Source organism: Neovison vison, chromosome 10 (genome assembly GCF_020171115.1).
Source record: "Neovison vison isolate M4711 chromosome 10, ASM_NN_V1, whole genome shotgun sequence".
In the NCBI taxonomy this organism is placed as follows: domain Eukaryota; kingdom Metazoa; phylum Chordata; class Mammalia; order Carnivora; family Mustelidae; genus Neogale; species Neogale vison.
In genome coordinates, this window is record NC_058100.1 from 73,749,129 (window position 1) to 73,818,946 (window position 69,818).

General features: G+C 46.7%; 1 protein-coding gene and 1 non-coding gene across 2 annotated transcripts; one reads left to right on the top strand and one right to left on the bottom strand.

The window, feature by feature from the left end:
- Positions 1–3,680: 3,680 nt before the first annotated feature.
- Positions 3,681–52,715, bottom strand: DSTYK (dual serine/threonine and tyrosine protein kinase). The gene is made up of 13 exons (XM_044267730.1): positions 52,448–52,715; positions 34,268–34,656; positions 21,568–22,237; positions 17,541–17,773; positions 17,058–17,141; positions 16,275–16,451; positions 15,310–15,439; positions 14,008–14,164; positions 13,432–13,564; positions 12,005–12,118; positions 10,574–10,688; positions 8,466–8,600; positions 3,681–8,105 (listed from the first exon to the last, which is right to left on the bottom strand). The coding sequence occupies exons 1-13, from the start codon at positions 52,713–52,715 to the stop codon at positions 7,918–7,920; spliced, it is 2,793 nt and encodes a 930-aa protein (XP_044123665.1). The 3' UTR covers positions 3,681–7,917.
- An 11,188-nt stretch (positions 52,716–63,903) lies between these two features.
- Positions 63,904–64,008, top strand: LOC122918916. The gene has a single exon (XR_006386703.1). It is a non-coding gene; the product is annotated as a U6 spliceosomal RNA (small nuclear RNA).
- Positions 64,009–69,818: the final 5,810 nt, after the last annotated feature.

Below are 69,818 nucleotides of genomic sequence, written 5' to 3' on the forward strand. Positions count from 1 at the left end.
TTGCCTCCCAGGAGAGCCAGAAGGGAAGGGACAGATGCTGAGCAGTCCAAAAGGTGAACTGTAGGGGATGTATGTCATCCGAGGCTGTCCTGAACGTAGATCCCTTTTCTAAAGGTTCTTTGATTACCTCTCAGGAATGACCTCTCCTCCACTGAATGCAGTTTTGATGGGCAGACAGATCTGGACGCCTGCCTCCCACTGTGGAATCTGGAGGGGACAGAGCCTTCCAGCTTCGAAGTGATATAGCTGTGACATGGGCCTGGGACCTGTGCTGGGCCAAGTGAGAAAACTCCCCCTGGCTGTCGCTTCATGAGGGAGTGAAGGTGGCTCTTCACAGCCACAGTGAAGCCCTTGGCAGCCGCTTGCAGATCTACTGTGGCTCCTACCCACTGAGTCTGTGGGCCCATAAGAGCTTTCCAGTACCTGTTTCCTTTCTCTTGAATCAGCCATTCCATTCATTTTCTTAAATTGAAAGAAAAATAGATGTTCACAGCAGATTAACAAAAGAATAACAGAAAGGCAATACACTGAAGTTGGATTTCTCTCCCCAGGAAATCTACTGTTACCAGTTTGAGGTGTCTCCTTACAAACCTCTTTCTAGAAAGAGATGGACTAGATTTCTAGAGAATTGGGGATTACAGGAAATGGAAGGGATATATTACCCCAAAAAGGGATCATAGGAAATATATATATTTAAATTTTATAAACATATAATGTATTTTTAGCCCCAGGGGTACAGGTCTGTGAATTGCCACGTTTACACACTTCACAGCACTCACCATAGCACATGAAATATATTCTATAAAGTATTCCTTCCCTCTGTGACCTGTATAAACATCCTTGTCAATACACAGAGAGCTGTGTCCTTCCTTTTAATGGCTGCATAGTATTCCATTGGGTGGGCACAGTTTAATCCTCATCTGCTGCCAGACGTGAACACTGCCTCCAACTTTATAGTATTACAAATAATGATGTGGTAAATATCCTTATACTTACATAATTTTGCATACCTGTGAAAATATTCCAGTAGGTAAGGACTGCATGGAAATCATTTGCAGATCAAAGGATATATGCATTTAAAATGTTTATAATAGGCACTGCCAAATTGCCCTTCTGCAGCCATACCCGCTTCCCCAGTAAAGTGAGGAAGTGCTCATTCCCCAAAGTAATGAATAGTTTAATATTTTTTAGTAATTTGAGAGATGGAAATATCTGTTTCTCATATGCATTTCCCTATTGATGAAAACACACATCTTTTTCAAAAATGTATTAGCCAATTTGCTTTTTGATTTTTTCCTTGTTGCTTTATTTCTTCAGGAATTAGAAGTATGAACATTTTATCAGTTATATATTGCAATTACTCCCTCCAAATACGCGATTTGTCTTAACTCTTGGTTTTGGTGTCTTTGGCTGCCTATACATTCTTTCTAATTTCTTCTTTTTTAAGATTTATTTATTTTAGAGAGGGAGAGCAGAGGGAGGGGCAGAGGCAGAGGAAGTCTTATGCAGAGCACAGAGCCCAGCATGGGGGCTCGATCTCACAACCCTGAGATCATGACTGGAGCTGAAACCAAGAGTCAGACACTCAACCGACTGCACCAGGTGCCCCCACATTCTTTGTAATTTCTCTAAGTTTTGTCTTTATGGCTTTTGGGTTCCTGACCACACAAGAAAGTTCTCCCTGTCCCCAAACGATCCATGAACATACTGACATGCATTTTCCTGCAGAGGTAGCCTGGTGTAACAGCTCGCTGTGGCAGCAGAAATCCTGGAGCTGCCCTTCGTAGGTTCAGAGCCCAGCTCTGGCTTTATCAGTTGTGTGACCCCGGTTGTCTCCCTCTGCCTTTCCTCATCCCTAACATGGGGTTGTGGTGGGGGGGATTAAGTGAGTTAATATACATAAAGCATTTAGAATGCTGCCTGGTGTATCGAAAAACTCCTTCCTTTAGAGTGTTTTGTTTTGTTTTGTTTTGCTTTGTTTTACATTTAAATCTTCCCCTTTTCTTTTGCATGATCTTTCCCTCAGGTGGGTAGCCATTTTTATAAAATTGTGTTTTTCTCTGGCTTGAAATGCTACCATTAGAATGGACTGAGGAGCAGGCTGTCCAAGGAGGGCCTTGCAAGGCTCAACCAGTGCAGCCCCCCACGATAGCTGCCCCTGAAAGGGGGCTACTCGGTGAGTATTGTGGGGCTTCCTTGGGATCCTGCTAAAGGCAGAGGTTGTGTTTTTTTTTTTTTTAAGATTTTATTTATTTGACAGAGAGAGATCACAAGCAGGCAGAGAGGCAGGCAGAGAGAGAGGGGGAAGCAGGCTCCCCGCTGAGCAGAGAGCCCGATATGGGACTCGATCCTAGGACCCTGAGATCATGACCTGAGCCGAAGGCAGAGGCTTAACCCACTGAGCCACCCAGGTGCCCCAAGGCAGAGGTTTTGAAGTTGAATTTAGTAATGTTCAGACTCTTGGTGGCCTCTCCCCTCTGAGCCCCACCCAAACACACGCCCGGGAAGGCCACCCCGGTTACCCTGAGCAATTGCCTGCTGGGGGAGGTGTTCGTGGGAAAGCGGCCCAGGCTGAAAAGGTGTTGCCACCAGCCGTGTTCTCCAAAGTCGTTCCCATAAGAGAGGACATGAAGCGAACTGTCCGGCTGAACTTTACATGAGGAGAACAGAGAAAGTGCATCCAAGATGGGCTGCATTTAGCTGCAAAGGGTAGCCAGAGCCTGTGGAAAGTTTCTCCCGGGGCAGAGGCTTATCTGCAAGAAACGTCTATCTAGGGCGCCTGGGTGGCTCAGTGGGTTAAGCCGCTGCCTTCGGCTCAGGTCATGATCTCAGGGTCCTGGGATCGAGGCCCGCATCGGGCTCTCTGCTCAGCAGGGAGCCTGCTTCCTCCTCTCTCTCTCTCTGCCTGCCTCTCTGCCTGCTTGTGATCTCTCTCTCGGGTTCCACAGCAGCGGTTCCACCCCCGCCCCAACCAGATTCCGGCACAAACACACCAGTGGTCTGAGATGTGCTGCCCCCTTCTGGCCGGATGGGCGCTTGCAATCAGAGCATGCAAGGGTAGCAAAATAGTGAGGCTGCCCCAGGAGCAAGATCAGGGAACCCCAAACAAACCCTGGTAACCCCAGGATCCGGTAACCGCACACAGTCTGCCGCAGAGCTCTGCGAGCTGCCTGCTGACCTTCCACGGAGACGAGAGGCAACGGGTGGTGGCCCTCTGCTGCGAGGGGCCTGCTGGCACCCACCAGGCAAGGCCGAGCGGGTGGATCCAAACAGCGGATGAGCCCAGACAGAAAATGCAGCTGGGCCAGTATATAGATTCCATCCCCAGATTCTCTCTGCGACACAGGGGGTATAGCCCGGCTCGGTTCGTGCAGGAACTCCCAGTGCTGCAAGTCCCCGCTGAAGACAAGCTGGAGAACAGGGTGGGAATCCCAGAAAGGCTCTCAAAAGACACTGCTATCACCCTACTGCCCGCCCCCATCCTCCTACCCCATGCTCTCAGAGTCATAATGCGCGGGGCCCAGAGACCCGGAACAGTGTGCGGGGAGTAAGAGGCCCCAGCACCCTCCAAGGCCAGCAGAAAGGCCTCTGACTGCAGAGGTCCCTGGTGGAAAGGGGTGAAAGGGGGCGTCCTTCTGACCCAGGGAGGGAAGGGCAACAAAGCCAAAGACAGGTAAATGTCAAATGTTAATGTGACCTTTATTCTACAGCACATGTGGCATCTGTGTATCCCCACAAGGAGACAGGACACTATAAAACCCAACCCAACCATCCAAAACGACACTACATGAAGATTTAACCCAGAGTCATGTCTCTTAAAAAACACAATATGGTCTTGTTTGCCATATTACGCCAAGAGACAGCACAGGAAGGGAGAGTGAAGGACTGAGGTTTGTGCCAAGGTAACTTCCTCTTGTTATTGCACTTTTATTCTACACACTTAGTATGTTACACTTTTATTAACACTGTAATAGACATTAGTCCTCTGAAACAAACACAAATATTACATAAGAATAAAGACAACAAGCTGTCCAGACCGATTTCCTTCCCAACCCTCTGAGTCGGGTGGCCTCCCCCCACGCCAGGTCTTCACATAGTCTCCGCGGGCATCTCAACTGGACTGGATGTTAACAAAGCAGATGAAGTTAAAAATAAAACCCTTTTAAGAACGGAAGTGCTCCTCGCAACCCCCAAAGGAGTTTGCAGTACAAGTTTCTGAAGGTTACCCCCTCCTCACCCAGTTTTACACAGCACTAGCCCTAACTGCTCCCCCCATATTTAGAAGGGTAAATCCACTTTTTTTTCTTTTAGAGAAAAAGTGGGTTCTTTGATCCAGCAAATCCAGAAGTCAAACTTTGAAAACTCAAAGAAAGCAACTACTCTTTTGGCGAAGGACTCGAGGGCCCTTTATCCCACTCCGAAGCTGTACGGACTTCGGGGATTCCCTGATTAGCCAGATGGAAAACCAAGCATGCCTTCTCTCCAAAGCAAGGCCACAGGGGACCTCTGCCCTCCAAGTGCTACCATAATCACCGACCCCTCTTGGCTTTTCAGTGCTAAATAATAAGCCAAAAAAATAAAGTGTCGTTCAGTGCAGTTATCACTTTGGAGCCTGCCACCCCAAACCCCTTCTCTCGTTAGGAAACAACTTCCAACCCCCACTTTGGCAGCTCAACAAAGATGCGTCAGAATGCACTGGAGAGCTGACAGGTGCTGGGGGCGGGTTCTACCGTTCCCCTATTTCCATCCGTGCCAGTAATATGTCTTTTCCTTCACTGTTCCCTTGAGTTTTAGTGTTAAAAATTAGGAGAAGCTGCTTCCTAGGCTCTGTCCCCTTGAAATTGGAGTCACAAGTGATTCTCTTTGGTCTGGGAAAAACCAGCACAGCCCTCCTTCCTAGAGGAGAAGGCTTGCTCAATCAACGAGCCACTGTCTACAGAGGATCAAGGAACTAGGTCATGCCTGTGGAAACCTCAGCCAAACGAGCATTCCCCAACTCCTGCCAGACTGACCTCGCTCGCCAGGCACAGTGTCGGCCACGCAGGGGCCCCGGGCTCTGCCACCTCTTGATTGCTCTGCAAGAAGGTCCCTCACTCAGTTCTGAAACGACGTAAGTGACCGGACTTCAAGCATGCTGAAAAAGGCCAGGTGATCATTTTCGGGCTGGGGTAAATCGCCCTAGTGAAGTCGATGAGAACAGAACACGATGAGGGTGAGCCGCCCCACCCTTCCCCTGCCCCCAGCCCCCATCTCACCTCACCCCTTGGGAGCACATGCAACCAAGGCTGGGGGCTAAAATCTTGAGGACTTTGGTATTCTTGAGCCCGCTACAGCCCAAGTGCCCCCAGACTCCTTTGAATACCTAGTGTCTTCCCAAGTAATATACAGTACAGTACATTTCATGGCATTCCATCACTTTAACAATAATGGGTGCCAAGGGACAAAGAATCCCAAATCTGCTGACGTTATAAAACAAAAGCAAAGTATGCATGTGTTATAGGTCTGTATTCCCGCACTCAGCCCGCTGAGTGTTCAAATAACAACCTCCTAATATCTCTATGTGGACTTTGGCTGGCCTGGAGATCTTCAGGAATATCTTGCATTTTTTCTCAAAATACTTTTTTTGTATTGAATTGTTAACACAATTACTGTCTTACTTAGCATTGGTCCCTCCTGTCCGCCCTCCTCACTCAGGCAAAAAATGTGGGAATCTGCTAGGAGACCAGTGTCTGAGAGCAGACTAAGCTGCAGGGAGGGGACAAACTGAAAAGGGACGCTGGGTAGAAGAAGCCCCCCCACACACACACCTGCCCCAGCACCAGCCCCTGCAGTGAATGGGGAGTAGGAACTAAGACTTTGGAAGAATGTTAGGAATGTGGCTTCCCCAAGGAAAGCACAGACTCCTGATTTGAGCTGGAGTAAAGGAGGATTCTGGGAAAGGGAACTAGAGAAGACCTTTCCCGAAATGTCATACAAAACACTTAGACTGCTCTTTCGGCAGGGAGACGCTACGCACCTCTCCTTTTTAAACTTGACAATCTGGCTTCCTGGAAGCCCCATCATCGTCCCCAGGAGGACAAACGAGTTAATGCAGACAAGAACAGAGTGACTTGAAGAAGTAAAGCTATAAATGGGTGTTAATTCTAACAGGTCTACTGGACATTCCACCAGAACAAGGCTCGAGCTACAGACCCCAAAGACAGTGGGTCGGCACTTCACCGTTGCAAGTGAAAAGGTTCTTAGCACTATACGGAGTTTCTGACCGACCCCGAGTGCTTGGAGCTTGCTACGCTCAAGGGCATCATACTCAGAGCCCAGCAGAGCCAAAGAGTGAAAACTGAACTTGAAGAGTTACAGGAAAACTTTCTGGTAGATGCCATTTACACTCTGTTAATGCTTAAGAGATGGCCATTCTCTCAGAAACGACCAGACAGGCTTCTAGCAGCAAATTTGCCATTTCCTTATACACGTACTCAGGGACCTGGTTCACAGCCTTGGGGGCCAGGCACAGGGGAGAGAGCGCCGGGCCCGGAGATCAGCAGATGGACGGAGGTTCCTCACCTCCCTCTGCTGTCTTCCTTCACCCACCTGGTGCTCTAAATCGAATGGACCGTCTCGGTGGAGGGAGGCCTTAAGTCAAGGTCTGAGATGCATCAACGTATAAATTGCTCCCCTTCAGAATTTCTCTTCTTAGGCACACTTCCCAACACACGCTCCGAAAATCTGGCTTCCTGGAAGCCAGCACAGCTCCCAGCCGCAGGGGAGGGGAACCGTCCCAGACGCGAGCACACGGGGGCAAGGGGCACACACAGCTACAAAAAAGTTCTCTTCATCTGGTGCTTCCCCTCTTACGTTATAGTCAAAGTAAAAAGAAGGGACAGGTTTGCAAAAGAAATCTCGGTTAAAATGCTCATGGAAGAGTTTAAAAACATCAGTGTGTTAGATTCAAACACAAAAATGGGAATTTTTGATTCTCCTGGTATCCTTCCAATGGGCTTGCAGGGAAACCCACGGCCTCCAGATCACCACCCACGTCTCGGGTCTCCCCAGTTACTCCCCACCTGTCAGTTCTGCTCAGACAATCATGCCCAGATACCAAGTTCACTGGAGTTTTCCCCATCTTGAGACCAAAAAGAGGGAGGAAAAAAGATCAAAGGGAAGAAGATTCTGTCCTGGGATTAGCAGTAACTCAAAATCTAATCACACACACATATGTGTATATATATATATATACATACACACAAATGTGTGCCCAACATTTTTTTTTTCTGTGGCCTCTTGGTGATGTGACCGTGACACCCACCCCCAAAGTCAGGGCTATTCAGTCCTATAAAGGTAAACACGCCGCCACTGTAAGGAACAGACAGCTCTGTTTCTAGCTCCCTTGTGGAGGCCTCTGGCTGTGGCCACCTGAGATCTGGTTGCAGGGAGCCAGAAGTTACAGTTTAGCTCCTATGTTCTCACAATCCCAGAAGGAAGTTCAAATTTTCTAAGGGTCCTGATGACTGGACAGAACCAAACTATTCCTAGCCGGAGCCAAAATTATGAAATTATAGCTTTGAATACTATTGCCACTGCAGTGCCCTGCCTGTCTTAGCAACATACGGGGAACAGACAGTTGGTACATTTGCCTCCTTTTCAGTTCTGAGGCTGGAACGTTGTATCCTTCGGCGTTTCCGTGTCCTGGACAGTCTTCCGCCGAGAGCATGGCTTGGGGCATCAGCGAGCTGCTGCACGTGCCCCAGCACGCAGCCAGCTGTTCACGGTCCGGGAGGCCTCTCTGCCTGGGAAGGTCTCAAGCTGCCCAGCAAGCATCAGTTCTCTCGGGAGCTCTCTGAATAAATGTCACATTCTTCCCATGGCCGAAAGGTGAGGGGAAGGAAAGAAACAGAGAGTAGAGGAGAAAGTTCTTGGCTTTCAAGTCGAATCGTCGAGTCCCCTGCTCGGCCGCTCAGAACTCGACTTGCACAGCCGGTCCATGATACCCTGGAGCATGGGTTGGACGATGCCCAAGAGAGGCCTCTGAGAGGGGTCCCCGTCCCAGCAGGCCTCCATCAGCTGCCAGCACTCCTCGTCAAACACGGGCAGACGCTCTGGTCGGGCCCCTGGGGAAAGGCACATGGAACAAGGCCACGGTCAGTGAGAAGGCCCGTGCCACGATGAGGCCCAACCAGCTCGCAGACCGATCGCCCAGGCGGGGCTCAGGAGCTCTGGCTTCAGAACCCAGTAGTAACACTGACAACAAACTGGAATGCACTGGCATAGGAAGCTGAAGAACTGGGAACATTCCAGAAAAAAGCCTTCTGGAAACAGTTCAGTACCACACTGCCTAAAAGCCAAGGCCTGACTTCAGTGTCTCTCCTGGATCCCGTGATGGTCTGTGGTCCCACTGCTCTCAGTGGTGGTCGGCGGTGGGCGGGGAGGCTTGGTGGTGGTCAGAACAAGGTAGGGCTTGTGGCGCTTACCTCTCCGCACATTGTTCCAGAGATGGTCTTTGCTGGCACACCTCTCAAATGCTTCAGGGAGCTTGACAGAGCCCGAGCAGATATACCAGAAGAGAATGCCAAAGGCGTAGACATCAACAGAGTTATCGTACTTCCCTACAGTGAGAAGGGGCAACAGCCGTGAGCCCGGGACAGAGAGCGGCTGCATCTCCGCTCATGGGGTCTGCACAGGTCTCCATACCTTTTTTTCTAAACCTTTTAACATCCACTGCTTCCCCTAACAACCCTGATAGGCGGGACGCCGATCTTTTTATACCCCAAACCACAGTCCTGGGAAGGCAGATACCAGGAGGGCCGAAGCTAGAGCCTGACAAAGGAGGAGGACAGGCCTTTGATTTTGATGGAACAGCCAAGAAGATTCAACCTAAAAGGTCGGATTAGGGAAGGAAGGCTGGGAACCATGTGGGTGGGTAGACTGAAACCAGAATCTAACGGTCTTTAAAAGTCAGACAGAAAAGCCTGGATTCAATGGACAGCAGGAAGTCCTTTATGTTTTAGGGCAGCAGGTGACAGGAAGAATGTATTTTAGAGTCTTCTGTCAGCAACAGGACTCAGAGAAACAATCCAGGGAAATGAAATATGAAGGAGCCAAAATAAAACGAAAGCAGTGCGAACAGAACTTCTTTGGGAAGTAAATCTAGAGAAAGAAAAATGATAGGCATGTGCTTGGCTCTGCTGTGGGTCCAGCTGACCCTGACCCTGACCCTGACAAGCCCAACTCCGGAAGCCTGGGGGGCAGACCCGGGCGTGAGGCTAACGAGAGAGGCAGTGCAGAACGCAGGTTCGAACCCACGCTGATGAGGGGCCGGCCGTGACCTTCACATCTGCCTCGGCAACGCCACAACCATCTCCCCTCCCCCACGCCTGAGCCCTCAGCCTCGTCCACTCCTTCTCTGCTGCTGATCCCCAAGTCTTGCCTGCTGCTCCGCTGCGCCCCTGAGCAGCCCTGGCACCGGGCACGCTTGTTTGGTTTCCGTGCCCTGAGCAGCCTCCTCCTGGACACCAGCCCCACAGCTCTGCCTGCCTTCGCTCTGGCCCCTCGAACCCCCTCCACCTTCTCCTGCTAAGCTAGCCTTCTGCAGTCACATTTTCACTCACACCTGCGCACAAGCTCAAGATCCTCACTGCCCCACACCGAGCCTTCACCCCTCTGCACATTCAAGCTCCAGCATTTCATCTCCAGCCTTGTCTGCTGTCAATCCCCATCCAGATCTCTTCCTGTTACGCTTCTTTCTGTTCTGCAATTTTCCTATTTCCCTTTCCCCAGCCTCCAGAATGTTCTCTCCTTCATGACGTAGGGTGAGATTCTAGAGCCAGAAAAACCTAGATTCCAATCCCAGCTCCATCAATTCTAGCTCGGTGTTTTGGGGTGGCTTTCTGAGCTCACCCATCCGGACTCGACATCACCTATGACATGGGCACAAAATGCATCACCATCGCCACAGAAGCACCGCGAGGGTTAAATGGAACAAAATAATATGAAAAAGCATACTTGTGCAGCCCAGCCCAAAGAACATACTTCCCACAAGTTCCCTTCCCACAGACTGATTCTTCCAGACCTGACTCAAGCTCTAGGCAACATCTCACTTCTACCATAAAACTATCATACATTTCAACCTTCCTTCGTCGCTTGTCTGAGAACCAACATCCCGTCAGGGGGCACGCGTTCTAGGATTCCCCACATGCTGTCCTCTGCTGCTTCCTAACAATCTTACCTGTCCACATACATCTCTGTCATCTGCAAGTTCCTCAACGATCAGGGCCAACTCCTGACGTACCGGTCACTCTGTCAGTACCTTAGGGTCAACCAATTGGCTGACTATGGCAATTATGGCGCAAAGAGCCAGAGAAACAGCCACCAGGGGACCTGGTGCCTCCTGTGTGCGTTTTTCCTTCTTCCCTACCTCTTCCCTTCTCTCCCTCCCTGCCTCCGGTCTCCCTCCCCTCCTTCTCCCTTGCCGGCAGCAGACCTGCCTGGAGTACTTGTGGGTACTACTGAGCCCAGGGGGTAGCTGTCAGGGTTATAGTTCAGAGCCCAGATGAAGCCCACTCCCTGGCCCGCAGCTCACCTGTGAAAAGTTCAGGGGCCATATGGATCGGCGTCCCCACAATGCTGCCTGACATCATGGCCTCTGGTTTGCAGAATCCTAAGTCAGTGATCTTTGCACGGTTCTGCTTGTCCAGCTGCCAATGAAGCAGGGCGAGAGTCAGCCTGCACTGGACCCTGTCCACGGCACCAGCTGCGCGCACATGCTCAGAAGCAGGTGTCCACCTCCAAGCAGCATTTAGCCAAGCGCCCTGTCTCCAGATTCATTCCCACTCCTGTCTTCACCCCAGACTGTCAGCAACCTGATGGAAGGGGCTGTCTTTTTCATCTGTGTGTATCTCGCCCATCTCAGAAGCTCAGTAAGTCTTAGAAGAATGAGTAAGTGAAAGACACCGAAGAAAGTATTTCAGTTCCTGATGATTCTCCTCTGACCTCCAGACCCCAGGGCAGAAAGTCACAAAGGATGAAGGCCGAGGTCCTCTGGTCAGCTGAGGAGAGTAGCGTGAATTCCCTACAGTTTCCTTTCCTGAAGATCCAAGAGGATAAAGCTGTGCCCCAGTTGACTACTGGTAGGCCTCTCCGGTTTCAGCCCATGATTTTAGGGCAATCTCTCCCATTCCCCGCACTGCTGTCATCGTTCGGTATCATTAAGTGTTGCCGGATATCCTTAACAATATCCAATACGGTTTCAAGAGGAACAGGTCAGAAGACTCTTCCGAACTGAGATACCAGACCTGGTGGGCTCGTGACCACCTTCCCCTTGATGGTGCATTTACCCAGCTCAGCCCTCAGCCAGCACCTCCGACCAAACCCTAAACAACCACTAGACCTGGAATCCTCAAACACAGCAACATCACAAAAGGACGATTCCAAATTAAAGGAGGACAGGAAAACAGGACAACAAAGTGCCCCGTCTGATCCCTGGAGTGAGCCTGGAATCAAGCAAACGCACTGCATCTGAGCAACTGGGAAATACTATTATGAACTGCTCATTAACTAACAGTGCCGTACTGATGTCAATTTCTAGGAGATACAAGCTCAAGCATTGAGGAGTCCCGTGCTATCGGCAACTTACTTCCTACAGTTGAGTAAAAAAGTACGTGTATGTGTGAGAGAGAGAGAGTGAAGAACAGAGAGAGACGAACCCAGAGAAAGACAGCATGAGCCCGTATGAATGATGTGCAGGTCTCCTTTGGACCACTCTGTTCTGTACGCTCACATGTGTCCAACAGGATTGGGAGGAAGAACTTTTAAGCAAGAGAAGCTCAGCCTAGGAGGTGGCCTGGCACACCCCAAGCCTTGCGTCCAGGATGCCATCAACCCATCCACGGTCAACTCCACAGCGATCCTGGCAGGCGTGTCCCGCCATCCCGCTCACATGGAGGCAGACCCCCCCAAAGGCCACTCAAGCCACAGAGACAGGGCACTATCTCGGGGAAACAGCTCTACTTACCAGGACATTTTTGAGCTTGATATCACGGTGCACAAGTCCCTGGCTGTGCAGGAAGCGGACCCCTTCCACCACATCAAGTGCTATCTGCAGACGCGTCTCCAGCGTCAGCCCAGCCTTGGGGGGACAAAAAAGCTCACTCGTCACTAACAAGACAACTCCTCCGTCCAGCTCCATCCCGCATGCTTAAACCCACTGAGAGCTCCTTCTGCGGGCCACTGCAAGGCAGCCTGCACCGGGCACACTGAGGACAAGGACAGAGAAGCAGGCAGGAAGAAGAGAAGAGGAAAGCAGTTAGGGCAAGGAAGCCGAGGGAAAGCAAGGAAGGACAAGGTGTGAGGCCAGATAACACCCCCCCAGAGGCGGCACGCAGGCGGCCGGATGACCCCGCAGGCCACAACTGGAGGCCTAAGCTCATTTCCAAGGCTTGAACAGATTCTGGGACTGCCCTTGAGGCTCAAAGGAGTTCTAGGTCTCCGGACGCCTGACTGGCTCAGTCGGCAGAACATGTGACTCTTGATCTCAGGGTTGTGAGTTCAAGCCCCATATTGGGTGTACAGATTATTTTTAAAAAGTTAAAAATTTTAAAAAATAAAAATATTAAAAATTTTTAAAAAAAGGATTTCTAGGCCTCTCGGGCAGAATGCCTTCTCCTGCACTGTAGGCCTGCTTAGCCCAGGTTTGGCTTCACAGATTCAAGTATCAAAGTCACTTTTACCATGCCTCCAACTTAGGGCCTCTTGAATTCCAGAGAACATTACATCACCCATCCAGAAGCTCAGCCTCTTCTTTCTACCTGCCCAAACTGTACCCATCAAGGTGGATTTATCACACTCAAACACCAAATCTTCACAAAATATTCACTGACTCTAAGTCTCTTAAAAGCTTCTGACAATTACACCTTCTACGCCCAACATGGGGCTTGAACTCATGACCCTGAGACCAAGAGTCACATGCTCCCCTGACTAAGCCAACCAGGTGCCCCGGCAATTACACTTCTTGATATGCCCTTACGGTGCATAGCACAAGATCTCGCACAAAGTAGTCACGAATAAATATTTGTTGACTCAACAACAAACACTAGCTGTATTCATCGAGAGCAAAAAAAGAGGAAGAACAGCAAAGTTATAAGATGCCTTTCTGCGCTTCTGAGTCGTCTAGATTTTACCCCTACCACAAGAGGCAAACAGCGGTGCATTGGCAGTATTCTGGATATAAACTAGGCCAAAAAATCGATTCTGAGAAACTTTTAAGGTTTTTTGGAAACAAGGGCAATAAAACTTGATTATTTCCAAAAAAGTCTTGTGAAAGCTAGAAGGTCTGGATAAACAAGAAAGGAAGACCGGCCAGGGAGGACCCCGGGGATCTGGCTGCTGGCTGTGGTTCCGCCCCGCGCCCCGCCTCAGCCCCCACTCCCCGCCCTGCCTCACCTTCAGCCCAGTGTAGAGGTCCCGGTGCAGCCGCTCCATGATGAGCAGCACGGCGATGCTGGAGCCCCCGCCGTAGCTGTAGTCGATGACCGAGCCGTGCAGATCCACCAAGCGCTCATGCTTCGGCAGAGACCTGGTGGGAATGAGAGAGTCTAGGGCTGCCACGCTCCAGCTCTGACCCGCACAGCATGCCGTCCCGTGGCCAGGAGTCCCCTTGAGACCACACGTGGTCCAGGGCCAGAGCCCATGGCCCTCAGTGCAGAGGGAGGGTCAAGAGAATGGCCCCCTAACAAGGAATTAGAATTAAGGAATCTGAACACTAACAGGACTTAAGGACTGAGAAGTCAAAGGGAAGGTCAAGTCTGAGAAACTGATACGGTGGGGAGAGGGCAGAGGCCATGAAGGCCTGCAAGAGAGCACATTTTTCTGGGCCCGACACGGAGACACTGGCTATGACGTCTGGGGACCCGGGAATAGAGAGACAGTGTGCTGTAAGTCTCGGCACAAAGTTCGTCCCGGGCTTCTGGCTTATTCCCTAGGTCTTCTCCCACAGAGACAAGTGACAGGAGAACCTACCTCATGTAGTGAAACTCCAAAGCCAGGTCATTCCAGTGCTTCTCATCCGGAGGGACGACCGACTTGAGAGCACAAGGGAAGTGCCCTCCCCAGTTGTCACACAGGTACACAACACCATACTGGCCCCGGCCTAGCTCCTGTCCCAGTTTAGGTTTACCTATTAAGTAAGGAGACAGAGATAAGGCAGGAGGAAGGAGAGCTTGCTGGGCAACCTCCCTAAGATTGTTAGACATGTGGGGCACCTGGCTTGCTGGGTCAGTGGAGCATGTGACTCTTGAGCTCAGGGTTGTGGGTTCAAGCCCCACACTGGGTATACAGATTACTTAAAAGTAAAATCTGGAAGACTGGTTATGAAAAAAAAATATAAAATATCCTGATTTTTAAAAAAAGATTCTTAGGGAGTCTGGGTGGCTCAGTCAGTTAAGCATCTGCTTTTGGATCAGATCACGATCTTGGGGTCCTAGCATCTAGCCCTACATCGGGCTCCCTGCTTAGCTGGGAGTCTGCTTCTCCCTTGGCCCCTGTGCCCTGCTCGTGCTCACTCACTCTCTCTCTCAAATAAATAAAACCTTTATTTTTTTTTTAAGATTTTATTTATTTATTTGACAGAGAGAGATCATGAGGAGGCAGAGGCAGGTAGCGGGGCAGAGGTAGGGGGAAGCAGGCTCCCTGCTGAGCAGAGAGCCCCATGTGGGGCTCGATCCCAGGACCCTGAGACCATGACTTGAGCTGAAGGCAGAGGCTTAATCCACTGAGCCACCCAGGCGCCCCTAAATAAAACCTTTAAAAAAAAATTCTTAGATATGGATCTAGGAGTAAGAAGTTGTAATTATGCTGGGGGAGAAATTCTGATGCTACTGGAAACTAGTAGAAAGTAACCTAATTGGTCTGATTTTTAGAGACTTTGTTTATTTGACAGACAGAGATCACAAGTAGGCAGTGAGGCAGGCAGAGAGAAAGGGGGAAGCAGGCTCCCTGCAGAGCAGAGAGCCCGATGTAGGGCTCGATCCCAGAACCCTGGGATCATGACCTGAGCCGAAGGCAGAAGCCCAACCCACTGAGCCACCCAGGTGCTCCTAACTGGTCCTATTTAAATAAACTTAAGTCATGTTGTCTAAACTATATGAACAGCAGGACCAAACGGACGTCAGGAATTCAAAAACACATCACAGGGTGCTGAGGCAGCCTTGCAAGGAAGCAGCTTTAGACACTGGGATTCTCCGAGATAGAACATGAGAATGTCACAAAACTAGAACCTTCTTCCCATTTACTTTCCTACAAGGGAAAAAAATAAGGACTCACGATGCAGCAAGACGTCCTGTAAAGAACGGCTTTCCAGAGAAAGGCGGGCCAGGCGTGGGGCGTGATCCTTCCGAACCTTCAACCACAGATCTTCTGTTTTTTCCAACCGGCCTGAATGGCCAGCTTCTAGCTGGGAGGGAAGCAGAGAAAAGTCATGTGACTTGTCAAGTCCCCAGCTTGGTTTCCTCACCTGCTGTATGGGGTAATAACAGCTTCTCCTAAAGGGCAACTGTAAGAGTCAGACAAGACGTCCGGAATGTGACTGGTACACAGTGGGCTCTCAGTAGGTAATACCTGTTCCTCTTGGATGCGTACCCCCATCTCCACAACGCCCCCCACATACACACGTGCATACAAACATACACATGTGCACACACATACACATGTACACAAGAGCACACACATCCACTCCAAGGGGACAAGCAGATGTCACATAACTGTGAACCAGCATAAAAGTTACAAAGTCCTCCTTTCTCTGACTCATTCCTAAAATACTAGGCAACTTACATAAAATTCCTAACTGGGGCGCCTAGGTGGCTCAGTGTGTTAAAGCCTCTGCCTTCAGCTCAGGTCATGATCCCAGGGTCCTGGGATCGAGCCCCACATCAGGCTTTCTGCTCAGCAGGGAGCCTGCCTCCCCCACTCTCTCTGCCCACCTCTCTGCCTACTTGTGATCTCTGTCTGTCAAATAAATAAATAAAGTCTTTAAAAAAAAAAATTCCTACCCCTTGATTTTCATTCCTCACTCAGTGAAATGAGGAGAAATGAACCAAGTTCCCTCCACGTTCCCTGGAGTCAGAAAAACCTCCACATGAAAAATGTACTGATGACACTTTCCATGACACAGTATTACCGTTTCATGGCTAGGAAAAAAATACACTGATGATTCTATAAAAATTCCATGGACAGCAGTGGGCAAAATACTCCCTGACAGTAGGTTCTTCTCCCTCTTCCCGCACGCCCACCTGCCGCAAGGAGGCTGCAAAAGCCTCGTGAGAACTATTGAGCCGGGTCCGGAACTGGCTGCAGATGCTCTTGGCCAGCTTGGAGGCACTGAGGCTCTCGATGGCTTCCTGGGCCACCTTCCTCTTCCACTCCAGCGTGATGGCAGGCGGGCTCACCCATGTGAGGCGCTGGATGATCTGCAGGACGAGGTCAGTGAGAAGACTCAAGGGAGACTGCAGCCTCAGAAAGAACCCACGCCCCTGCCCTGGGGGATGACCAGCATAGGAGCAGGCCATGAAGAAAGGAGCCCCGTGAAGGCCAAGACTCCTCTCCAGTCCCACTGACACGAGAGTCAGGGCTCAGAGCAAGGGAAAGCATCAAAGAACACTAGACCGAGTCCACATGTCCAGGCAGCGCCCGGGGTGCTGAGAACTCCCTTTCTGAACTCGGGATGGAGAAAGAGCACCATTGAATTCCGGAAAAGAAACCACAAAAACGGCCTGTGGCAACCAAGCCTGGTTCTGAGAAAATATTTAGGCCGGGAGAAAGGAATATGAGGAAGTGAATGAAGGAGAGCTTTACGGCTGCATAAAATTTCATTTAAATGCACCACTTTAAGTGTTCAAGGGGCACTGTTCCTAGTTATTTCAGGTTAGGCATAAACCAGAACTCTCCTGGGCACACAAACCCGGAAAAATGGATGCCCTACCCCAGGAGAACTTTCTAGACATCAGTCGCTATTGGAGGGACTAAGGTTCATCTGAGCCAGCGGGGGCGGGAAACGCTCCTCCAGTGGACTCCACCTGTTTGATTTGCTCCCACAGCATCCTTGTGACCGAAGACCCGGAGTGAAATGTAACTTCAACGTGATAGGCAGCATTTAAGATCTGAAAGAGAGCCACGAAGGAAATAAGTACACCTGAGCACAGTGGCTGATTAAAAAAACGTGATAAATACTATTTACTTAAAGCACAGAGTCCCACTGCAAGGTTCCCAAATATGTCCTTCCATAAACGTGCAGGCCACACGGGTCGATCACCTATTGTGCGACTCTCTGGGCCCCTTTACTTCCATCTTCACCAACCAACTCATGCCTTAACCACGATTTTGCAGTGCGCAAGCACCTCCGACGGGCAGGGGTCAGGCGACGGGAAAACAGGGTAAGATTCAAACTGGATGGGCCAAAGGGTGCCCGGAACGTTCTTGGCTAGCTCGAGGCTGGGCTTGCGGGCGGGCTCTGTCTCCTGTGCCCTCTGTGATGTGGTGGCTACCGAGTCTTCGAGTACCTGTTTGAGATAATTACTGGTGATGTGAACCGAGACATCCTGGGACTTCTCCAGGCTCTGCAGACAGCGTTCCAGGGTCCCGACGAAGCTCTCGCGCAGGTAGTCCACCGAGCTGATGAGCTTGTTGGCCACCGCCTGATTGAGCCGGGAGATGATGAGCTCCTGGATCTGCCGGATGCAGCATTTGATTTCTCGGGTGCCCACTGCCTCTCCGTTCTCTGGGACGATGACATCTATGGAGGCAGACACAGAAGCCAGCTGACTGTGAGGGAAAGGGGCGGGCACTCAGAAGAAAGGCCTCTCCTCATCAAAGCCAAGGAGCCACCACGATAGCCACCAAGGCTCTCAAACACACGGCTGGCGGACGAGCTCTGACCCTCAGTGTGACATGGGGCCATGGGACTCATGACTACTGATGGCATTACCGAGAAGGAGCAACCGCATCTAGAACGAGCCTCCTGATTCTGTCACTTTCTGTCACATTTATAGGACAGGAGGAGTATTTATTGAGTGCAGACTATTTGAAAGGCACCATAATAAGTATTTTACATACGCAATCGAATTTAATCCTTATGAAAACTTTGTCAGGTGGGTATTACTGGTCATTTTATACGTCAGGAAATAGCCTCGAAGAGAGGAGAGAAGGGAAGGGGACAGTACAGGAAGGATAACAGCTCGCGTCTGAAACCCAAGCTCGCAGACTGCCTTGGATCTTTGTACCATTTCACACTGCAGAACTCCCAGAAAAATCCAGTAGTTGGGGATTCGATGCTAATCAATTACTGAATAAAAAGCAAAACTGGAATGTTGTCGCCAGCCTGCTACTACCTCCCAGAATTAGAAATCTGTTCTACAAGTCAGAGGACAGAATTGAAGACAAATTACCCACAAAAACTCCACTCCTAAAAAGGCACTCTCATGTCTACTGTGGGAATTAAAATTGGTGCCGCCTCTTTGGAGGAAATCTTATATATATCAAAAAAATTTTTTTCTAACCTATCAAAATTTTAAACTAACCAACCAACCAACAAAAATATCTACATACCCTTTGACCTACCTATTCTGCTTCTAGGAATTGTTTTTCTAGAAATATACCTTGACAAGCCTCAAAGATATGCATGTAAATGATAATGCAGAGGAATCTGTAAGAGCAAAAAACAAAAAAGAATAAGTCTAAATGTTCATCAGTAGGATTATAGTTAAATAAAATCAGCCACATCTATTAGAAGAAGACAAATCCATATGTACCTTTATAGAAAGATCTCTAAGATATGAATTCAGTGCAAAAGCAAGGGCAGAAGAAAATATGGAGGAGACCTGGGCGGCTGGAGGACAGTATCTTTGTATCTCTGAGTGAAGTACTATGCATGTAGGTATTATCTTTAAAAAAAAAGTATTTTCTGAAGTATGTATGTAATATAGCCTGCATGCATGCATTACCTCTATTTTGCTATTTTTTAAGGTTTTATTTATTTGACAGAGAGACCGAGCATACAAGCAGGAGGAGGGGCAGAGGAAGAGGGACAAGGAGACACCCCGCCAAACAGGGAGCTTGCCATGGAGCCCAATCCCAGGACCCCAAGGTCACGACCTGAGCTGAAGTCAGACACCTAACTGACTGAACCACCCAGATGCCCCACATTACCTTTATTTTAAAACATAAACCAGGACCAGAAATTGGGCTCCTGTGGCTATGTGGTGGCTCTCTTCTAGATCATCATTGCCTCAGGGATCCTGAGTTTGAAGCTCAGGAAGAGCTTCAAACGAGGTTAAGAAGCAGACATGTAAGTCCTGTCTAACTTGGAAAGTGGCTTCCCAAATCGGCCAGGTGGTTAACAGAACCGGACGGCTGGTCTACTTGTGCCCGGCTCCCCTGTGTCTCTTGAACTGACCACTGCATCCCAGACACCACACATGGTATCCCTGGCACATGACCAACAGGCAAACATTTCCCGGTCTGCCCAACTGTTCTGCCCCACGCGCTATGGTACTAGCGCTGATGCCTGGCGTCGTCAGTCAGAAGTCTTCCGAGATCTCCACTGCAAGTCCTGAACCACCTTTGCTCATCTTCAGAAACACCTATGAGAAGGCTTCCTGTGCTTGCTAAAGTGGCCTGTCTCCTCTGTGTGAGTGTGACACAGCCATACTCCATCGTTCACACACTCACTCAAACTCCCAGGAGGTAGTGCACGCACACAACTCTGTGAACTGCTGTAAGAGATAGGATGATAAACAAGATGCTGTTCTCCTGCATCTCTAGGACTGGAGAAAACAGTCAGTAGGACATAAATAACTGTAATAAAAGAAAATGAAATACACCAGAAATTTCAGGTATGCATGAAATGCGATGAGACTTCAGACAGATGCGATCACTATTAGCTAAGAAAATTAAAGACTGGGGCACCTGGGTGGCTCAGTGGGTTAAAGCCTCTGCCTTCAGCTCAGGTCATGATCCTGGGGTCTTGGGATCAAGCTCAGTATCTCACCCTCTGCTCAGCAGGGAGCCTACTTCCCTCACTCTTTGCCTGCCTCTCTGCCTGCTTGTGATCTCTGCTTGTCAAATAAATAAATAAAGTCTTCAAAAAAAAAAAAATAAAGACTTCATGAAAAATGCTATTTAGAAGAGGCTCTGAAGGGTAGATAGGATTTGGAAATTCACAAATAGAAGGCTTTTGGGGTTTAGGGCAGGGTGGGGGCCATGGAAAAGTAAAGGAAGGGCTAGAGGACAGCAAGCAGCTGAGAGCAGGTGAAATGTGCCTGGTGGGAAACAGGCCGGGGAGAGTTGGCCAGGGCTGGGCTCTGCAAGATCCTTAACACCAGGCTTTGTCTGCGAACAGGGAGCCAACACAACTGAACTGGAGAAAGGAGAGAAATGTCCCAGAGAGCAACAGGAAACAGTAGTTCAGGTGGACTGCAAAGGAGGGAACAGAAAAGCTAAGGCAGATACGGAACACGGAAGAAGATGCATCAGGGCTTGGCCACTGCCCAGATGTGGGGACCAGGGAGAGCAAAGATCTGGAGACTGTGCTGCGGCCCGGAAGCTGGCTATCAGGAAGATGGCGGTAGCAGGAACTGGGAATGGATTCGGAGGCAGTGAAGCATGGAAATGCAGGGTACAGGCTCAGGACTCAGTTAGATCCAAACTCTGCCTTTACTCTTCTGTAGCTGTGACCTTGTGTAAATGACTTAACCTGCCTAAGCCTCAGTTCTCTCCTCAAGAAGATGCCAATATACAGAATCCACAGAGGGACTGGAAAAAAACCAAAAACCTGATGCGAGGTTCCACGACAGAAATTTGGATTAACCAGTCTGGAGTGCTCTGGGGTGATCTCAAACATCTCTATTTTCAAAAACCCCCAGGAGATTTGGCAGTACCGCTGTGATTGAGAACCTCCAGGGTAACCTGCACACCACAGCACTGTAATTCATGGGTGGGAGGGCTAACGTGCCCGCAGGCGGGTTATGGAGCAGTCAGTACACAAAGTCAGCCGCACCAAAAACCTCAGCCCCAAAAGGCCTGATGAATCACATTGGGCCAATTTTGTTATTAGCCATTCATGAAGAAGGGACTTCCAGAAAAGCTGAAAACACAATAGAAACACTCCTGAGCTGGGTTTCAGGAGCAGCCTGGAAAGAAAATGAGACCACAACACACATCAAAAAGAACCAGTAAGGAAGCACAGGCCATGCCCAAGTTCAAAGCCAAGGTGAGAGCATGACTTAGGTGACTGTTCTTCAGGCAGCTCTTTTCCAGCTCCAATAGGTCAAGAGGATACAGATAGAAACTAGAGATTAAAGAGCGCTATTAGGAAGAACTTACCAGAAGTCGGACTACCAGTCCCAGGAGAGTGGCCTCTCTGGCTAAGTGATTTAAGGCGGGCTCCTACTTAATGACAGTTGGGTAGATGAAGTTCTCTTGAGTTTCCTTTGGCCCTCAGAATTCATGGGACTCAATTTCCAGCTAGAAAAGGGTTAAGGAATCCTGTGGTCCCAGCAGCCCACGACAAGCTCTCCAGCTAGGACCTACCTTTAAATTCCATGTTGGCAGCATCCTCCAGAAGTTCCTCCTTCATGGTGTTAAGCGTCTCAACAATCATGTCCTTCATTTCCTCCTGCTTCCGGTTGGCAATATTCATCAATGACTCGTACAACTCATTTTCCTTTTTCCGAGTGTATTCTAGACGTTTGGGAGTGATCTGCAGGTCCCGCTGCATGTCAAAGGCCTGGTTGATAAAGATGTCGAGGCAGTGGCAGTGCACCCGGTTCAGGGCCTTGGCTGTGTCCACCAGGCGGGTCTGTAGCACCTGGTGAGAAAACGTGCTCAAGTGCCTCAGTTTCTCACTTTGCTCCACCAACATGCTCTGAGCTTTAGTGTCTTGGCCGGAGGTCCCACAGTTCCAGTGACTGCTGCTCAGATAGCCCAGGTCCACAAGCTGGTGATGGAGGGCTGATCTTTCATTCTCTAGTCTTCTGGTAGGTGAGGCAATGATTTCTGAGCCCAGCTTCGGCACTTTGAAAAAGAATACGGGAAAGGAGAAATACTTCCGGATTTCCTGAAGCTCTTGCTCGTCCCTCTCAGACAGTTCGTCCTTGTGGAGTGCATAGGTTATCACAGGCAAGAAATCGTTCACCAAGTCACCCAGAACATCTACTGCAGGCCGGAGGCCTTGGCACGGTGCAACCACGATGTCCACGTCCTGGAAGGGGAAGTGAGGAGTCATATCAGCACCTCGGGGTCAGAACCAATCCTTGCCTCCCCGAAGTCCCAAGCTCAGACCAAAATCCATATGATGGGGCAATGGGGCTTCAGTACGCTCCAGTCACTTGCCCACCTCCTTCCTGAGTTCCCAACACTCCCTGGCGTAGCCTAAGAGGCAGGCACTCATCTAGAGAGAGACAACAGCCTATAGAAAGGATGGCAGTCTCTTTAGTCATTTCAGATGTTAGTTCTAGCTTCCTTTGTTGTTTGGAAATCCACTGGTGCCCTCTGATGAAGGAGTAAGACAAATAATAGAAGGAGATAGAACTGATGTGGACATGATCAGATTGGGATTGAGGCTGCCTGGAACATTCCCCCCACTCTCCTCTTTGTTCATATTCCCAGCCCCACCTTTCTAAGGCAGCTAACTCCCAGGCTAACTACGAAGCAGCCTTCCAATCTCCCTGTACTCTTGTCATGTTCTTAGTGAGTCTTCCCTAGTACACAGTCCCACTTAAAACCCACCTGGGTGAGTCAGTCCATTGACCTTCTGCTTTTGGCTCAGGTCATGATCCCAGGGTCCTAGAATCGATTCCCACATTGGGCTCCATGCTCAGTGGGGAGTCTGCCCCCCCAACCTCTCCCCTTTGCTTGTGTGCACGTGCTCTCTCTGACAAACAAATAAATCTTTAAAAACAAATAAAAAATAAATAAAACCTATGTTTTATTTATTTCCTAATAGCCTGTCAACACTCTGAGGGCAGGGAACATGTCTACCTTGTTAACTACGGGTAATTCCAGTGCCTAACACATAGCCCTCAATATTTTTGAATCAATCAAGCAGCAAACTAAAAGCCAGGTTTGCCAAACAGTATTATATTATTGTCCTATTCTGAAGCTTACAGTATCCCAAAGTCTTAGCCCCATAAGCCTTGGTAATACCTTTATTCTCATGGTCACTTGGTATGACAGAGACCAAGGTTTGCGTATCCAGTACTTGGTCTCTGCATTATTGGGAAGGCAATGGCCTTTACAGACAAGGCTGCCTGGTAAGTGTGTGGGCATTTCAGGAAAGTTCTTTAGAAGGGGTTTGATCCTGCCAGGAAGTACACTTTTTGGTCTCATCCTTTTTGCCTGGAATAAGAAGGTCATCCTACAGTCCTAAGGCAAACCTAAGGGTAGAAGTCAGCACTGAGAATGATGAAGCAAAAAGAAATAGGGGGCCTGGGTCCCTGATGATGGCAGAGCTGCTACGCCAGCCTCGCTTCAGGCCTCTTTCATGTGAGGGGGAAAAAAAATTAGCTTCTATCTAATCTAAGCAAGCCCATTTTTCTGTCAGTTACATATAATTGAACCCACCAATCACAACTGAAACACCAAAGATCCTAAAGTGAGCTTCAAGAATGATCTCTGGTTTATTTTATTTTAACAATTTTACTTATTATTTGACAGAGAGGGTACACAAGCAGAGGGAGTGGGAGAGGGAGAAGCAGGCTTCCCACAGAGCAAGGAGCCCAATGCAGGGCTCGATCCCATGACTCGGATCATGACCTGAGCCCAAGACAGTCACCCAGTGACAGAGCCACCCAGGCACCCCATGATCTTTGATTTAGAAACAAACCACTAGGGGCTCCTGGGTGGCTCGGTGGGTTAAGCCTCTGCCTTGGGCTTGGGTCATGATCTCAGGGTCCTGGGATCAGGCCCCGCATGGGGCTCTCTGTTCAGCAGGGAGCCTGCTTCCCCCATCTCTCTCTCTGCCTGCCTCTCTGCCTACTTGTGATCTCTCTCTCTGTGTCAAATAAATAAATAAAATATTAAAAAAAAAAAAAAGAAACTACTACAGGTCCTGTTACAGCAAGTAGTTTTTGCTTTGTGTTCTACTTCCTTCCTGAGGATCTTGAGGCACTTAAAGAGCATATGTTTCCTTCCACTGCACATGCTGCTCTTCTATATCTTTGAAATTGGGGTGCCTGGGTGGCTCAGTCCTGAAGCATCTGCCTTCAGCTCAGGTCATGATCCCAGGGTCCTGGGATTGAGTTCTGCATCGGGCTCCCTGCTCAGCGGGAAGCCTGCTTATCCCTCTCCCGCGCCCCCTGCTTGTGTTCCCTCTCTCACTCGCTATGTCTCTGTCAAATAAAAAGAAAAAAGAAAAAGAAGACACCATCTACTCTGTCTGGCATCCCAGACCAAAGGTTGAACTGGAGACTCACACCTGTACCACCACTGCAGGCACACCAAGTGCGATGGCTTCAGGGACTCACAAAGTCAAAATCATTCCTCCACAGAATTCTAGCACATTCTACAGAGTTACAAAAGAATTCAACACAAACCTGTTCAAGTGTGTGTCCCTAGCATTTATCAGATGTTGCAAGGATACTTGATTTGAAATGTAAACAACATGCGCTTGTCTGTGTTCTTCTGGACTCCAATTCTGTTTTCATTCCTTACCTTACTGAGTGGCAGGTATTTTTGATGAAAAAAACTTTAAATAAAAACCTGGGTCCTTTTCCTTTTTGATCTCCTTGCCTAGATAAGTAAGAAAGGACTGGGAAATGCCAGCCCATTGTTTCTTGTCCTGTGTTGTGTGTGTGTGTGTGTGTGTGTAAAAGAGACAGAGAGAGAGAGAGAGATCTCCCATCCCCAGAAAAGCTTTACAAAGATCTCATCCTCCCCAGTAAAGACTTAGTAAGTCTAATTCTCAGGTAGATCACGTAACTGTTATTTGGCTGGCCGCTGTGAACTCTCCAAAGCTAAAAGTGCTTTTAGCATCTCACCATTTCCAATTTGAGCAAACACTACAAATCCAGCTACTTTCCATCCAAGCCTAGGCCAAGAAGAAACTGCTGTTTCATCTATGCCTCGAACTGCATGAAATGTTTTCTGGTTGGTAGACTAGTCTGACACTCATCCCACTGTTCAAAACAAACCCCCTTTCACTACCCTGAGTCACACTGCTAGAGTATGAATCACTTCATGAGGCATATTCAAAAAGTGGGTAAGAACTTTTACAGCTTAGAGTAGAACATACAATTGCCTAAACGCCAACATTATAATACACACAATAATTTGATAAAGGCTAGGAGAGAATCCCAAGAAATGAAAAGCTACAATAAGATAGAGAATGACAAGTGAAAATGTTTTTTATAATTTTTATTTTAGGGCACCTGGGTGGCTCAGTCCTGAAGCATCTGCCTTCAGCTCAGGTCATGATGCCAGGGTCCTGGGATCGAGCCCCCCCATCAGGCTCCCTGCTCGGCGGGAAGCCTGCTTCTCCCTCTCCCATTCCTCCTGCTTGTGTTCCCTCTCTAGCTTCCTCTCTCTCAAATAAATAAAATATTTAAAAGAATTTTTATTTTAAAGCTGCAAACCTCTCTACAATATATGTATACATTTTGAAAGATAAAGCCTGATCAAACTTATTATAATATCATGAGAAGCAAGCCTAAATGAGCAAAACCAAAGTAAGAGTTCCTTAGAAAGTTGTCAGGAATAATTTTGTTTGCTTGCTACTTTATGATGGATTTTCTTAAAATTCTAAGATAAATTCATAGGTTTTCCTCCAAGAACCATTCTGTGTGTGCAAGAAAACCAAAAGCTGGGGCTCAGTGGGTTAAGCCTCTGCCTTCGGCTCAGGTCATGATCCCAGGGTCCTGGGATGGAGCCCACATCGGGTTCTCTGCTCAGCAGGGAGCCTGTTTCCCTCTCTCTCTCTGCCTGCCTCTCTGCCTACTTGTGGTCTTTGTCAAATAAATAAATAAAATCTTTAAAAAAAAAAAAAAAGAAAGAAAGAAAAGAAAAGAAAACCAAAAGCTGTGGGGTCTACTTGCAGAACCAATACCCTTCCTAGGGGACTGCAGATTTTATTTGCTCACAGGTGCAATTTCATTTTTTAAAGGATTCAGGGCTTTCTAATGGAAGGTACTACCTGATACACTGACCAACAGAAAGAAGTTGTCCACTCCTAAATATATCTTGTACTAAACAAAAACAGGCAAAACACAAGCGCGACGCTCTCTCTCCTCCTTCCCCAGTGAGTCAGCGTGTGCAGTTGCTCTCACCTCGCTGGCGACCGCGAGTGCCGGACACGGGCAGGAGGAGCTGTTGCCTGACCTCCTGGCGGTGGCCCAAACCAGGCTGGAAGGCGCCGTGTGATTCTGTGACACTTACCGTGAAGGGATGACTCATCCCTGACAGTTATAAACAAAAAGGGAAGCCAGCACTGTCTCCTGGAGACAGGGAGTGAAAAAAGTCATCAGTAATATAGAAAGGAGGAGCCAGGGCCGTTGTGGGCCCTATTCTGGCCCCCAGAGAGGGAAGTTTGCCCTCGGACAGTTTCGTGGAAGGCTGCCTGCCTTCCTAGTACCTAGAACGGGGCTTGGCATTCGTGAGCGTCCAACAGATCCATGTGGAATAAACGGATAAATAAGTGATGCCTTCACTACCTGCTCCAAACCATTTCAGTAATCATATATAACATTTCCCATCTTTCAACCCTAATCGCACACATTTAGCTGTAATTGCTGCTTGCTTCTACTCCCGGAAGAAAGCAGTGGGTAAGCATTTTGCTCCTAACTCAATCAGGGAAGAAGAATCTCAGGGAAGAAGGAGAGTGCCCCCCCAAATTCCCACTGGAAGTCACAGGGAATTCCTAAAGGGAGTTCTCCTGTAGAATGCATTCTGCACAAGTCTACAGAATCCACAGAAATTGATGTGCTAACCATCAATCTTTCTTGGCAAGATTAAGAGAATGAACAGAAAGGAGACTGTTACTCTGCAAACACTGACCTCTTAGGTTTAGTCTCTGATGTACAAGGACATTGTCTGAAATGCCAGGAAGAAATGGCCCAGTCCCTGAAGAAGCCTGACCACTTCCTAATGACACTGGCTCTCACGGCTCGTGGCACATCCTGAAACTCTGTTCTGGCCGAGAATGAGCGCATTCACTGATGGTTCAAGCAGAAGACAGTCACGCTCTCAGGCAGGTCACAAAGGTCTTTGCTTTCTCCACAGTTCTGAAGCCTCAGGTTCCCATCACGGAGAAAAGAAGCACATAACTATGTAAGATAGTTCTGCCCGTGCTCAGCCGCTGACGCGGTCTCAACCTCAATCCCTGTGCCCACAGTCTACCTACCTTTACTGGCCATTCTCCTGCCATTCTCATGGGACCGTCCAGAGGTTTTCCCTATCTGTTCTTATACAGGTGAAGCATTCTTCATTTTTACCTGGTTTCCAGAAGGATCACTCTTAAATGCTAGTTACATCTTAAGGAAAATACCTCTCTGCTCTTGTTACATTGTACAAAACACCTGGCTGCATACACACTTTGTGGCCTCCGTGCAACCTTCCTTATAGCTACTCCAACACCCAGTACCCAGGGATACAGGCAAATGCAGGAATCTGGAACTTCGTTCTCTTGTCATTTACTAGATTCCTCAGAGCAGAGAGACAGAGTGGGAGAAGGCAGAAGAGAGAAGGCAGAAGGGAAACTTTTTATAACTTGAACTTCTATGTTATTTCGCTTTTAATAGCATCTTTCTCTTCTGCCGTCACAAAGGCTCTCGATAATGAATGGGGAAGAACTTTGTCTCTAACTGGAGCAGAATCATGGTGATTCTTGGAACCAGAAGGACTTCGGCTTGACAAAAGGAAGGCGTTCCAACATGGTTGTCAGGCAAGGGACGGGTGACTGAGAGAGGGGGAAATTCTCTTCTCAAGGATGCTGATTAGTACATTCAAAGGGAGGAGGAAACTGGCTTACTCTGTGCCAGACACTGTGCTAAGTCCTCATACGCCATCTCACTGAGGCCTCACAGCAGGCCTAGAAGACACAGATTGCTACCCTATCTTGCACAAGAGGGAACCTGCCCCATCACCTGGTCTGTGAACTGACAAAGCCAGGATGTCAATCCAGGTCGGCCCGACTACAAAGAGCACACTCAGTCACTGAAGGTCCACGGGGCGTCAGGAGCCACCTGGGCTGATGTCGGGCAAGTTCTAAAAGACGAATGGGGGATGGACAAGATGACTTCCAGGATCCTGACAATAATAGTGTTCCAGGTTAAAAAGTATATCCTAGGAAGGAAAGGCTCTGCCGTGAAACCAGTCACAGGGACTGGTTGAGACACCATGAAAGGAGTCAAAAAGAGAACATTTTCAATAGCCCCATCAACCGAGTTTCTGCCTGGTGACAGTACTTCCAACCCGAGTCTCTGAATTCCCTGCCCCCACCACCATCCTCAACACAAGGTGAAACACACCGAGATCTTTGACACAGTGAAAACAGGGAAGCCTTGGGGTGTAAAAAAAAAGGTAAATGGTTGGCGCCTGGGTGGCTCAGATGGTTGAGCATCTGCCTTCAGCTCAGGTCATGATCCCGGGATCCTGGAGATCAAGCCTTGTGTCAGGCTCCCTGCTCAGTTGGAGAGCCTCCCCGTCCCTCTCCTTCTGCCTCTCCCCCACCGGCTCCTGCTCTTTCCCTCTTGCTCTATCTCAAATAAATAAATAAAATCTTAAAAAAAAAAAAAAAAAAAAAGAGGTAGATGGGATCCTGGAAAAAAGAAAAAAAGACAAAAGAGGAAGATTAAAGCTATAATCTCTGCCGGATTTTCTCCCCAAGAGCTAACCTTGGAAGGCCACAAATGAATCACTGGTGGTGAAATGAGAAAACAGCCTCAGATTCAAGCTGTTCTTTTTACATTTATTTTAGTGAGCACAGAGATTTGAAAAACAAAAAACAAAAAACAACTTGCCTCTCAACCACCCACACCCTCAATAGGTAAATTAGCCTGCACCAGGTACTATGGGTTTCTTGGCCAAGAGCAATGCATGCAGGTATGCAGGACGCCTACGCTGCCCACACCTGTTAGTGTGTGATAGGGGAGAGGCAGGAGGGATGTTCAGTATGAAGGGGACAGGCTCACTGCCTAGAAGGAATTTATATTTTTGCATTTGTCTGAACTTCCAATACCCTTTTTTTTTTTTTTAAGATTTTATTTATTTGACACAGAGAGAGAGAGATCACAAGTAGGCAGAGGTAGACAGAGAGAGGGGGAAACAGGCTCCTTGCTGAGCAGAGAGTTTGATGCAGGGCTCGATCCCAGGACCTTGAGATCATGACCTGAGCTGAAGGCAGAGGCTTTAACCCACTGAGCCACCCAGGTGCCCCCCAATACCCTTTTTTAATGTAACACTTTAGTTCCCCTTTCTCTTTGCCCCATAAAATCAGGGCTTCTTTATATCTCCAGAATGCCATTCTCCATCTTATACAAGTTACCCAACTTTGGGTCTTTTTCCTTGGAATGGCCATTTTTTACCCAATTCCATATATCATCTTCCCTGAAAAGTTATCTCCTTGCCCTGAGGACCTTCATCCAGCCTTCTTTCCGTTTTGTTACCAATCAACTGTTATCTTTCAATCTAGAGACATTCAAGATAAGATAAGGTATCTAACTAAAGGTGAACGACACAGAGAAGATTTAGTTTCATCCGGCACCATCATAAATGCCAAAAACTAGACAAAAATTGGGAGAAGTTAGTTTTCCAGCAACAAAGAATGGTTAGTAAATTTGGGGGTTAAAATTTTACATAAACTATTGTCATGTCAAGTAAAATCCTTTCATGATCTTGGGTTGTAACAGTGTTAACTGCTGAGAAATGACAAATAGCAAGGTCTGTAGGACAGTGAAAATAGATTATTTCCATTGCTAGCTACTGACGGAGACTGAGGGTTATAAAGAGAAAGCTTTACTACTCCAACTGGTTAGAGTTAAAAATAAAGTTTATTTGCAAGTCATCAGACCGTTCCTGGAAACACTACAGTCTACCTCAGTTCCCCGAAAGTTACCCCATCACACACCAACCTGAGCCAATGATGGTGTCTTCGTGTGGCAATCTGGCCCCCAGACGACACAGACATCTGTCCAGAGGATGGAGATAAACAGACCAGCAGAAGAACTGACAGCTCTGTCGGCCACAGCATGAGTGAGACACTGGCCGGGCTGCAGAGTCCCCACCTCAGACTGCGAGAGTTTAATCATCTCGGCTCCTTGCTACCCATTTTCTTATAGGTGGTCCAGGAAACTACACACACACACACACACACACACACACAGAGAGAGAGAGAGACACGCACACACACACACACACACCCATATCAGACTGAGGCAACCCCGAAGCAGGCACTGTGTTCTAGCAGACTCGTAAGAAGAGGTGGCAGTATGCCGGCCAGCAGGGGTGACGGTGGAGAAGGGAAGCACCTGCGTGTGCGGAGACTGACTGGGGAGCACCGTGAACGCTGCAACATGTTGCCAGTGGGAAAATGACTGTTTTTAACACTAAAGGAGGCTACGGAAATGAACAGCTTGACGGTGTTCCTCTGCTAATGAATTATGAACTGAGACTCTCAGAGGACCTGGAGCTCAAAAGCTGGGAGTACCAAGCCCTGTGGGTCCCCGTGGTCAGTCTATTCTGGAACACACTGAAAGTGGCTAATTTATGAGGCCTTTAAAGCGCCATATTAGAAGAATGACCATTGTATAAGAAGGCAGGGGGAAACTCTGCTTTGATAATCTGACAGCTGAAAATGAACATCTAATTTCCCCTAATTCAGTCTTGGTTACCTTGAGCCAAGTTTTCCTTTCCTCACCACCCCCTTTGCAAACCAAATGGAAGGGCTGTTCAGAGCTAACTCCTTGATCTTAAATACAAGGGGAATAAACAAAAAGATCTTTCTCACTGGTACACAAATCTTCACAGTAGCTGGGAAGAGCAACCCCCGCCCGAGCTCCGCCCACTGAGGCCCACGGATGAAAGAAGACAGGAGCCTGACTGTGCAGGCCGAGGGGGCCCGAGCACCACAAAGGCTCCGAAGGCCTCTCTAAGGCACAGCATCAAGGGGTTCCCAACTTAGAACCACTGGGGTCAACCGCTATTTCTACATCAAAACCACTGGAGAATAAAGCAGATCCGGAGGAACACTGGCTAAGGAAGCCTCACCAACCACATGAAACAGAATTCAAGAGGCCAGAGAATTCCTCAAGACAAGAGAATATTCCTCAAGAAAGAAAACAGGGGCACCTGGGTGGTTTAGTGGGGTAAGCCTCTGCCTTGAGCTCAGGTCATGATCTCGGGCTCTGCTCAGCAGGGAGCCACTTCCCTTCCTCTCTTTGCCTGCCTCTCTCCTACCTGTGATCTGTCAAATAAGTAAATAAAAAATCTTAAAAAAAAAAAAAGAAAGAAAGAAAGAAAACACATACTTCAGCTGTGCAGAGGGAAAAATGATTTGGTACCTTGACTTCCCAACCAAGAAGCCACCTCAACTGTTCCCTCAGTGGCGTGCTTAGCGCACGTCAGGAGCAGCCGGGCCGGTGGGGGGGTGCTCTCCCCACTCAGATGTGTGCCCGGGGGACGGTTCTCTCTCTCCTGCCTGGCACTCGCTTGAACTGCCTCAATTCATGGAACTAAAGTAAATGAGCATTAAAAATTAAAGTCAATAAAATGAAGGGACCCAGAGAAATCAATAAAGTCACGTGCCTCTCCTGGCCATGGCTCTGTTCACAGTCCAAGATTGCTTTTAAAAGGCAAGAACAGGAAGAACTGCCCCCTGACCGATAGCCATCAAACCTACTTAATAGTGGTTTTTTGTTTGTTTTATTTTTAAGGATTTCATTTATTTTTTTGACAGAGAGAGACACCGTGAGACAGGGAACACAAGCAGGGGGAGTGGGAGATGGAGAAGCAACCTTCCGTTGAGCAGAGTCTGATGTGGGGCTCCATCCCAGGACCCCGGGATCACGACCCAAGCCAAAGGCAGATGCTTAATGGCTGAGCCACCCAGGTGCCCCATTTAACCATGTTTTTTAAGTTGCAGGTCAGAATGCAGCAGCTCACAGCAGCAATTTTGCGGGTTGCTACCATCAGTTTTAAAAAGTGAAATCAAATAGAAAAGAGAAGATAATAGTGTGTTTTACAAAAAGTAAAAGTATTGTTTCATGAAATGTTATTTCTATGTGTATAGCGGCACCTGGGTGGCTCAGTCGCTTGGGCATCTGCCTTCGGCTGAGGTCATGATCCCAGGGTCCTGAGATGGAGTCCCACATCTGGCTCTCTGCTCAGCGGCGAGCCTGTTTCTCCCTCTGTCCCTCCCCCTGTTCATGTTCTTTCTCTGTCTCTCTCAAATAAACAAATATTTTTTTTAAAAATGTGTATGTGGGGACGCCTGGGTGGCGCAGTTGGTTAAACGACTGCCTTCGGCTCAGGGCGTGATCCTGGAGTCCCGGGATCGAGTCCCACATCAGGCTCCCAGCTCCATGGGGAGTCTGCTTCGCTCTCTGACCTTCTCCTCGCTCATGCTCTCTCTCACTGTCTCTCTCTCTCAAATAAATAAATAAAATCTTTAAAAAAATAAAAAAATAAAAATGTGTATGTGTATATATGTATTAGGTCCTGATACAAAGTATTTTTTTTTTAAAGATTTTATTTATTTATTTATTTGACAGACAGAGATGACAAGCAGGCAGAGAGGCAGGCAGAGAGAGAGGAGGAAGCAGGCTCCCTGCTGAGCAGAGAGCCCCATGCGGGGCTCCATCCCAGGACCCTGGGATCATGACCTGAGCCTAAGGCAGAGGCTTTAACCCACTGAGCCACCCAGGTGCCCCCAAAATGTTATTTCTGAAGTAATCTCTATACCCAATGCGGGGCTCAAAGTCACAACCCCAAGATCAAGAGTAGCATGCTCTACCAACTGAGCCAGAAAGGTGACCCCAGGGAATGAAATTCTAGAAAAGTCTGAAAGCCCACTGAAGCACTAGAACCTGAATGAACCAGATCAGGCCAGTATATCACAGAGAGAGATTATGTGTGACTCAAGTACTGACGAACTGTGAAGTTCACAGGTCAACCGAGCAGCCTCAGTTAATGAACAAGGATTACTGTCAGAGTTGCAGCTAGTGTTGTGCAAGAACGGGCTCGGCATCCTGGACCTAAGGAGTGTGAGCCCTCAGTCTGAAAACACGGGGAAGCCACTGCTGAAACTCCACTCAGAGAAAATGCTGGCTGGTGTACATAGCCCCTCTAGCATTTATCAAGATAAAAGAAATCTGGTCTCTGGAAGGAAATGAGATGACAGCTTCTAGTTCTGAAGTGTCAAAGGCCATAGCCACAACCAAAGGTCTCATTCCCTGACTGGGAGATCAGGCCTTTTAGAACAGGGTAGGTACAGAGGTTATAAGAAGAAACAAAACTTCCTAGTGCTGCTAAGCCAGCCCTTACTTCCTGGCACAGCTGATCAAGGTGACAGGACTCTCTGTTCTGAGCAGGTGTGCATTCTTTTCCTCTTACCCACTCCTGACCCCTGACACAGTCACATTCTTTGCTGATCCCCACTCGGTGACATCACATTGCCTGGTCTCAGCTACAGAGCAGGACAGGAGGCCTAGCACAAGAGCTGAATCCTTCCTCAGTGGAGATCTGAATACCAGATAGTTGATATGATCTCTTGGGTGTGGGAGTAGATTTCAAGAGGGAAGCCAAGAAGATATCCTTTAAGATGACAGGATCTCCGTATCTCCTCACACTGAGCCTGACCTGTCCTTAGGTTCTCTAGTTCCTTAGAAAGTAGGAGACAGCATCTGTCCCCCAAAATAATAATGGCTAGGTCTAAGGAAAAACTCACAAAGTCTTTACTCCGCCTCAACTCGAATAAGAGCACTAATAATCAATCCATCATCTTATCATTCCTTTTAGAAAGGGACGGCTGGAGGCAATTCTAGCAAGACTTCAGGCCCTGATCATAATTACTCTGCAAAAGCCCAGTGGAGATGCAAGGAGCACAGGGGGCAGGGAGATAAGCGAACTGCTCAGGGTCCTGCCTGTGGTGTAGACTTGCTGCCAGGGCTCTGTCTGTCACCTTCCTGGGTGATATGCTCTATCAGCTAATGCTCAGGGCCCAGAGCATTGCCAAACCGCTCTGTGAGAAAGCTCAAGTACAGGAAAAGCGGGTATGTCCGTGTGCAGCTGTTGAGACCAGTACCTGTAACAGCGCGTGGTGCATCGTGACCTCCAGTTCAGCTAAAACAGGGGCGGCGTCCTCCCCGTCCTCTTGGACCTCCAGGTCCTCCTCAGGGATGGTCTCCCAGTTGCCCTGGTGAGCAACCAGCGTGTGCACCAGCTCGTACTGGCCGGGGAGCGCCAGGCCGACCCGCGTCTGAGTCCCATAGGTGAAGCGGAGACGCCGGAGCCTACAGCTCTCCTCCCTGGCCGGCCTGGCGGTGGGAAGCACGTGCACCCCCAACAGCAGGTTCAGCAGCTGGCACTTGACATTGCAGTCCTGGCCGAGGATCAAGATGCAGGGAAGGCAGTCCACAACCTGCTGGAGGTACTTCTCTTCCTTAGGTGGGAAGGCGATGCAGCTCAGCTGGCCTGCTCGGGGAAGGGGAGGGCGGGGAAAGAGAAAGCAGTACAGAGAGACAGTGAGGATGGGCAGACAGAGACCCAGCCAGGATGGCAGGATCCTACCAAAGCAATTTCTAGGAAGCTCCTGGCTGGACAAGAGACCAGGAAAACATCTCTGTTGGAAAAGGTTCCTCAAATATCAAACAGGAATCCCTTCCCTGGCTTGTCCCCAGAGGTGTCTATACCTAGAAAGGCAGCAGGGACCTGATCCCTCCCCGCTCCTTTTTCATGCAGTGCAGGGCCAGCCCAAGGAGTACACCAGGACTCAGCCTCGGTCTTGAGATCCTTAAACTGGCAAAGCCAGAGAAGACTAACGAACTAGGATGTGACTCCAAGGGGACACTCTACCTGAACATGTCAAAGTAAAGACCTTTGTGACAAAAACCTAATACCTGCACACAGAAGGCCCTTGCAAATGTCTCTAACACGTGCTGTGTTAGCTGTTACTTTCCTCATTTATGACATCTTTTATAACTAAAAGTGTGAGCTCATCTTTGTGTGTGAGAAAGAGCTGATCTTTACACACGCGTACATCAAAATAAATTGTTCTTCAAGTCTGCTTAGTTCTAGAATCTTCCCCAGCTCATCTCTCTGCTGGCTGCTGACAGCATCCCAGCTGCCGCGTCTGTTCGCCTCTAACTTCGGGTGCTCGGTGGAGATCAGTAACTCCTGACCAACAGCCACTGCTTCCGTTTACGGAGGACAAGGTGTTGAGTAAGACAAAGGGAAGAGCTCCCTGTCAGGAGACAATCGGGTAAGGAGGAATGTGATCTGTCTCACATACATCCACTCAGGACAACCACACTCACGTAAATGGCGAGCTTCCACAAACACAGCAGGCGGCGTTCAAGAGAGAACAAAAAGCTTCTTAAAGGAGGAGAAACCTCTGTTTGGGTAATTCACTGACCTGCACCTCTCGGATTCGGAACGCAATCATTCCCGACCTGCTCCCGTCTGTGACTCAGGCAACCCCTGAGTTTGCCAGAAAGGTACAGCCACAGCGATTCTTAGGCTGGAAGAAGGCTGATCTCTGGGCCAAATACATCTTTACGGAAAGGCTGTGTGGCACCAACTGAAAAGTACTCCCCTTCAATAACGTCACTGTGAGCTGTTAAGCCACTTGTAAGCTGTTTACTTCGTTCACGGGAGGGGGTCTGATTTAAGGGGCTCTTCTGCTTCAGCCTGGATCTATTCTGTAACAAGTCCTCAAACCCCCTTCCCTTCCACAAATGGTGCCACCAAAAGTTTCCAAGAAGGTTTTGCTTTTGCCCAACTTCCTCTCCATGCTTTTCATTCAAGCCCTTCCCTTCATGTGTGTCTGTGAGTCCAACACCGAGCCTGCATGTGCACGTCGGACGCGGAGACAAGGAAATCGAGTCTCCTGGGAAAGAGGTGGGCTCCTCTGAAAAACCAAGGAGTCCTAACAGAGTGCCTAACTGTGTGCAAGGCATATACCAAACCCAAGCATAACACACCGACCACTGGTCCAATCTTTGATCCACAATCTAAAACCAAGTAGAGAGGGGTGCCTGGCTGGCTCAGTTGGTAGACCAGGCAATTCTTGATCTTGGAGTTGTAAGTTGAGGTTACTTCAAAATAAAATCTTTAAAATAAACAAAAGCGAGGGGACAATGCCAATTGCGTGTATGTCGACTGAGCAAGTAGCAACAGGCTAGTCCTTAGTCCCTTCATATCTGGTTCACAACTCAACAACACTTATCACAGTCTAATCTGGTCATCTGTTTATAATGTCAAAAGCAGGAAGGACCATCAGATTTCTCTGTACCTTGGACACCTAACACAGTGACTGACACTTAGCAAGTACTCAGGTTATGCACTGGTTTGCTCTGTGTAAGAACCATTTACTGTAGAAAATTATCTACAGAAAGCTGTAAGTAGTTCCACTGAATTCTCAGAGAAGTCTAGGGGCAAAACCATCGTCCCTAAAAACCTTCATCTCGATGCAGAGAGTGAACACAAACAACAGAACAGGACCTCCCCCAGCACCTCGCAGAACTGAACTACAGCGATGCCAGCCTGAGCTGTGGGGACAGACTCGCCAGCTAGAATCGCTCTCAGCCATACTTTCTATCCTTTCCTCTTTTCCCAGTGCTGCTCGGAAGCTCAGAGGGCCGTCCAGGTGTAAGCCCACGCTGATGACCTTCGTAACTCCTACAGCAAAAGTTGACACATAAGAAAAAACGAAACCTAAGTGAGCGTGGAGAGTGGATAACTGAGCACTAACACCAACTCATCACTTTTCAGGACCAGAGGGCGAGATCACAAAACCTCTGAGACTAAGCATCAACTCTAGGAAAGCCAGTAAAACATGCTGCCTCAGCCAAAGCCACAGCAGACACACCCCATTAATCATCTGACCCAAATGATCACCCTCCCCTCCATCTCTGTAGTGACAAAAACAGCCACTACAAATACACCAGCTAGGTTCAAACCACCATAGACCAGTGCAATGGGACAGGAGTGCACTCCACTCAGGTTCTCCGGGCAACGAGTGGACTGAAGAAAATCCTCAGTATGGGTATCGCCATCTGTTTTTCAATATGTCACTATTCAAGCCTTTCACTTCTGCCACTGGTCTTTAGCTTTCCACTGATTTCCGACATAGGTCTACCAGATTTGAACAAGGGCATGGATGGGACAGAAACAAAAGTCAGTGCTAGATCGCTTCCGTCCTTGCCTCTCCCGGGAGGGGTGCAGCAACCAAGAGGAGAAGCAGGGAGCGGGGCAGAGATTGTGACTCCCAGGCTCCACTCCTCACTAGCTCTGTGACTTTGGCAATTCACTTGCGTTTTCTCAGCCTTGGGTTTCTCATCTGTGAACTCAGGGAAGGGCATGACATCATCGTTAACATCTTTCCAGTTCTAAAATTCCAAGACGCCATCAGGTTTTAACTGGCGTCTTGCAAATGTCTCTAACACGTGCTGTGTTAGCTGTTAAGACACACCACTGAGGTGCAAGACACACCACTGAGGGGGATGGGTGGTTGGGCTAGTTGTTTCCAATCTTAAATTATCTGTGAATTTAATCTGCAAGCTTTCCCTGGACTATTTTAACAGCAGATCAAAAAGCTGACTGAACTAGCCAGGGGCTCGGAGGACCTACAGAGAGTACAGTCTCAGCAGCTCTCTAAAGGAAGAGATTCCAAACGGTGGCCTGACAGTAGGAGGGAGGAAGGAAACCTGCTACGGAGCTGGAGCAGCTGCCTCACTGACAGTTTAAGGACTTCCGAGTTAATCGAGTTTTCTTTCGTAATTAATCTAACAGCATCTGCATCTGGGGCCGCCAGAAGGGACCGGCAGGGCGTCTCAGCGGGAGCCCATTAACCCCACCAACACCAGCCACAGGCAAATTCAACTCACATTGTCTTAAGAGCAAGCCTAGGCTCTTATTTTTATTTATGTATTTTTTGATGCTTCTTAAATACAGATCATCTTGATTAGGGTTACTTCCAAACAAAGGTTTCCAACTAGAAGAGGGAGGAGGAAAGCATCTACAGTAGCAACCCATTTTGTTTGTTTTCCATCACAAACCGGGAGCAAAATACATCCCAAAATATGCCTCTTTGGCTTGCTATTTTAAGCTGGTTATTTTTATTTATTTTTTATTTTATTTTATTTTATTTATTTGAGAGAGAGAGACAGTGAGAGAGAGAATGAGCGAGGAGAAGGTCAGAGAGCGAAGCAGACTCCCCATGGAGCTGGGAGCCTGATGTGGGACTCGATCCCAGGACTCCAGGATCACGCCCTGAGCCGGAGGCAGTCGTCCAACCAACTGCGCCACCCAGGCGTCCCTAAGCTGGTTATTTTTAAATAAACAGCAGATGCAGGTGAAACTCTGAAAACTGAGAACAAGTTCCCCTTTCATAGGAAATATTTACACTTAGAGCAATACAAGGGAAATGTACCAGGAAGAGAAAGATGAGTCTAAATCTCTAGAAACCCTTGTCTTCTTTTCTTTCTTTTTTTTTTTTTTAAAGATTTTATTTATTTGACAGAGATCACAAGTAGGCAGAGAGGTAGGGGGCATGCGGGGGCGGGGCATGGGGGGTGGGCAGGCTCCCTGCTGAGCAGAGAGCCGGATGCGGGGCTCGATCCCAGGACCATGAGATCATGACCTGAGCTAAAGGCAGAGGCTTAACCCACTGAGCCGCCAGGTGCACTAGAAACCCTTATCTCAATGCAGACCATTTACCCCTGCTCACAGCAGTCCTCCTGGTACCCTCCCCTAACTGACTCCCCACCCCCAACATCTCTGTCTTTAGCTGGAGATGATGTTTAAGGTGGTGGCATGGGTCTTTCTGGAAGGTTTTTCCTACAAGAAAAACTTGCATATAAGAAGGATACACATTATTAAACTTGTTTGTTTTTCTCCTGTTAATGTGTCTTTTTATCACAGGGGTGTAGTGGCTAAGAAACTGGAAGGGCAAATGAAAAACTATTTTCCTCCCCACAGTTCTGTTTACTTAGCTCTTTCTAAGAACATCCCTTAATTTGCTTCACCTCATTTAATGCTGGTAATTCTACCCAAGGAGAACTATTATTATCCCCATTTACAGATGAGGAACCAGCAGCTTGAAAAACAAAACATAACAGAGCCATTTTTCTAAGCAGATGAGAGACGGAGCACAGCACAGTGCAGGAGCTGGGCCGAGGTCTCAGGGTCCCAGCTCAATGCCTAGGGGTAAACAGAGCCCACCAAGAGCTGAAGAATATGCCGTCCCAAGGGGTATTTTGAGTCAAGGGACTGGACACACAACACTATAATACGGGCATTCTCACCTCCTCCCCTTTTTCTTCCTGAAAGCAGGAGATAAAAACCCCCATCTGGATGGTGAACTCCCTATACCAGAAGTAAAGCAACACTCTTATCATCAGAGACCTGGAGTCAAGGCCAAAAAAAATCAGTACAAATAAGGCTTGTTAAACTAACCCTTATCTTCCTAGTCACTTTTCCACCACTAACTGCCTTACCCCAAGCCCCTCTATCTTGTCACATTTTCATAACTTACTTCTCTTTGTCCATCCAGTTCAGTACATTAAATGTTCAGCTCTGCTTCTTTGGGTCTTCATCTTCTATAGGGATGTATCCATGTACATTTCCATGTATGTGTAAAATGTAATAAAATGTGTATGCTTTTCTCCTCTGTATCTGTTCACATCAGTTTAATTCTTGGGCCTGGCTGGGGACTGCAGAAGGACAGAGGACAAATTTTTCCTCCCCAGTACCCACTACCACATTTTCCCCAGTTTGGAGCCAAACACGATTTATTGATTGCAGGACTGCAATTTATTTTTTTTTTAAAGATGTACAGATTTATTTGAGAGAGAGAGAGCTCAAGCAGAGGGAGAGGGAGAGAAAGAATCCTCAGGTGGGCTCTGTGCCCCAGGAATCCAATGTGAAGCAGGCTGACAGAGTCTCTATGAAAACTCTGTCAAAAACTCTCAAAATTGGGGTGCCTGGGTGGCACAATTGGTTGTGCCTCTGCCTTCGGTTCAGATCATGATCCCAGGGTCCTGGGATAGAGCCCCCACATCCGGCTCTCTGCTAAGCAAGAAGCCTGCTTCCCCCTCAGCCGCACCCCCTCCCGCCTGCCTCTCTTCCTACTTACGATCTCTGTCTGTCCAATGAATAAATAAAATCTTAAAAAACAAACAAACTCTCAAAATCATGAGGAATAAATAAAGCCTGGGAGAAAAAACACAGTAGCACCATTAGTTGGTGCACATTTTTTAAAGAACGTTGTTATTCTAAGATCTCCAGAGTACTTTTCTAAAAGAAAAGGAAGGGGGCATCTGGGTGGCTCAACTGGTTGAACATCCAACTCTTGATTTTGGCTCAGGCCATGATCTCAGGGTCGTGGGGTTGAGCCCCATGTCCGGCACCGTGCTCAGCACAGCTCAGCTCTACTCCAGATTCTCTCCCCTCCACGTGCATGCTCTCTCTAAAATAATAAATAGATAAATCTTTATTTTTTTTAAGATTTTATTTATCGGGGCGCCTGGGTGGCTCAGTGGGTTAAGCCGCTGCCTTCAGCTCAGGTCATGATCTCAGGGTCCTGGGATAGAGCCCCACATCCGGCTCTCTGCTCAGCGGGGAGCCTGCTTCCTCCTCTCTCTCTGCCTGCCTCTCTGCCTACTTGTGATCTCTGTCTGTCAAATAAATAAATAAAATCTTAAAAAAAAAAAAAGATTTTATTTATCCATTTTGAGAGAGAGAGAAAAAGAATGAGCAGCAGGAGTATCAGAGGGAGAAGCAAACTCCCCGCTAAACATGGAGCCCGATGTGCTCAATCCTGGGACTCTAGCATCGTGACCTGAGGGGAAGGCAGATGCTTAACCGACTGAGCCAGGCATCCAATAAATAAATCTTTAAAAAAATAAAAATAAATTTTCAGAGAAACTTTTCATGCTCCTCTTATCAGCTTGTATTATCCTTTGCTTTTGAGGTTAAGACTATTATAAAAAGGAAGAATTGGAGGGAAGAAATGCTAATGACCTTTTGATGTCTCAATGGATCTATGTCCATGCACATTCTTTGTCTGTTTTCCATTCCCATCACTGGAGAGGTGAGTGAAGGCAGGGTCAGCTGCAGTCCACGGTCAAGGTAGGGAGGGCATGATATGGAGTAGGTGAACGGAGGTGAATGGGACTCTGCCATGGCTTCTCATACTATTACAACTCACTTGGTTGGCAGGACTTCAGAGTCAACTCAGGTCCCAAAAGTTACCGCTGCAAGCCTTGTTCCTGGCACCCGAGGACTCCCCTCCACTGGGTCCAATTTGTTCACCTCGCTTTTAACAGTGAACTTGTAGTCCTCTCTGAAAGCGAGTGACATGTGCAGGATTTTATGGGAGGATTTAATAATTTGCTCAAGTAATCAGTGACACAAATATGCATTTCTACAAATAAGCTGTGAGACATCATTATTTCTTATGAACTATATGTACCAAGAGTAGAGAAAAGGATAAGCTCAGGAGCTGAGAGAAAGAATTCTGCCATGAAACGCTTATTTATCATTCCCAAACCAACTCTGAGCATCACCTCAACTTAAAGGATTCCTAATTACAGGGGAAACATTAGGAGCCCAGGAGAATTTAAGGAAAACATATACCCAGGTAGTCTGGCTTTTGGAATCCTCAGGACCAAGTCGTACAAGTACACTGTGGTGGAACAGAGTGGTTTTTGGAAATTAGATGTTGAAATGTTCTCAAGGAGCCAAAGCGTTTGTTGGAAGCTGAGACGCCAAGCTGGCAGAAAAGTCAGTAGGTTATCCCACGGGGAGGCCATGGTAAGGTCTGTGCGTTTTTCAGAAGTAGACGGTCCAGGTACCTGGAAGAGGGTGATGGCCACCCCCGCCCTGCTCCCCGGAAGCTTACACAACGTGGGGGCCCTGGAATGAAGAGCCCACACTCAGCCGCCTACTGACAAGTTCTGTTTTGGGCAAAACTGCTGCTGAGGCTGGTCACGCTGCAGGGGGAACAGAAAGGCAGCGGGCAGCGTAGGTTATGGGAGGCAGAGGTAGAAGCAGTTCCTCCGAGGAAGCCAACCCCAAGATTCACAGAGGGCTTAGCGTCTGTCACTTGGGAGGTAGCCTCTTAGACCTGGTAACCCTTAAGAAAGATTCCATGATGGGGAGGGGTCAAAAGGACACAGCAACCAGCTCACAGCGGGGCTCAGTGATGCAATCAGGGACAATCAGGCATAAAAATGTTCTTACATAATAGTATGAGATTATAATCCATTGAAGAAATCCACTGAAGAAAACTGAATAAAGGGCTAAGCAAAAAAGGAAAAGGAAAACCCTTCCTTACCACGGGAATACCAACTAAGAAATCCGGAAGTATGAAGGATAGGGAAACCCCACTGAGCCAGGTGGGAGCTGTCAATGGGTGCTGAGGTCTAGTGGAAGGCGGTGTTTTCAGGAATGGGATTCTCAGGGAAATCTTAGAACACCTCCCACTAAAGACTACTGATTGCAAAGGGAAAAAATGGTCACTTTAAGGTGGAGAGACCTAGAAGACAGCCACGGGACCAGTGATCAAGTTTAACATCTCCAGGGACGTGCGTGGTTGGCATCGGGTACCCCTGATGTGAGGCACATTCCATCACTTCCGTGCTTAGTCTCGCTAAAAGCTCAGGACCGAGTCTAGTGAGGAAACACCAAACAGATCCAGGTTGAGGGTCATCCTACAGAATATAAAGCCTACACTTTAAACCTGTCCAAGATCTAAATGCCAAGGAAAGGCCAAGGACCTGTTCCACATTCAGGGACTCTGAAGACACATGACAGCCAACGCAACACATATTGCTGGACAGGATCCTGGATCAGAAAGAAAAAGAGCCATTCTTGGGGGCAGTTGGCAAAACGTGAGCAGGGTCCATGCACCGGATGGTGGCACAGCATCACTGCTCGGGCCCTGGCTTGGGAAGGTGCATGCTGGTATGGAGACGCAGGTCATCACTGCGGAGAATGGCACACTGGGGTGTCACAGAGCAGAGAAGACTCACCGACAGTGCGTTTTCAAAGGCTAGAGAGAAACAGATACAATTGGGAGGGCACCAGCGAACATCAGCAAATGCAAAAGCAATAAAATGTTAACAACTGGGGAATCTGCGTGAGGTGCATACAGAAGTTCTCTGTACAGTTTGGCAACATTTATGTAAATCTGAAATGGTTTCAAAGTAATTTTTTTTAAATGAGCCAGAAGGATACCTAGCAAAGCGTATCCAGTTCTGGATCTCACAGGAAAGGAGATGGAGAGAGAATTGTACTTGACAAAAACCCCCCAGGGAAAAAAACCATCAAATATGATCACAACAGAACTGAAATAGGAACCATTTCCTCACTGTCCCTACCTTCGCCCTGCATGCACATCACCTCCTCTCTCCCCCATCTTCCTGTGATGATGACCTGTGGGCCGTTCAGAGTCTGGGGAGTTCGAGGTACTCATCTAGGTAAGCAGTTCAGGTTCAGATTTAGAACCCAAATCCTCAAGGCTAAGCAGTACAGACAAACGTGCCCCGGGACCAGAGCTGCTGAAAGTTACCTGCAACCATCCAGTGCACTGAACAAGAAGCCACCAGAAGCCGCATGACCCAGCACTGCTTGCAGAATCCCTTCTGGTTATGCAGCAGGAGGGAACACATCTCCACCTCTTCTTACCACATAACTACTTGAATGTCTCAGTTACAAAGCACGTTTCCAAGCTGGGGCAGCAGAACTCCACTTCTCTCTACGGAAGAAGAGGCTGCGCAGCAGGCCAGTCGCTCAGAAGAAACTGAGACAGACTCCCCCAGTGGGAGCCTGAAGAGTCAGAACGGCTTCTCTCCTACCAGCTCTGTCCCCCTGTATTTCCCCTTGTACCTCCCTATCTCCAGAATATTAAAAGGTGCTCGGGGCACCTGGGTGACTCAGCCGGTTAAGTGTCTGGGTCTCGGTTTTGACTCAGGTCATGATCTCAGTGGTGTGGGATTGAGCCCTCCACAGGGCTTCACGCTTGGAGGGGAGTAAGCTTGAGATTCTCCCTCTCTCTCTTCCCCTCTGCCTGGCACATTCTCTCTCTCTAAAATAAATAATCTTTAAAAAAGGTGGGGGGTGCATCTGGGTGGCTCAATCAGTTGAACCTTCAACTCGGTTTCTGCTCAGGTCATGATCTCAGGGTCCTGGGATGGAGGCCCGTTCAGACTCTGTATTCAACAGGGAGTCTGCTTAGGATTCTCTCTCTCTCTCAAATAAATAAATCTTTAAAAAGTTAAGGCTATAGTATGTTGTACACAATATTCTTAAAAAATACACTCCATATGGGCTCAAACACTGTCCCTCTAATTTAAATAAAGAATGAGCTTTTATTCAAATTAGTCTTGAATCTAGCTGCATTTATGACAGGGCCTTCGTCTTTGCTCTGGAAAGTTTGGCTCGATTAAAAAAAAAAAATCCTGGGAAATGTAATTTCCGCCCCTTACATCGAGTGGAAAGGGTAAGAAACAGTAAGCTATAAAACATGTCCAGCATAAATAGGCACTAAAGTTCTTAATCTGATGAAGCTAAAGTTGGACTTTGGACTTTTTTTTTTTTTAACATTTGAATAAAGACAAGGGATAAAAGCATTTCTTTTAAAAAGTGTGAGATTTGTATGTTTTTTTTTTAAATCAAAGGCTTTCATGAGTACATAACCTAGCATCATTCTTCGCGATAGTTTTGAGGCATTATTCGTTAGACAAGTGAAAAGCAAAACAATCCTCCAGTCCTGCTTCCCATCTTCCTGCCCAGAGAACACCACCCCAGGGAACGGAAGCACCTTACAAAGCCCAACTCCAAAGAGAGTTGTGGTCAAAAGGTTCCCACCGCTGCCTGACTCAAGGCTGGGGAGTGTGTCCCAACCATTCCCACTGCCTGCCACACTGAAGAAGGCAGAAAAAGGCACTGCACATGATGGGCACTTCGACCAGGGGCCCACAGGTGACACGAGGAGTCCCCATGTCTGACCAACTTCACAAGGAGTCCCCATGTCTGACCAACTTCCCTTCGGAGCATTTGGTTTGGACTCTGGAGGAGTGTCCTGACTAAGGGGGCTTTCTCAGAGAGGCCGGCTGACAGATCCAAGCAAGGGGCACGGAGCCCCACCAGGGCTACCTCTGTTCTCTATTAAGGTGTCAGATTCCAGGATCCTTGTTTGGCAAAGAACTGAATCCATTTTCTTTTCTTTTTTTTTTCTTTCAAGATCTTATTTATTTATTTGACAGAGAGAGAGATCACAAGTAGGTAGAGAGGCAGAGAGCCTGATGTGGGGCTCGATCCCAGGACCTTGAGATCATGACCTGAGCCGAAGGCAGAGGCTTAACCCACTGAGCCACCCCAGTGCCCCGAACTGAATCCATCTTCAAGCACAGGGTGGCCTCAACTTAGCTGGCAGCCCTACGGGGCACTCCAGGCAGACCTTTGAGAGTCAAGAAGGAAAACCGCATCTCCCACATGGACTCGCCCTCTATTCCTTGCTATGAGTACCGCCACCAGGCTCCCTGGACCGTGCAGGAAGCAGAACCCTTCATTCCCTAGAGGTGAACTACTTTCCTCCCAGAAGCAAGGAGCAAACTCAACTGAGGTCTGAACACCGTTAGGGAGAAAACCACACGTACCCGCACACCTCATATTCTTCTCGCTGGCCTCCCTCTGAGCAAGCTCAGAGAAAAGATAGCAAGATGAAAGCCTCTCTAACAGTCATCTTTGTGAATGCATTCTGGTCTTGAGCCACACAAACAAGACAATCACAATTACTCCATCAAAGACAGATTGGGGTTGATTTTCCTGAACTCCTGTTAGAAAGTTAGTGAAGCATCTCAACCCCTCTTTCTGACAGTGTCATTTGACCTTACCAATTCCCATATGCCTTATCCCATCCCTCAAAGACAGCCCTTGGTTAAGTAGGTAACCAATTTGTAGAAAATCCTCTAGAGGGAACATGACAAAACAAGAATCTCTCTTTCCATAACATCATCTTGGAATAACGTCAGCTGGTGGGTCAGCGGTTCCCCATTGCACGTCCTGTGCCCACACTGAATTGGGCATTAATAAGGACCTGTTGAGTGAAGAAATATTAAGGATTTACTTCCCCTGTCACGGTGATGCTCTGGCAGACTGGGATCACATGCAACTCATTCCCTGGGGCATGAAAATCATTTGGGTATCAGCACAGAATGCAGCCGGTCTATTCAGTCATCTCTCAAATGCGCCATTGTTCTGTTTTAGGGGTCCAGCTAGTAAAATGTGGGCAGAAACACAAATACCCCTATCTTTAATGGGGAGGAAATGTCCTTCTGAGGTGGGAAAAAGCAACATTCCAATATCTACCAGTCATGGAAATGGTGTGACAGGCGTTTATTTGCTCACTATGTATAAAACAATACGGCAGGCATTACAGGGAACAGAAAGAGGAATAAAACAGTCTTTACCCTTAGGAGTCCACAAGCTAGTAAGCGGGATAAACAAATATATCCACAGCAACCATGCAAACAACAAAACAACATACATACAAAAGCATGTTCTGTATGTCCAGAACCTATTGGAATTGAGCAAAAGGTACAAGGTGAAATGCACATTTCCCTTCGACAACGTATTTCTTGAGGTTTTATTTTCAAAAGACTGTTTTTGAGAAGTACATGTACTGCAGGAAGTAAGACGGAGAACAGAAGAATAGAGAAATAAAAGGAGGTGCTGGCAAGATGGACAGAGCAAAACCAAATTTAAAAACCAGAAAGGATTTTTGTTTAAACCCATGTTTTCCTTAAAAACCACTTCCAAGGCTGAAGAACTAAACATACTAAAATCAGTGACAACATTTCAGACTAAACTACACACAGCAAATCTTAGAGGAAATTATGTCTTTTCTTTTAAAGGTAGGCAGGATTACCTACACCTTTTCACAGTGGGCTGCCCTGTGCCATGGGAAACAGATCATCCCAGGAGGACAAGATTAGGAAGGGAAAGGCTGTGAAGGGAAAGATGCAAAGAGCCATCGCTTTGGGGAGACAAGGAGGGTTTTCCTCCCAGGGAACAGGAGGTAGCAAAATCAGCAAAGAGGGGCCGGGTGCTCTAAATGTCAGGGACTAGAAAGGGGAATAAGAAGCTGGAGTAGGCAGGGTCATGTTATACTCAATCCAATCAGAGAGTCTCCCACTGAAGTCAATTACAGCTCCATAGCTGGGCTATGACTCATTTGTAACAAAATCTCTCCATTGCCAGGGTGCATTTTATATTTTCATGGCCAGGTCAGAAAAGAACAAGGAGGGAATCACAGAAGCAGAACTGGACTGGGGAGTTTAGAGACGCGGGGCTGAATCTGCCTCCAGCTCAAAACTGCTCAGTCCCACATTCCATCCTTCTGTCCTTCTGCTCCTCTTTTTCTTCCCCCAACCCACCACGCTCCAACCTCCTATTTCAGTGCTCACCAACTACATACACACACACACTCAAACAGCCACTTCCATTTAGCACTAAGTATATGCCTGCGCTAAGTGCTTTAAAGTAGATCATCTCTAAATGTCACAACAACTTTGGGATATAGACATTAGCACTCCCTTTTTATGTATGTATGTATTTAGATACAATTCACCCTCTTAAAGTGTATAATTCAGTCTTTTTTAGCATATTCACAAAGCTGTGCACCCATCACCACAACCTAGTTCTGGAACATTTTCATTCTCCAAAATGAAATCCCACACCATTAGCAGTCACTCCGCATTTTCCTCTCTCCTCATTCGCTGGCAATCACTAACAGACCTTCTATCTTTATGATTTGCCTATTCTGGGCATTTCACACAGATGGAACCATCCGATACACAGCATTTCATACCACTACCATTTCACATAGGAGGGAGCCAAGACTCAACGAGGTTGAGCAACTTGCCCAAGGCACACAGTGAATAAGAGGCTGAACTACAAGAGGAAACCCGGTCTGATTCCAATGCTTGTGTGTGCTTTTCAACCACTATCAAGTCGCTTCCATACAGAAAGAAAATTGAGAGAGAAAGCGAAAGTTTCCAACCTGCTTGGGGTCATGAAAGTCAGACTTAAGAACCACAATTACAGCACCATCCCCACAGAGGTTACACCGAAGAGTCCAATCTGATCAGGGCGAACTACTTTCAAGAAAGCACACCTATCCCAGTCTCCGACTGTTTCACCCCGCAATCTGACGTCCCACCTCGCAGCCCCAGGAAGAAGGCAGCTCCATGACAGCAGGCTTTAAACAGTCACCTCTCTCCCCAATTTTCTGTCTCTCCCCCAGTGTTTCTGCCACTTAATTACCCATACTGATTTCCGTCTAAAGAGTCCAAGAAAAATGTCTGTTTCAAATAAGTGCACTACTGCTCTCCCTCTTCTTTTAAATTCTGGCAACCAGTTTATACTAGGAGTGAAAAAGAAGGCAAAGAATGTTGGACAAACTAAGCGGTTTGCTAACCAAAGGCAAAAAGCTATAAAAACCTAAGAATTGTAAATCCCATGAAATGCCTATAATCTAGTCATACCTTAGCTCTCTGCCACTTTTCTGCCTTAGGTATTGCCTGAGTATATGACCAACATCAGACTGTCCCTTTCTAGAGGACCAACTTAGGTCTTCCTCGTCGTTTTCATCCCTCCAACAGAAACAAATAACAGGTGCACTGTAATGATGATAATTCTAATTCTTTTTTTCTTTTTTTTTTTTTAAGATTTTATTTATTTATTTGAGAGAGTGAGTGAGAGAGCACGAGAGGGAGGAGGGTCAGAGGGAGAAGGAGAGTCCCCGCTGAGCAGGGAGCCTGATGCGGGACTCAATCCTGAGACTCTGGGATCATGACCTGGGCTGAAGGCAGTCGCTTAAGCAACTGAGCCACCCAGGTGCCCTCTTTTTTCTTTCTTAAGAGAAAAGTATAGATGGGAAAGACTGATTCCCACCAGCCTAAAGCCACGGTCAATGTCTTTATTTGACTCTTTTTGTCCCCTATACCAGATACTTAAATGTTTACTGAATAACTATGGAATAGTATGACCCACCTATAATACCTACACAGCACAGTAACAGGCACTATGCTAAACATGCACAGTACCATACATTAACTCCCAACAACCCTAAGGGCAAGCATTACTGTTAGAATCCCTGGGGCCAAACGAGGAAACGGGCACAGCTGTGCTGTGCCCAAGGTCATCCAGTCACAAAGGAGTGGAAACAGGACTGAAGGAATGCAGCACAGAGGACAGCATTCCAACTAGACACATTTGAGTCATTCCAACGTCTTCCTATGTTTATGCTCTGCTACAACAGCTAAGAAATCTGTTGGATCACAAAATAAGAAAAATACTTTACAAAGAGCTACTTTGTAACACTCCATTCTGACTTTTTTCAAAGAACTTCTCAAAATCTTTATCTCATTACTTCTGAAGCCTCTGACAGAGGAAAATAACAGATAAAGGGGCTCTCATCCCCTGGAGTTTGGTGAAAAGAAGCCAACGATCTGGGCAGCAGAGGAGGAATGGAATTTTTACTTGTAATTCAGTCTGCTTTGCACGGGGCAGGCAAAGGTACTTTTTAGCTCCTAAAACATCATGTACATTATATACTCTCTAAACTGCCTCCGAAGAATACAAAACTGTCAAAATTAAGGAGCCTTTAGCTGAGCCTTTAGCTCAGGTCATGATCCTAGGGGTCCTGGGATCGAGCCCTGCATCAGGCTCCCTGTTCAGCAGGAAGCCTGTTTCTCCCTCTCCCACTCCTCTTGCTTGTGTTCCCTCTCTCACTATCTCTGTCAAATAAATAAATATCTTTAAAAAAGAAAGAAAGAAAGAACGAAATGGGCAAAGGAAAAAAAAGACAAAACAGAACTGGTGGTTGCCAGAGAGGAGGTAGGTACGGGTTGGGTAAAACAGATAAAGGGAATTAAAGAAAGTTTTTTTGAGTGTTCCTGCTCTTAATAATCCAAGTTCCTATTCAGAAACCAACATTCGCAAAAGAAAGTTGAGACAGCCTCTGAGTGAACTTGACCTTGCAGAGATCGACTGTAAAAGGAGAAAACAAGAGCTAGTTGTCTTCTAAGGAGAGTTTCTACTTTCCAACACAGTGACCTAAACAGCTGAAAAAATGGCATTCCCCAAATATACATAATAAGTGCCACCTCACTAATTTTCCCTGATATCAGCTCATTTTCACCTCCAAAGACAAAACTGTCCATACTGAAAGGAATGGAAGCATTTTATGGAACAAAATCAAATTGTTCCCAGTCCAGTCATCAGCACGCTACCCTGGTTTTTATTTCAGATGGACAGACTCCAGAGGGTGAAGAGAATTAGTTAAATACAATACGCAAAGATTAGTTCATGATGCAGTCAACTAGAAAAGCCAATGAGGCAAAATACAAAGGGTACATTTGTCTTTCTTAACTTGCCTTCTAAAGAATAAAAATAAGAACACGTCAAAGTGCCTTGAAAACCTCCCATCTCTCTGATTTTTTTTTTCAGTAGTGATTCTAAAATAGTTGTTTTAAAGTAACAGCAATAGAGGACTCTTCTAGGTAAGCTGTAAGAAAAACTTGTGAGCAGGGAAGCTGCTGGAAAGCACTGCTGGGGGGAGAGGTGAAAGTACAAATTCTGAGGATCATCTCCGACAACATCAGCCTGTCTTGCCAGTTCTCTGACAGCCTCTATAGGTCTGTTTTCAGAACAGCAAATCTCGGGGCATACAATGCCAAAACCACCCCTCCAGAAACACTATCGTGCCCTTCCTCCCATGCTTATTACATCCAGGCCAACTAAATGGAACAGTACTGTTTAAGATCATATCAGAAATCTTGCTACCTTACTTTGATCGCCATTTCTGGAGTCTCAGACAACTTTAAGATACCAAACAGGCAACTTTGGAAATGCAGGACCCAGCACACAAACTCTGAAGACTTCAACAATTCACTCTGTCCTGAGCCTCTTGTTCAAGTGTGCTATCGGAATCTAAATGTGTGCTTCGGGGCACCTGGGTGGCTCAATCGTTGGGTGTCTGCCTTCCGCTCAGGTGATGATCCCAGGGTCCTGGGATCGAGCCCCGCATCCAGCTCCCTGCCTGGCGGGAAGCCTCCTTCTCCTTCTCCCACTGCCCCTGCTTGTGTTCCTGCTCTTGCTGTCTCTGTCTCTCTCTCTCTCTCTGTCAAATAAATAAAATCTTTAAAAAATAAAATAAATGTGTGCTTCCCAAAGTGTGTTTGTAGACTATTTGCAACAGAACCCCCAGTGGCATTCCATGTTTAGAGCCTCAGGATCCACCCAGAAGACCTAGGCTATCTGTGGGGTAGAGCATGAGACATTTTTAATGCTAATTTGGTTTCAGTGCACATTTAAGTTTGAGAGTCACTAAGTTAAATCCCCCGACTTATTTGCTATGTTGGCCCCAGGGTACTTGCCCACAGGGGATGCCAGTCCCTTCTGCCTTCCAATCTATTTCCTAATTAGATGCAATACTTAACAAACCCTCCGGTTCCCCCACCAACAGCAGTTGAAGAGGAAGCGAGAAATCAGCAAAGATCAAAGCCCCTGCAGGATTTTCAGTGCTTCGGGGACTCCAGCACACCCCGGGGAGAATCAGGCAAGAACGCTCACCACCACCACCACCAACAAACCCGATCCCTTCCCTCTCTAACTTCTTCACCAGAAGCACGAGCAACCGCTGGCACCCCTCAGACAGCTACTTGCTTCAGCGATCCAGCCCCGTTTAGAGTACAGTCCTACTTCTTCACAGACTTGCCACGCGATTGGTGCAAAAGCACTGCACATAATCACACACGCGCGCACAACACACACAATCCACGCCAGCTCCCTGGCCTCCTCCGGCTCCCGGGGCTCCCCGCCTGCTGCTCTTCCTCTGCCTGCCCACTCCTCCATCCCTAGGCGGGTCTCCGACCCCAGCGGCCCACCCCCCACTCGGAACGACCCTCCCCGTTCCCCCGGGGACCCCGGCCCCTGCGCACCGCCCCGCTGGCCCGGCGCCCCGCAGCCCGCTCCCGGAGCTCCGGGCGGCCCCCACGCGCCCCTCGCCCACCCCCGCCCCGAGGGATGCCCGCCCACGGCCTCGCCGAACCAGACGGCCCAGGCCCGGTGGCCCCGCCACGCCGCCCCGCTCCCACTTTCCGCCCCTTCCCGGCCTGTTCTGCAGGGACAGGGGTGCGGTCCGCCCTCCAGCCGGCCCCTCCAGCCCCGTCTCCGCCGCCGCTGCCTTCCTTACCCGCCTGCAGCCCGGGCTCGGCGACGTCGCCGGCAGGGCCGCGCTCGGCCCCGCCGCCGCCGCCCGTGGGGGAGGAGGGACAACTGTGGCTGTGGGAGCACTTGATGTCGCGGAAGAACTTCTGGGTTTCGCGCAGGTTCTGCCGCAGACGTCCCAGGTAGCGGCGGTAGCGGCCGAAGCCCCGGCACAGCTCGCGGATCATTCCGCCGCCGCCCGGGCTGGGACCCGAGACGGGCTCGCTCCCCCACGGCACCCCGTCGCCCTCCATCTCTCCAGCCTCCTCAGTCGGGCCGGCTCGGTCCCCGGCCCGCTGGCCCCCGCTTCCCTGCTCCCCGCCCCCCTCCCCACCCCAGCACTTCGGGGGAGGAGGAATCCGCCTCCCGACGCCCCCGCCTGCAGTCGGCCGGCCTTCCAACCTCCGTCACCGCCGCTGAAAACAAACCAACCCGCAGTGCGCCGCAGCGGAACCTTTGTCTCCACTCTCCGGGAGAGTGAGGGAAGTATCACTGGGACGCGCCGGTCCCTTTGCGGGTTCTCCTGGGACTTGTAGTCTGGGCTGGCCGAGCTCGGAAACCTGGAGATGGTGAATGGGGCTGATTCCCCGTGGACCCTCACCGGTTCTTGTTATCACACGCTCTCCTCATTTCAAAACGTGCTCCCGCGCCCTGCATGGAGACGAGAGAGAGGAGGCTGCAGAATCCGGCTTCAGTAGAAGTGGGGTGTCTAACTGAAATCAGAGTAAAAGATTTCAGTAGCAAAGAGAAGGAAGGAAACAAGACGGAGGCCAGTAATACCTCCATGGCTGCCCTAAATGGTTCTCACTTTCCGGATACAGTAGATACTGGGGAATTTGCTGAAAATACCCTAGAAATAGGGAAACGTTCCTGTTTGTATTGCGTCCCCTTCTTCTGACTTGACTTCTCCAGGTGTGGAAAAAGGGGGATGTGAAAGGGTTCTTAAAGAGCTTTTAGCTGAAGTTCTTTGGTTTCTGGAAGTCAAGAGACTGGGCTGGGTAAGGGGAAGTTGAGGTTTGCAGCTTTTCAAACCAGTTCTGATTATCTTAACTTGGCTTCTCCTAATATAGGCTTTTATTGACACAGACTGCCACGGAGCTCTGGGCACAGTTAGGAAAAACACAAAACCGAACAACCACCTCTTTTTCGCCTGCTGCTTTCTCCTCTCTTCTTCAGGCACAGTGCCCTCCTTTCTTGCTTGCTGTAGAAAAAACCCATCTTTCATCCAGGCCACACCTGTGCTCCAACAGGGTAGATGGCATAGGTTGAATTTAAGAAGAGACTTGAGTTTGACCCTGAATTCCTCTGATGTCTGGTCTTGGACCTACGAAGCAAGGGGTTAGACTAGTTGATCTTCAAGCCCTTTTGACTCTAAATTTTTATAAGTCTTGTTTCAAAATGTTTGCTTCTGTCTCCCAGCCTCTCATTCCTTGAGTGCAAGTGCTTTTAGCAAAGCAATGTCATGATAATTGGGCTAATTCAATGTAAAACGTGAAGGCATTGCATTTCCAGGGGCTTTTAGGATCTTATAAAAAGGGGTCACCGTTTCACATGAGTCTCTGCTTGGTAAGTGGGTGTGAAAGACCACAGGTCAGGAGGGAGCCTCAAATTCTTTCTCATGTCCTCCCTCCCTTTTAAACTTGCTCATCCATTCTCCACTGGCCACTCCTCATTTCTCAAGAACTCCATGCAACTCCTAAAAGGCTCCGTAAAACACGAATGAAAATGCAAAATGGAAAGTTTAATACAAGATAGTTGATACTGTTTAAAAGAAGTAGCTGCAGGGGTGCCTGGCTGGTGTACTTGGTTGAGCACCCAACTCTGGCTCAGGTCATGATCTCAGGATCCTGGGATCGCGCCCCCAGTGGGCTCCGAACTCCACAGAGTCTGCTTGAGATTCTCTCTCTCTCCTTGTTCCTCTGACCCTCCTGCGTGGAAGTCATCAGGGAGAGCATTATGTCAAGTAAAGGCCATGGAGCTCATTCTTTTATTTATTTATATGTGTTTTTTTTACGTAGGGCCTGAACTCAGAACCCTGAGATGGAGACCTGAGTTGAGACAAAGAGTCAGTTAACTGACTGAGCCACCCACATGCCCCTGCTCGTTCTTTAAAAAACTATTCGCTAGTACTTTATTTTTAAAATAAGTATCATAAGACTGTAGAATAAAGTGCACAAGCTAAAAGGTTATACAGGGAAACTAAGTCTTTCTTCTACTTCCTGTCTCCCAGTCACCTAGTTCTCCCAAGAGGTAACCCCGTTGCAGATATAGGAATGTACCTTTAAACTCAATTGAGAGCATACTATTCTGCCCTTACAGACTCTTTCACACCAGAATATAAAGATCTGCCTCATTCTTTTTAGCTATATAATATGCTACCATGTGGATTGGTATGGTTTATTTAACAAGTCCTCTGCTGACTGGCGTGCAGTCCTCTGCTGTCTGGGTGGCTCAGCTGGTTAAGCATCTGCTTTCAGCTCAGGTTATGATCCCAGAGTCCTGGAATGGAGCCCTGCATCAGGCTCCCTGCTCCACAGGAAGCCTGCTTCTCCCTCTCCCACTCCCCCTGTTTGTGTATCCTCTCTCTCTGTCAAATAAATAAATAACTTTTAAAAAAAAAAGCATCCATCTTTCTCCAGGACTCTGGGATCTATCCCCACATTGGGCTCCCAGCAGGGAGGCTGCTTCCCCCTGTTCCTGTGCTCCTCCCCCTGCTTGTGCTCTCACTCTCTGTCAAATAAATAAATAAAATGTAAAAAAAAAAAAAGTCCCCTACTGATGGACCTGTTGGTTTTTTGAAGTCTTTTGCTACTATAAACAACGCTACCAAAAGGAAACTTACACATACATAATTTAGAAATTTGAATATGTGTAGGTCTCATCTCTATTTTTGCTTTGCTGAGGAAAGCCATCCTTTGTTTCCTGCTACTTTAAATATTAAATACGCAAAAGTCAGTAAACTCTTCCTAAATCCCAGTCAGCTACTTTACATAGAGATTTATTCAAATATCTAAGGACAAACGGAAAGGAATAAAGATTTGAGTGGTATCAAGAGAGAACTTAGGTTAGAATAGGAAAACACTTGTCAAAAGTGAGGAGAGTTAGGGCAGTTAATGAGGACGAACACACAGATCTACTTTTGTTCCCTCCTACAACACCACAAAAATGACAGTAGTGGGTTTTTTAAGCGTGAACCCACAATAATGAGAAGAGCCAGTAGGAAAAACAAGAACAAAAAAAGGGAGAAGGTAGAAAGCAAACAGACATGCGTTAACAAAGTTAACCTGCAGAAACCTGAACCTTAAATCCAAAGTGGAAAGAGCAGAGAGGCCCAACCTGATCTGTACCTGCCCAGTCCCTCAAGTCTCCAGACTTGGTGGCAGTGGCTCCCCGCACCTCCTCTCCCCGCACCCCTGCTGCCCACCAGAGAGGTACAGGACAGCAAGGGCTGTCACCTACAGGTGGTACCCTGGGCAGGGATTAAAATAAGAATTTCGAGATCTTGTTCGATGGCCAGGTTACCTCTCCCTAATTCAATGGCTGCATCCTTCCTCTAAAAGAATACTGAAGAATTTATTCTCCAGAGAGGGTCGAAGAGGTATCTCTGTGTCATAAGTGGGAGATAACTGGATTTATGGATATTGGATGCTCAGATCCCCAAGCCTCTTCCTCCATTCAATTCCTACGTCTCTGGCTACCAGACTTTTACCTTCGAGAGAGGAAACGCAACATGTCTTCTTGAAGGACTCTGACCAACCCAAGAGGAATAGCCCAAAGATACTGACATCAGAACAGAGAGTTTGGGGCACCTGCGTGTCTCAGTCTGTTGAGCGTCTGCTTTCAGCTCTGGTCGTGATCCTGGGGTCCTGGGATCCAGCCCCGAATCTGGCTCCACATCTGGCTCCCTGCCCTGCTCGGTGGGGAGCCCGCTTATCCCTCTCCTCCCAGCTCCTGCTCGCTCTTGCTATCTCTGTCTCTGTTTCTCAAATAAATAATAAGATCTTTTAAAAAAATAATAGTAAAAAATTTCGAGTCCCACATTGGGCTCTCTGCTCAGCAGGGAGTTTACTTCCCGCTATCTCTCTGCCTGCCTCTCTGCCTGCTTGTGATCTTGGTCTCTCGTCAAATAAATAAATAAAATCTTAAAAAAAAAATAGAAGTAAAAAATAAATAAAATAAAGAACAGATTTTTAAAAAAATTTTATTTATTTATTTTGGCAGAGAGAGATCACAAGTAGGTAGAGAGGCAGGCAGAGAGAGAGGGGAGCAGAAGCAGAGAGCCCGATGTAGGGCTTGATCCCAGGACCCTGAGACCATGACCTGAGCTGAAGGCAGAGACTTTAACCCACTGAGCCACCCAGGCGCCCAAGAACAGATTTTTTAATTGAGATATAATTGACATTAAAGTTTATATTAGTTTCAGGTATACAACATAATGATTCAATATTTGTACATATTCAACATAAGTCTAGTTAACATCCACTACCATACCTGAAGAATTTTTTCTTGTGATGAGAACTTTTGAGACTTACTCTCTTAGCAACTTTCAAATATGTGATACATATTATTAGCCCCAGTCACCATGCTGTAGGTGGCATCCCCGTGACTTACTTGACTTACCTGTTTTACATCTGGACGTTTGCTTCTTTTGATTCCTTTCACCTATTTTGTCCCATCCCCCTACTCTACCTCTTGCAACCACCAATCCAGAGCACAGATTTTTTTTTTTTTTTTTTTGGCTTGTTCACTGCTCTCTCTCTCTCTCTCTCTCTAGCACCTAGAACAGTGTCTGTGACTTAGTAGGTGTTCCTTGGACATTTGTCAATGAATGTTCACCGTAGATAGTTTTAAATATTCGACAGCACAAAGGAGAACATAAAAACTACTCATATTTTTACTATCCAGTAAGAACAAGTTCCTCTTGGAACTATGACAAGTTCCTCTTGATTAGACTATCTGATTTCTAGAGAGATTTCAAAGTCTTTTTTTGTTTGTTTATTTTTATATTTTAATATTTTTTTGAAGATTTTATTTATTTGCTAGAGAGACAGCGAATAAATAAGCAGGGGGAGAGGCAGAAGGAGAGGGAGAACCAAACTCCTTGCTGAGCAGGTAGCCCCATATGGGGCTCGATCCCAGGACCCTGGAATAATGACCGTGATCAGACGCTTAACCCATATGAACGACAGGTACCCCTATGTTTCATTTTTCTTATGTAAGCTCCATGCTCAATGCCATGCGTGAAATCATGACCCTGAGATCGAGAGATCAGCCCTACCAACTGAGCCACCCAGGCACCCCAAGACTCTGGAGTCTTGATCCTCATGTTCACATAGGTGGAAATCCGGTGCTTTTTGTGGAACACCAAAAGGCAATAACATTCATTTCTGCAGTGTGAATTAGGAACAAGTTCAGCAAGAGAATAACTGTTCTCTATTCAGCAACATAAAATCACAATCACAAATCTGAGGATTTAGGGGGTGCCTGACTTCCATAGAGCATACAACTCTTGATCTTGGGGTTGTGAGTTTGAGTCTCACTTTGGGTGTAGAGATTACTTAAAAAATAAAATCTTTTCTTTAAAAGAGTTTATTTATATCTTTGACACACAGAGAGAGGTCACAAGTAGGCAGAGAGGAAGGCAGAGAGAGGGGAGGAAGGAAGCAGGCTCCCTGCTGAGCAGAGAGCCCTACGTGGGGGGCTCTATCCCAGGACCCTGAGACCATGAGCTGAGCTGAAGGCAGAGGCTTAACCCACTGAGCCACCCAAGCACCCCCAAAATAAAATCTTTTTAAGTAGAAATTCAAGAATTTAAAAACCTACAAATTAAAAGGAAAAAAAATACAACAGTCGACATTTTGAGTTTTCCATAAGTATTTCTTTACTACTGTTCAATTATTGTCATCTTCTGAAGTGATAGTCAGGCAAATGATAGTCAGCTCCAAAGAAGAGGAAGGAAATGATGGAAGGAAAGACAAGAAAATATAATTCATTGACTTAATTTGATCCCTGAATTAGAAAAAGGTCACCATTATCAAGTTTAGCTGCAGGACATATCTTCCTCTAGCTCAAAACTGATTTCCAAGAGAATATGCTCTGTTCTTGACAATCTGGCTTCTCTTCTTTATTTTGTGTATTGCTGGTGCTAAAGCAGTGCTTCTCAAATTTTAACGGACGCAGGAATCATGCGGGCATACTGTCAAAATACACCTGTTTCAGTAGGTCTGGGTTATACCAATGCTGCTGATCTGCGGACCACACTTAGGGTAGGTAGTAGGGGTGTATAGAGAACAGGAGTGAGCAAAGCCTCAGGGTTAAGGACATAGGTCTTGGAGTCAGAGACCTGCATTCATTTTTTTAAGATTTTATTTTTAAGTAATCTCCACATGCAAAATAGGGTTTGAACCTCATATTTCTGAGATTAAGAGTTGCATGCTCTACTGACAGAGACAGCCAGGGGCCCCAGAGACATGCATTCAAATCCTGACTCTACCCTTTCCCATTTGTACGTCTTGGAGACTTTAACTTATTTTCTATAACTCTTAGTTCCTTATCTGAAAAATGGTGAGCATCGAAAAAACAGTGCTGGGGTGCCTGGCTGATTCAGTCGGCAGAACCTGCAACTTTCGCTTTCTAGGGTGGTAAATTAATGCCCCACGCTGGGTGTAGAGATTACTTAAAAATAAAACCTTGGGGGGAAAAAAAAAGCGATGACAGTGCTCGCTTTGGCAGCACATATACTAAAAAAAAAAAGCGATGCCAATTGTAAATCTCAAAATATGTTGTGAAAATAAATTTAAAGCATTATCTAACACATAATAGGAGCTCAAAATGTGGCAACTGCTTTTTATCAATTATGTTATCATTATTACAAACCTGAATTCTAGTCCTAACACATTAGTATATAAACTTGGGCAGGAGATTGGCCCTTCTTTTTTTTAAGATTTTTATTTACTTATTTGACAGACAGAGATCACAAGCAGGCAGAGAGGCAGGCAGAGAGAGAAGGAGGGGAAGCAGGCTCCCCACTGAGCAGAGAGCCCCATGTGCGGCTCCATCCCAGGACCCTGGGATCATGGCCTGAGCTGAAGTCAGAGGCTTTAACCCACTGAGCCACCCAGGTGCCCCAAGGTTGGCCCTTCTGAGGTTTTCTCACCCATCAAATGGGATAATAATAGTGCCCACCTCAAAAGGTTATTGTGAAGATTAAAATGGGGAAGAAAGTATAAAAAATACTTAGCACAGAGCCTACCAGATGAAAGACACGCGATAGAAGGTCACTGAAGTTATGATTGCTATAAACCTTGGTTTTGCCCCTGGCTCTGTGACTTTTGGTAAAAAAGTTGTGTTCAACAACTCTGTGTTGGTGGGAGGGTGGAATGACCTATAGTAAATGAAAGGGTTTTGGGAATGAATTCCTGTAAAAATTTAAGGAAAAGCATGAGAGTCAGGATCTGCCCAAGATGTGCTAATATGTTACTTTGTGATCTTAAGGACATGACTTCATCTGTATAGTAGGGCTAGTAAGACCGACCTCACAGAGTCATGAAGATTACATGAAATAATGTGTGAGGCGAACGTGATAACCACTACACTACGGAAACTACATGAAATAATGTGTAAAGCATTTAGTATACCTTGCCTGGTATATAAAAGTGCTTGGTAAATGTTTTCTTTCTTATGTATAGTAATTACATTCAAGGTTATTCATTTTTCCAAGGAGGGTAGTATTTCTAAAAATATTTCAGGTTTGTTTGTGAGATTCTCTTCATGAAGATTTATTAGGTTGAAGATTAAAGGTCTATAAAACTGAAGTTCTAAATGTATTCTCTTTAATTATACATCAAATATCATCCCAATGCTGAATATTTCATCAGTGGTGTCCCTGGCCCTGGCTGTTGGAAGGCAGGGCCTGGGGAGGAAAAACAATCAATTAAAAAGAATTTGGTAGAACCCTAAAGAGAGATCATCTTTGTTTTACCGCCAAGTAGAACAAAGTTTCCAGAATTTTTTAGAGGAACAGAAGTAACTGACCCAAAGCTTTCCAGCAGAAACCCCGGACATACTGTTACAACCATTCATTTCTCATTAGTAAGAGAAGATTGCTCCTGCTTTTTCAAGTCTAAATGGTTTTCATCCTTTCTGCACTATATTGCATGACACTTCAGTGGAACCCATTTTAGACTAATTTCCTTACTTGCCCAGAATAAAACCCTGCAACAAGTTATATTCTTTTTTTTCTTTTTTTTAAGATTTTATTTATTTATTTATTTAACAGACAGAGATCACAAGTAGGCAGAGAGGCAGGCAGAGAGAAAAGAAGGGAAGCGGGCTCCCTGCCGAGCAGAGAGCCCAACGGGGCTCGATCCCAGGACCCTGGGATCATGACCTGAGCCGCAAGCAGAGGCTTTAACCCACTGAGCCACCCGGGTGCCCCAACAAGTTATATTCTTGTACCTCTCTGCTCATCTTGGATGAAGACGGATTGATGAAAATCTACCAATAATACCCTCTCCTAGGTCAACACTATCTAGGTAGAGGTCTTCTAGAAGATTCTGAAGCCTGTGTTTTTTGCTGTTGTTGTTTTTTGTTTTTGTTTTTGTTTTTTTTTTGGAAGCCTGTGTTCTAAACATATTCTACCTGGCTTAGTCTGTGTCTATATGTGCCAAACATGATGCCTGATACAAAGAGGGTGCTCAGTATATATTAGCCAAAAGAATCTATTGCTTTCATACCGTCCTCTTGCTACTTCTTTGCCCATGAATCCAGCTCTTCAGGGAAGTGGTTTCAGGGAGGCAAAGGTGGATGGAAGGCCGGCATCCTGGTCATGAGACCCTTCCCCACCTCCAAACTGTCAGGAGAGAGACCTCTATCTAAAAAGTGCTTCTATCTGTCTTCTAAATGCTTTGGAAAACAAGCCCTGGAACCTAGCTGAGCCACCTTTCTAGATGCCAGTGTTTGGGGTTCCTATCCTTTTCCTGGAGCTGACTCCAGTCGTGCTGTTGGAGGACCCCTCTCCCAGGAGGGCTTAGTGATCCGTTTAGGCAAGTTTCCTGATGACACGTGCACACACTTCCTACATAGGGAGTATGCAACTTTTTTAAGGGTGTGGAGAACAAAAGGAGGAAAATAGTATAACATTTAAAACATCATAAATAATAAGTACTTTCTGGGGCACCTGGGTGGCTCAGTTGGTTAAGCATCTGCATTCGCCTCAGGTCATGATCCCGGGGTCCTAGGATCGAATTCCTTATGGGCTCCCTGCTCAGCAGAGAACCTGCTTCTCTCTCTCCCTCTGCTGTTCTCCCTGCTCGTGCTCTCTGCATTAAATAAATAAATAAAATCTTTAAAATGTAAGTAAATCAATCAAATCTTAAAATAATAAAAATAAAATAAAATAAAAAACAAGTACTTTCCAAATAAAAATTTTAGTGGTCCCATATCCCAGCATAAAACTTACAATTATTGCTTAGTACTCCCTTCTCATATTTTTTTGAGACTTTATTTATTTATTTGACAGAGAGACACATCAGGAGAGGGAACACAAGAAAGGGGAGAGGCAGAGGGAGAAGCCGGCTTCCCACTGAGCAGAAGGGCCAATGCAGGGCTAGATCTCAGGACCCTGGGATCATGACCTGAGCAGAAGGCAGACGCTTAATGACTGACACCCAGGCGTGGCACTCCCTTCACATCTTCATCCCTGCTTTATATCAACTTTAGTTCTCACAAACGATGGAGATTTTATCTTTGTTTTATAAATGTGGAAATCAAGACTCAGGTCAAGTGATTTGTCCATATAGCTAATAACACGTGTTTGTCCAACTCCTTATCTATCTAGCTCAGGACAATTTCCCATTCTAATGCTTTCATTTTATGTTCTGTAAAAGTCTTTTTGTGTTCCTATGTACTTATCATACGGATCTCTTCAACAGCAGCTAACATTCCATTGCATTCTCAGACCATTGTTACTCACCCACTTCCTATTCTTGGGCGTGTAGGTCCGTTCAGGTTTTCCACTGCTCTAAACAATGCTGCTTTATATTTTGTTGTTATTGTTGTTGTGTTGTTGCTTTGTTTTCTTCTTTTGAATTATTTTCCAGGAGGGCATTACTGGGTAAAAGGGTATAGACATTTATATATTTTAAGCTATTTATGTTACTGAATTATACTAAGTCATTGCATCTTGAAAGAGAATATTATCTTCTTTCCCCAGTACCCTGTGAGAGGCATAAGGCAAGCCTTGGTGCACTCATCAGTGAAAACAGCCCTTTGTCCCTCTAGCTGCTTGGGGATGCCCCAGGGCCAGATGAGACTCCCTGAAAACGATTTATGACATAATCGAGAATAAAATTTCACATGAGATAGTGTGATCCCCTCCTTCCCAGGAAAGGCTTTCTTAATTAAATTGTCTTTTTCTTTTTGCAGTCACAAGATCAGCAGGTTTTTTCCAGCAACTGACACTTCTCTCTTGATTCAGACTATAGCTCTCCGTTCCCGTGTTGGGAAAAGGGGCATGGCTGTGAGAAAGCCTTCACTTCCACTCTTGGTTTCCATTCCAAACGAGGTGCAAAAGGGCCGGGGTATAGTACACCAAGGAAAGGGAGACCCGACGGAGCTGAAAAAGGTTTCAGAAACAGTCGAGGGGAAGTAAAAACAAGGAAAAGTCCCACCGGAATAAGAAAATGCTGTTTCAATGAGGGGAAGGTAATTTTGAGAGATATACTAATATTTCTGCTTCTTAATTCCCTCACATGGCAAAGTACCATTTGAACTTATTGAAAGGTTTAGGCCGTAATTATATGGCTCCTAAAAGGCACTTAAATGATAGCCGTTTTTAATATTAATAAGCGTGTAGCCATTAGCATAGTCTAAGCAACAGAGCAGTGGGCATTATGGGAGAAGCCACTGAAAGCATGCAGAACTGGTTGGGCTAGCTCTCCAAAGTCAGGTGTCAAGTTTGAATCCTCTTGGAGCCTCAGTTTCCCATCTGTGAAAAGGAGGTTACGAACTTACCTATGAAGTTTGTTTTATAGCCCAGATGGGAGCTTGTGACAGGCAAATAGTAGGTGCTCAATAAATAAGAGATATTATTATTTTTAAACACTGTTTTTTAAAAATATTTTATTTATTTATTTGACAGACAGAGATCACAAGTAGGCAGAGAGGCAGAGAGAGAGAGGCGAGGAAGCAGGATCCCTGCTGAGCAGAGAGCCCTACATGGGGGGCTCGATCCCAGAACCCTGGGATCATGACCTGAGCTGAAGGCAGAGGCTTTAACCCACCGAGCCACCCAGGTGCCCCAACTCCCCAGCGTGGAGCCCGATGCAGAGCTTGAACTCACGACTCTGAGATCAAGACCAGAGATACCCAGGCACCCCTGGAGATATTATTATTTCACAAATCTATCGATAAATGTGATAAATGTGATATATGTGACCAACTGTGCTTTCTTCAGCAGCACATATACCAAAACTGGAACAATAAAGAGAAGATTAGCACAGCTCCTGTACAAAGATGACACGCAAATTCATGATTTTTCTGATTTAAAATAAATCTACATGTTTGTTGAATTAAAAAGTAATAAATGTGACCAACAAAGTCTTCCCCTACATCAGGGGTTCATAAACTTCAGTGTGCATAAGAATCACCTTGGGTCCTTGGGGCGTGTGGATGGCTCAGTGGGTTAAAGCCTCTGCCTTTGGCTCAGGTCATAATCACGGGGTCCTGGGATAGAGTCCTGTATCAGGCTCTCTGCTAGGCAGGGAGGCTGCTTCCCTTCCTCCCTCTCTCTGCCTGTCTCTCTGGCTACTTGTGATTTCTGTCTATCAAATAAATAAATAAAATATTTTAAAAAACCCACAAAACCTATCTTAAAAAAAAAAGAATCACCTTGGGTCCTTGTTTCAAGTGTAAGTTTTCAGGTCCCCCCTCCCTGGAAATTCTGTTTCTATCCCTTTGGTATAGGATCTGGGGATCTGAATACATAACTAAATTTCATAAAATTGATTTATGTTGCCTGTAATCCACGAACCAGACTTTCTGAGAAACACTCTCTTATGGTCTCAGAGAATAAAAAGAAAAAAATATTTTTCCCATATGCCATAAAAACTCTATAATATGCAGATATAAGAATAAAAAGATCCAAATATTGAATGATTTTATTTTCAGGATGACTTGTAGCACCTGGGTGACTCAGTAGGTTAAGCTTCTGCCTTCAGCTCAGGTCCTGATCTCAGGATCCTGGGATCGAGCCCCCCAGGCAGGCTCCCTGCTCAGAGGAGAGTCTGCTTCTCCCTCTTTCTCTGCCCCCCACAATGGCCCCCCGCTTGTGTGCTCTCTCTCTCTCTCAAATAAATACATAAAATATATTTTTAAAAAGATGACTGAGGCACCTGGGTGGCTCAGTGGGTTAAAGCCTCTGCCTTCGCCTCAGGTCATGATCCCAGGTTCCTGAGATCGAGCCCCACATCGGGCTCTCCGCTCAGCAGGGAGCCTGCTTCCTCCTCTCTCTCTGCCTACTTGTGATCTCTGTCTGTCGAATAAATAAATAAATCTTTTTAAAAAAAGATGACTTCTATAGTTCTTACTTACTTAAAGACTTCTGAATCATTCTAAAACAATGTATTATCCTTTATCCATGATACGGATGAACGTGTGTAAACACTTCTTTCTCAGGGTCATGTTGGTCCCTTAGGAGACCTGTCTCCCCTCTGCACTGGGGGACTTAATGACTCCCCCACCTTGGAATGTTGACACACATCACTATGTCAGTCTTTTGTTGTTTTACATTTTGTTTGTGCCTTTTATTTCCCCACCTGGACTTGAATCGAAAGGCAGGGGCCCTTGTCTTTTCTGGTTCTCTATCTTCCATAGGCATCTTGTAAAGCCTTCGTACATGCTATGTGTTTCATAAATATGTCTGAATGAATGCACATATATTTAACTGTAGACTAGTCCTCAGTGATAAATTCTTTACCACAGGAGTGGCTTAGAATTATAGCTGTGAAGGATGAGCTTTTAGGTTTTTTCACCTTTAGAGCTAGACAGAGCTCAGGTTGCCGATCTCAGGCCCATGAAAGAAAGTGCTAGAATCCCTCTGAGCCTGTTTTCTCATTTGTATAGTGGGAATAACATTTACCTTGCAGAACTATTGTGGGGATTAAGTAAGAGAGTGTTCACAAGGTTCCTAGCAAAATGCACAGCCCCCAAGTTCTCTTTCAATGGTATGACTGTTTATTCTTATTATGATATCTGAAAGTACCACATAGACGAACGGATGTAATTGCCATAGATATCTCCCTTCAGATGTAAAATAATAAACCACTGAGTCTCTCTGAGCAAAGCTGCTATTTTCTTTCTTTTTTTCCCCTCTTTTTTCATTTGATTTTATTTTTTTTAAGGTCTAGCCTTTTCAGCTTTAAGTAACAGATTGTCCAGAGGTTTTCTATGGATTCCCTATAGAGATGGGAAAGGACACAAAGCAGTCATTTACTAATCTCAGACTTTTTTTTTTTAAAGATTTTATTTATTTATTTGACAGAGAGAGACAACAAGAGAAGGGAATACAAGCAGGAGGAGTGGGAGAGGGAGAAGCAGGCTTCCCACCGAGCAGGGAGCCCGATGCAGGGCTCGATCCCAGGACTCTGGGATCATGACCTTAGCTGAAGGCAGACACTTAACGACGGAACCATCAAGGAACCCCAAGTCCCAGGCTTCCACACAGAGCCGTACAATCAGGGCTTATGTTTACATTTCACAAACCTCCTCTGTCCATAGCCATGATTGCTCTGACCTTTCTCCCATACTAAGGAGCGACAAGCACTGAGAATGAAGACTATGCATCCACCTGAAATGAAATGCAGGAACTTCCAGCTTTTTCTACTACAGACAGGAGATGTACCCATCCCAGGAATGAGCTGGACCCTGGGATCTCCCACGCAGGTCTTAGGGATGTTGTGAGGGGAAGGGATACAGGAATGGCAATCTGTTCAGTGTTGCTCTTTTAAAACACCCCAGTTGGGGTGCCTGGGTGGCTCAGTGGGTTAAAGCCTCTGCCTTTGGCTCAGGTCATGATCCCAGGGTTCTGGGATGGAGCCCCGCATCAGGCTCTCTGCTCAGCAGGGAGCCTGCTTCCCCCTCTCTCTCTGCCTGCCTCTCTGCCTATTTGCGATCTCTCTCTCTCTCTCTCTCTGTGTCAAATAAATAAATAAAACATCTTTTAAAAAATGACCAGTTAGGTATCAGAGTTTCCATGCTGTGGAGGAAATAACATGTACAATTTTGAATAAAATAGTAATTACAGTTCTGTTTCTGAAGGCAAAAAATGGAAACATCTAAGTATCTAAGAAGGGTTAGTAAACAATCCATGATACAATCACTTGATAGAATGGGTAAGGAATCACTTAAAATATTTACTTAGACATATTTCCATGTGGAATTACATGGAAGATGTAATAATATATGGATAATGATTCTGAGTACATTTTAAGTAAAAACAAAAACCAAAACCCAAAAAACAATAAAATTTAGTATGGACTCAGAGCTTTCTCCAACTCACAAGTGATGCAGACAGAGCCTTCCAGTTCTTGTCTGCCTCTGAGAACAGCCAATAAAAAGCCTGTATTTAGGTGGTGGGATGGTGATGTCATCGACAATCTGGCCAATCTCCCTGACGATTATTTGCATAATTTACTTCTCCTAATCCAATGAAACCCAATTTTTTTTTAAGAGGAACATTGAGTGGAAGTGGAAATCTCTAAGAGAAAGGGAGGAAAATTACATTAACAAAGGAATATTTATAATGATGCTGGTATCACAGTTCAGCAATGGAAATTATTATATCTGGTCTCAGTAGAGTACTTTTACCTTCTAAGCAAAGCACTCTTCTTAGTATGTTAAATCTTAAAATAAGTGACCACTATTACCCATTTGATGTTTAAAAATCTTTTAAAAGGATTCCTTCAGAGTAGGAAACAGAATTTTCTTGGATAATCTGCAAACCTCTTTCTAATGGTATAAAGAGTAGCCTTTTGAAAATAGAAAAAAACAAAACAAAACAAAAAAACACTGCTCTATATTTACCTGTTGATCTTGGCACTTCATCCTCTATAATTAAAGCCTCTTCCATTTATCAAGCTAATTGAACTGGCTGTTGACAAGGGAACAGGATTCCATAACCCTGATCTTTATCCTTCTTGTTTATACACTTACTGGTTTGGCAAATTTGATCATACCAGCAATGCCCCCTTTTATTAGCCTAACTGGGATTTCCTTCCACAAAAAGCATTAAGCTTCATGGAATAATTTGGCTTTTTTCCTGTGGCAGACTGGGGGTTTAGATACATTTGTTAATTATTTTTGTTTCATTCAGGTTTACTGAGCACATCTATGTGTCAAATGTTTTCATGTGCATTGTCTAGTTTTGTCATTAGCATAACCATGTAAGGATAAATGCTTTTAGCTCCTGTTTAGAGATAAGAAAGTCAAGGGCAAGAAAAGTTAAGTGGTTCCCCAAGAACACACAGGGAGTAACAGAACTGAAAGTCTTACAAGGATGGTCTGACCCCAAAACCTGAGACCTTCCCACAACACCGTGTTATTTATTTGTAATTAACTAGTGGTGTCAAAGCAGAATAGAAAATGCTACTCTTGGGGTGCCAGGATGGGTCAGTGAGTTAAAGCCTCTGCCTTCAGCTCAGGTCTTGATCCCAGCATCCTGGGATGGAGCCCTGCTCCCTCTCCCCCCTGTTGGCCACGCTGCCTACTTGTGATCTGTCTGTCAAATAAATAAATAAAATCTTTAAAAAAAAAAAAGTTACTCTTACATACCGAATGCAATCTCTTGCATTGAGAATCTGCAAATTTTTATCTTATCTTTAGCATCAAAACATACTAAACACATACTAAAACATACTAAATAAAAAACACATGTCTGTGTTTTTCCAAAGAAGCCTAGAAAAATAGAATGATCAATCTTTTATTTTTTTTAAAAGATTTTATTTATTTATTTATTTGACAAAGAGAGATCACAAGTAGGCAAAGAGGCAAGCAGAGAGAGAGGAGGAAGCAGGCTCCCTGCTGAGCAGAGAGCCCGATGCGGGCCTCGATCACAGGACCCTGAGATCACAGGACCCTGAGATCATGACCCCAGCCGAAGGCAGCGGCTTAACCCACTGAGCCACCCAGGCATCCGAATGATCAATCTTTTAAAGAGAATATCAGTCAAAGTCCTTTCAAGTTCTATTTATCTTAGGTACTCAAGAATTTACTATGGCTAATGGAAATTGGAAATTTGCCATCACCTTCAAACTGGCAGCTGCAAGTCACACGGGTCTCTCTGCAGACCTCACCCAAACTTCTTGGGCAGTAGTGTATTCATTCTATAATACGACCTCAGAGAAAGTTGGAATGGGTGAGAAGCAAAGTTAGAACCCTTGAAGTGGGATGTATAACACTTCGGAAACTGGATGACGTCTCTGATAATAGCTATGGCCCTCAGTCTGTGTCAGGCAACGCCTAAAGGCTTTACATTTACGACCCCAAACCCTCTAAGGCAGGTACTGTCATGATCCTCCCTTCCAGATTAGGAAACTGGGGCATAAAGAGGCCGGATAATTTAGCCTCAGTCACACGGTGAGTGGCAAGCAGAGCCAGGATTTGTCCCCACGCAGCCTGGCCACAGAGGCTAGAGCTCTTAACCGCTATGCAACATTGCCTCTCCAAAACGGAATACACAGCACCAGCCGATTTCACGAACCGCACCGCAGACTTCTCTGTTGACCTGCACGACACCTTGCTAAATATGCCTACGAATCGGAAATTTGTCCATCATGCTGTGTGTGTTTGATAACATAATAGTTTGATAATATAATCAAGTTAAGACCAACTTCGACCTCGTATAGAAATGGGGCATAATTCAAATGATAATGGTCTCTGCTTTCTTAAAACCTCACAGTAACTCCCTCTACTTTTTTCCCAGCCTCCAGTCAGGTCATGAACGCGTGCTCACCATTTGTCCAAGGCTACCACTTACCTCCCAGCCTAAGACTTGCTCAGGATCTGGAGGGGTCCCTCGCACCTCTAGAGCAAGTGAGGAGTCAGGTAGGGGGCAGCAGACAACTCTGCCTGCCATTGAACACATGGGAATCTGCTCCCACTGGTTCTGCTTAGTCCTGCCACGGGCTGCACTGGCATTCTGTCCTTCCCTCATCATTGAAAACGCTAACATCAGAGTGCCCGGGAAACTTTGTGTTTCTGCGTTGTGCCTGATACCCTGTAGTGGGTATACGGGGTGGTTCGGAGTTCCCAGCCCATCCTAAATTCCTATCTTCTAAAAACGGAGCTGCCTAAGTTTAGAA

Bases quoted from the DNA above. Each gene is read 5' to 3' on its own strand.
- DSTYK (XM_044267730.1), bottom strand. From the start codon at position 52,715: ATGGAGGGCGACGGGGTGCCGTGGGGGAGCGAGCCCGTCTCGGGTCCC. The intron at 17,142-17,540 runs GTACTCGAAGAC...GCTCTCTTTCAG, and splicing joins CCAGTAATTATCTCAAACAG to ATCTTAAATGCTGCCTATCA. The intron at 14,165-15,309 runs GTGAGTCCTTAT...CTTACTTAATAG, and splicing joins ACAGGACGTCTTGCTGCATC to GTAAACCTAAACTGGGACAG.